The 72,089-nt window shown below is 42.1% G+C and overlaps 2 protein-coding genes across 3 annotated transcripts; both read left to right on the top strand.

The window, feature by feature from the left end:
• Positions 1 to 13,009: 13,009 nt before the first annotated feature.
• Positions 13,010 to 40,160, top strand: LOC119648393. 2 transcript variants are annotated; one of them, XM_038050132.1, is made up of 7 exons: positions 13,010 to 13,128; positions 13,193 to 13,618; positions 20,359 to 20,494; positions 20,556 to 20,707; positions 20,783 to 20,977; positions 39,571 to 39,734; positions 39,865 to 40,160. In XM_038050132.1, the coding sequence occupies exons 1-7, from the start codon at positions 13,065 to 13,067 to the stop codon at positions 40,072 to 40,074; spliced, it is 1,347 nt and encodes a 448-aa protein (XP_037906060.1). In that variant the 5' UTR covers positions 13,010 to 13,064; the 3' UTR covers positions 40,075 to 40,160. The 2 variants fall into 2 exon arrangements, with proteins under 2 accessions (XP_037906060.1, XP_037906059.1); XM_038050131.1 differs by having other exon boundaries at positions 39,862 to 40,160.
• An 18,582-nt stretch (positions 40,161 to 58,742) lies between these two features.
• On the top strand, positions 58,743 to 60,188 carry LOC119648532 (baculoviral IAP repeat-containing protein 1e-like). Its single transcript, XM_038050300.1, has one exon. The coding sequence runs from the start codon at positions 58,743 to 58,745 to the stop codon at positions 60,186 to 60,188; it is 1,446 nt and encodes a 481-aa protein (XP_037906228.1).
• Positions 60,189 to 72,089: the final 11,901 nt, after the last annotated feature.

Below are 72,089 nucleotides of genomic sequence, written 5' to 3'. Positions count from 1 at the left end.
CGTGATGTAGACGTAAATGCAAGAGATACCATCCTCTTGAAGTCCACCCAACTACTGGCCTACGCTGACAATATTGACGATATTATGAGAGGAACAACCCGAGATGCAGTCTGTCTTCATCCAGATCGAGCAGGCGGGGCGAGATTTCGGGCTGCACATCAATGAAGGGAAGACAAAGTATATGATGGCAACGTCAGCGCCAAAAACCAAAGAACGAACGACATCGAATCGTATTGGTCAAACGAAAACAGTAAAGATAAGAGACTACAACTTTCAGACCGTTGTCAATTTTTCCTATCTAGGGTCGAAAATCATAACAGATAACGGCTATGACGTTGGCAGCCAACAGAGCCTATTTCAACTTACAAAAATTCTTCCGTTCGAAACGTTTCACCATAGGGTCAAAGTTCTTACAGTACAAAACTATGATCTTGCCAGTCCTTATGTATTCCTCTGAAACCTGGATTCTTAGCAAGAAAAAAACACTTTGCTGCATTCAAGAGAAGAATCTCCCGAACAATTTTTGCTCCCCTACATGAGTATAGATGATTCGATAGCCTACATAACGACGAAATCTATGAGCGATACCATGACTGTCGGTTGCGATGGGCGGATCACTTAATCCGTATGGATGACGATGATCCAGCCCGGAAAGGCAATATCTATGGTAGAAAAAGAAGACGAGGCAGACCCTGCCTGAGATGGAGCGATGGTGTAGGTCAGGACGGCAGACAGCTTTTAAGGATATCGAATTATTGGATTAAAGCAGGCCTAGACCGGATACCGGTTATTGTGCCGTTGGTAATGATGACTCTAAATATTTAGTTATTTTCGCAGCATATTCATTCTAAACGGGATTTTTACACTTATCGCAACACTTCCCTGCAAATGTGGCAATAAATGATGGACGCACAAGGAGAAGCAAGATCAAGAATATTAAAGAAAGAAGCAAGCGACCATCTACGCATTCTCCGTTGAGTAGTGTACCTGACGACCATTTGGTCCATGATATTAATGCCGCCTTTAGCTTTATTATAAAAATGAATTGTTTCTAGCTAAATTTCATATATTTTATTTGCGTCTGCTGGCATGATACTATTTCGAGCAGAAAACTTCGGGGGTGTACAAACCAGTTGCCCATGGACGAGTTGATCAAAAAGAAGAGTAGCAATGGATAGGTTATCACACGTGAAAGAATCTTCTCTGCCAGGATGTCCGACGGGTGGGTCGCGCCAAGATCACTTGAGGCAAAATAGTAGAGGGGAAGTACGAGCGTCTCGGAATGTACTGGAAACAGTTGAAACGCGTTTTGGGGGACCGTGAATAGGTATGGTTGACGTGCTATATCCCACCAAGGAGTGAAGGGAATGATAGGTATACTCCCATGATAATTTGATTCATCCTTTTTCTACCTTCATTCCTTGTCCTTCTTCCCTACTTATCTACCCTCTAAATGTTGGCGAGGAGATGCGATGGCACATGCGGGCGTGTTTTCCTCTCTTCTCATTCCTCGGATTATTATATAAAACCGGAAAAAACCATCATGCTCTAATTATGTTATTAATGATCGTCAATCAATTATTGGTGTCCGGATAGCTGGTGGTTAGAGCACAAGACTGTCATTCGGAAGGGTGCGGTTCAATTCTCGCTGGTGGCAGTGGGATTTGTATCGTGATTTGATATCGGATATCAGTCGACTCAGCTGTGAGTGAGTACCTGAGTCAAATCCACATTGCCTCCTACAGTGTACTGTAGTATACCCTCACGGTCTTGAATGATGTGCTCTAACACACCTCAAGGCCCTGATCCAATTGGTTTGTTGCGCCAACGATTATTATTATCAATTATTTTCAGTCAAATTAGGATGAAAGACGATAATCTTCACTTTTCAAGAGTTATCTGGTAGATGGAGGAGTTATCGAGATTGTTTTATTTTGCACCCTTGTTATGGGCAGTCTCTGAAAGATTTTCTAATCGATTTGTAATATTAAATATAATGATTGGAATGAAACTGGTTAGGAATATTGATAGAGGAGACTGTTTATCCACTACCACCGGCGGTACTCGGTTTTCCAACCTACAAAAATCCAGAGTAATTGGATTTGCAAATTTAAGTTTCGAGTATAAGTCTATTCACTGACTTTTACCTCCAAAATAAATGGTTTGAACACTATCCATGTAAGGTAAACGTCCCTTGTTTCTAACTGACTTAAATTGCCAACTATTCATTAAAGAACGGCAAACAATATTGATTCCATCATTTATCAATTGACTGGTACATAATATAAAATAGGCTTGACTTTAGAAGTCTAATTGAATTGAATAAATGATTCAAAGTCACAATCTGCAAACATAAAAAGATCGTCTCCTCCGAGCGATTATGTGAAAAGTGCAATAATTGAATTAAATTCACTTACGCATCATATTATTGTCACTCTGTAGCTATGCATGTACATGACTACCGCAATCATCCCACTGTTAAATTTGAAATTTAACCTCTTGGCTGCCATCAAGTTATAATAGACTGAAATGACAGAAATAACTTTGGAAAAATATGTCGCCAGCTTGGTTAACTACAATTTCCTCCAAAAAAAGATTAGCTTTTCCGATACTACCAAAAAAAAAAATTATTTCTCATATATTAATAATTCGAGGATAATTCGACCCTCTCTCTTATTGAGTTTTAGTCTTAAAGCGATTGGTTTCTTTTTAAGGTTTTGTGTAAAGCCAACCCTAATTAAACTCTGTTTATTGTCTGTCTGCCTGTCCGTCATACGCACTTTTCTCGGAAACGGTTGTAGCGATTGACACCAAGTTTAGTGGAAAGGTAAGAACTGTGAACGCTCACAAACATAATGAATTACATCATTTTAGGTTGAACTTAAGGGAAAATATAGGGGATATATGCAAAAAGGAGGTGCAAATTTTTTTTTCCCGAAATATAGTCACATGGGGTATCAAATGAAAGGTCTCGATTAGTGCTTTCCGATGCCGATCTTATTTTTAACCTTTGTTGGAAAGGTGGGGAGTGCAGGGAGCCTAATTGATCATTTCTTTCACGGGCCCATTCTCAGAAACTGCCAAATCTGAAAAAATCGGGATGCTGCTGCTATATAGTGCCAAGACTCTGAAATACCGTTCATACCAATATTTGTTCAAGTAAAGTTAATAATAGTATGTTACTATAGCTTTTATTAATTGGCTGCAAAACCCAACATCAAATTCATCAAATTTTGCAGCAATATGCGCTGTAAAATAGAGCATAATGCTACCAAATTTGGTGGAAATCGCACTATTACTAACAAAGTTATAATAGGTCAAAGTTGTCGTTTCTGTGCAAATTCAAGACTATGAGTGTCTGTGTCACGCGAAAGTGGATATTCTCACATAATATATGCATATGTTGCTGCTAGGTTCTAATGAGACGAATGTCCATTCAATATTTGTAGATAAGAAATACACAAAACCTTTCATACCTGAAGCGTCTAGCTTGTTTGGTTTTCTAATTAAAACTAGCAGTAATGACAATTAACTAGAGCCACAAGTTGTATAGGGGCAGGTCGAATATTTAGTTAGAATACTTGGTAACAGATGTTTGGTAAATAACATGCGGTCTCACTACCTAACTACTGCTGTGAGCTTATCACTTGCACAGCGTTACATTTGATGATACTGAATGTTCTATACTCTAAATTTTGAATCCCAGCTAAAGGAAGAGGACGGGAAGCAACGTATTTAGTATTATCCCCAGTAAATAACCCGTCATCGGGAGAGACGTGAGAACAAAAGTAAATGCGAATGCCCAGTTTTGTTAGGATAACTTCACTATACTGCATCCTACCTGATTACGCCCCTCCTTCAAGGGGGAAATAGGATGAATAGCCTCGGACAGGATTGATATCACGGCAACGCCTGCGAATAAATGACTACCTTCCTGAGTCCTGGAATGTTACATTGCTAAACGAGTCTGATGTTGTTAAAAACTGATTTGAAACGCGCTATCAGCACATAACTGAAGAAGTGAGCAACAACAAGACAATTCTAAGGCATGGATATCATTGGAGACCAAAAGTGCAGCGTCTTCCTTCAAAGAACTTTTCAACTCCTCACACAGAACTCAACGGTTAGAACTTCCAAAAACTATGGTGAAGCATAATGGGAACATTGACCGCCAATATTGGGTGAAATGGGGTCAGCCATCAAATTTCGAAAAATGAATAAGGCGCCCTGCTCAACGCGCCAAATCAGACCCTCCACGCACCAGCTATTCAGAATTTGATTCTCTTCATCTGGAACTACAAAAAGATTCTGCAAGACTGGTCAAAAATTGTGACATGCTCTATCCACAGAAAAATTGTCAAATTGACATGTGATAATTTCAGAGTCATCTCACTAAATTGTACGTCCTATAAAACCTTCCGCTAAGACGATTGGTGAATACCAAGGAAGTTTTCGGACTGGAAGATCGGCAATTGAACAGTTATTTACGGTCAAACAGGTGCTAGAAAAATGCTGGGAATTCAACATCGATGTCTATTCAATATTCGTTCGCTTCAGGCAGGCATATAATGATATTGACTGAAATGTACTACACAAAATAATGCTTGACTTGGAAATTCCAGCAAATTTTGAAGCCTCACCAGAATTATAGGAGGGGACCTGTGGACGTACCAGACACGGTGCTCGATGATATAAACATCATGCGCAAACTATTGCATCAGTAAAGGCGATTTTTATGAACTGCAAGAAAACACCAAACAAAGTTGGGTTGGGAGTTGCACTGCATCCAAAAAAAAAACGATTGTGCCCGTTTTATTATTATACTGAAACTATTAACTATAGTATGTCGATCAAACCTATAACCCAAAGGTATTTTGGGATATTTTCTATTTCTAAGTGCTTCTTCTAGGAACCTTAACTCACTTTGTACAAGCGCTTCACATTCATTATTAACTTTGCAACAGCCGGTACCCGGTATTCGCCAGCTCTAGTAAATAACTCCAGACGTTCCTATTTTCCGCTGAGGTCCACCAATTCGATATCACCGTAGCCTATTTAGCGGAATTTTATCTACGATCAGACAGCGATGGTGCCGCTCATAAATATCATCGTTATGGTGTGAATTCATCTATCCTTCTGTAGAGGACTAAAAATTCTTTGGAGAATTCTTCTTTCGAACGCGGCAAAAAGTTCGCAATTTTCCGTTTGGAGTTCACCTGGTTGGACCAAAATGCCTAACTGTCGATTAAAATCGCAATATTCTGTCCGCACTCATTGAAATAAAATTGAGATAGTTAAATTCAACTTAAACTAGAAATAATGTATTAACGTATATGCCGGTCACTACTTACAAAATAAAAATAAAACAAAACGAAAGCCTTCAGTGCTAGCTAAAACTGTGAGTGTAACAATAACTATGAAAGATTTGTGGATTTCTGCAGCTTTCACGCATTGTCATTGACCTGCTGGTCGGCAACTAATAGGAAACAAGATAGATTATATCGCGATCAACAATAGATTCGGGACTGGAATGCGGGTAACAAAAGGAATCCTGATATTGACCTCGAAAAAGACCATCATCTTATGGTCTTATAACTTCGCTTGCCCGGCGCCACTACATCCACTTCCAAGGGAACAGAGGGATGACCCATCAAATTTAAAATGACAGGGTCGACATTTTTTTTCTAGGCAAACTACACAAACTGTAAATAAGGCTCTCGATAATATTTATGAGGACTAGTCCGCCAGCGAAAATGTGTTATCTGTGGCGTGGATGGAGTTGCCATCGCCCCAAATAGACTTAGAGGCGGATCGATGACTATAGGGAACTGAGGGTTCAGTTTTAAGCTTTTCGATGGTCCTAAGGCATTTGCCATATGCAGTATGCTCTTCATCCCCGTTGATGGGCAGCTGAAAAGAAGAAAGAAACAGTTTACTACGATTCCTAGTTGGATAATATTCAGTGAAGTTCTACCTCAAGTGGATGATGTGGTAACCCTTCGTAGCAAATCCTGGGAGTCCTAGTGAATAAAAGAACAGGATAGTCATTAAGATTCCCTAGAATGATCGTATTTAGTGCAACAACTGGAACGATACTTGTGCGCTTTCTCCTGCCGTGGAGTCACTAACTAGCAAAAAGCATCATGGAACGCACGAAGAACATCTCCAAAGCATGATCGACGAGGAGCAGGTTTTCGATTTAGATCGGATCATCATGGAGTCAACCTGACCTTCATCGATGTCGAGAAGGCTGTTGAGAACATAAACAAGGAGTGTATCTAGAATGCTCTTTGGAAGAGAGTCATTTCGGATAAACTAGTAGCCTTTATCAGGGCAGCATATGAGGACAAAATGTCACGTGCTACATCGAGGTAAAATCCGGGGGAAATTCTTTCACAAACCCAGAAACTGTTGACAAATTAAAGCACGGTGCGTTTTTTTTTTTTTTCAAAGAGGTGGAAATCTTCCTGGACACACTAAAGTGTGGAATTTTTCTTCTGTAGACAGCACTCAACTGGGATTGCATACAGCAATATAGAACTTACCACTTGAGCAGCTTGCAAGTATCCTGCGGCTCTCCTACGTTCGGCATCATCCTTGCTAGAGCTGTACAGCTTGATCCTTTTTCGCAAATGTGCTCTATGTGCTGCTTATAAAATGAGTTATCAGTCTATCATCACTCCCAAGTATTTGGTGGCCGACTTGGAAATGATGATATGATTCCAAATTCTAATGCAGACGTAATTTCTTTTGCGGCGCTTACTGATGAGGACCGCTTCCGCCTTTTCCTCTCCGAGAGCCAGTCTAGCACTATCTAACCAAGCCTTAACAGCACTGATTGCTTCGCATGAGTATAATTCAGCATCGAGATGCTTTGTCACCACAACGGGTGCTATATCTTCGGTATAACCCATTACCGTGGCCGCCTCCGGAATATGTCAGTATCCCCTCTTGCTGGGGAAATAACCCCTGGATGAGTTTTAAGAAGAGGGTAGAGCCCGATCTGCGGAGACGAGCGGTATCCTAATTATCCGGTCACAATTTTATAGACGCTACCCCACGAGCTCTAGGTCCGCTGGATGGTGAGCTTGATGTTCTTGCGGGCTTCCTTATAGACAACCTCCTTTTGCTGTTGATCGATCCTACCTTTTGCCCTGTGCAAACCTGCAATGTTTAAGATTTATTTTTTTATTGTAATTAGCGTCTTTCTAGATTCCATTTACCACTTCCGGCAATATTCCGGTTATACCGTTCCTTCTTTCAACACACAAAATGCGTTTAACGTCCCTATTGCACATTCCCACATGCGATAGATTTCCTTTGCTGGAGATTGCCTCCGGGGGAATTAGCAGCTTTGGCTTCTTGTTTTTCTTTCTATTTGCGACCCTAGGCCATTCACCGTTTTTGTTTTCCTTGGGTTCTGCTAGCTGCCATTTGGAATTCGGGCACATAATTTCCACTTTCTGAACTTTTAATTCTATTTGTTGGACTGGTCAGAACGCCTGTTTTCCTTTTTGGCGCCGGTTGATTTCCTAAAGCTTGCCCCCCTTTGTCTAGTACTCGATGACCTTCCACTTTGTGTCACTTGGGATAGTAGTTCTCGGTTTTTCATTAGGTTTTCTTTCTTCCTCTTGCGACTTATTATGAAGCACCTTGATGGCTTTCATCATATTCTTAACGGCTTGCGCGCGTTGTGTTTGTCTTTGATGAATTCGGACAGCTCCACTATTTCACCTCCAGGCTGCATGAAAGGCAGTTCTTCTGGGTTACTTCTTTGTTCTTAGTGAGTCTTGGCTGGATTACTCCTTCTACAGACTCCTTCACCTTTACCATGTGCTAAGCTTCCATGAGCTATCTTTTTTGCCGTCTTTGGTATTGGAGGAGATCGTAAAATTCATGAATGGATCTATTTCCTGGTCCTTGAGTAGATGCGATAGGTATTGAAATCGCCTTCTTTGGCCAGCCATCTCCTTTCAGTCCACCATCCTTGCCTTTGTAGTTGGCTTGACAGAATAGTTTCATTTGAACACCCCTTCTGCAAATCTAAAACACTTGCAGCATTAGATCCCACGGTGGCCAAGTTATCCACAACTGAGGCACTGCGGTTGATGGATATCGAGCCCATTTGCTCACTCTAGAAAGCTGCCTGCACTGGGGTTCCGAGTTCCTGCACCGTGTGTTTACTCCTTCTCACTTCTTCTATTATTTTCTGCGTATCCTTCCCATTTTTTACAGAAAATGTTCAGTTAAAGCTTTTCGAAATCGATCTTATTTCACTTTTGGTTAACTTAACTTATCCAACCAAAAAATCTGGAAAAATCACTATATGAAACACAAATATGAAATTTAGGCCTTTATTTGATCTTACATAAACGGAGAATATTCCGATTTCCGATATCCGATTGCTTATTGCATGCATGTGCATATAAAAACAGAGTAAACTTACTCTATTTTTGTGGGTGACAAGGAATAAAATCAAGCTGGTAACGCTTATAACCACAACCTGCAGTAGCACAAAAGCTTCGCAAGTGAAATCTCCAAAAAATGAAAGTAGCGAATATTATATTACATGTCACGGTATTGTATTATGGGGGCCACAGAGCAGAACTAGGAAACCAGCCAATCAGGATAAATCACAATTATGATGCGGAAATGAAAGCGTATTCAAGGATATTACGGCGCAGGATGTCATATTTCCTTCATAGGAGAAACGAAGTGAGGCATTCTGGAAGCACGGCTGAGTACATCGACGTAATGAAAATTTGAGTGGAGTTTACTGTCAAAAGTCACACCGAGGTTCTTTTAAGAGGCGATTACCATTAAAAGCTGGCCATCGAGATAATAGGTGTCAGGGAGAGGTTTTCAGTGAATTGCATAACGAGTGATATTTCCTCTCCTTAAGTGGCAGCTTATTCCCTACGCACCATCGATATAATATTTCAAAGTTTGACTGAAAGCTATACTATCAGTATTCGAAGCGACAACAGAAAATAATTTTAAACAGCCTGCTTATAAGAGGCTAGGACAGATAAATAAAATTAAAGTCATCCCAGAGGACGAATGATAGGTGAGGTTAACTAAGAGAACCGAAAGTACATGGACATTTTAGGCTGAACACGAACAACGAAAGTAAATGCCTGATATTATGGCAGTTGGGGCCGCTTTTCAAGGGGAAAATAAGGGCAATGAGGGACTTACAGGGACCGACACATAATGAGATAATAGGGCCAATAGTAAAATAAAAAAACACCACCCCTCGTTAGTTTACGTGACACTGACACATCACGATCGCAACAAAGGACCAAGTAGCCATCAAGGACCTTTCCATTGTGCACACTAAAGTCGAACAAGGTCTCAGATATGCAGATGATGTCATGCATTAAAGGTCCGGAAGATAATCTAAAATTCAGCAGCTTGGTTCTGAGACCCCTCACATTTTGGAAGGCTAATGATAAAGGTATTATGTGAGATGAAGAATAAGACAATCTTTTCGGAAATTTACATGGTAAGTTAATCGCTGAAAATCTTTGATGAAAACGGCAGGGGGCCAAAATCACGATTAATTCAATTAGCACTGTGGTTCAAAAACTCGAAGCTTTCATCAACTCCTAACTACGCCATGTCATCAGTGTAGTTTGACTTGAAACCGTAACAAATTAAGAACTTGCACGTACAGCCTAGATCAACAATAGAAATCACTATCTTAGAATGGCCTGGGAAGGTGGAGATTTCATTACCAAGAATCGACAGCGATGGCACGTGGGAGTAGTTAACGTGCATCACCTAAATGTTTATGACAACCATAGGAAGCAATTGCCACAACTCCTTCTTACCCTCCATAGGGATAAACGTCTATTCGACAGGGAATATGGAGTCCACAACCTTCCTGAAACTTACTTAAACGATTGGAGTTTTTTTAATCTTTTCTCCAGGTTGTAATGAACTAGGTTGGATTAGGGTGGACAAACAACCATCCTGAGTGGCCGAAGACGACCTAGAGGAAAAAGCTATCCGAAAACCTAAAAGAAATTAGCTAAGTGACCGTAGAGGCCTGCCCGCAAATACTGAAGCTCCTTTGATTCCTTACATGTAATTTTTAAAAAATCAACGTATCTATACAGATGCGTGGGTCCGCACCGGATCTAAAAATAATCATCCGAATAAGGGAATTCGGGACGGCTTAACGAGATAAACCAGAACGCGAACTAAATCTGGAAAATGAAAAAACAAGTCGGAATACCGGAAGGTCGCGCTTGGGTATAAAGGTTTTATGTTCATCTTATGTAACAAGCTTCAACGTACATATTTTTCTATTCGTATAAAGCTGTAAATCCAACATATTCTTTCATATTTACAAGCCATACGTACATATTACAGGTATAGATATTAGCCTCAAACTATACTATACTGTACATGTATATGCACGCATATAAATTAATCGTACCCATATTTCCGATTTACTTCGTGCGCAAAAGTATACATATGTACATATATACTACGTATATTAATACGGCTGTTTTAATGTACAAAAATATCTATCTGAATTAGAGACTACCCACAAACTTCATTAGCACGTATATACTATATACGTACATACACACATATCTGTTTGGAGTAATTGATATTAATATACAAATGACCATAAAACTAAACCAAAATAATTCTTTCCGACCCCATTCATATGAACTCACTTTGTTGCGGTATTGACGAATATATGATGATGACGTCATACACGTTGTAGAATGCAGGAAATTCACAAAAAATGGCAAAGTTTCACCCCCTATAACAACCAGTTGGATTTTGTGTGCATTATGTTATCCCTTACACCCATGTCAAATTTTGTACTTCTAAGATAGAATAAGGGGGTTGCTGGGTAAATTTCTAAAATGTGGAAATATACTGTTATTAACTTTATTTGTGCAGATATGGAAACCTGATGTATTTTGAGGCCTAAATTTCGTAGAGATGCACTACTGTGATATTTTTCAGGCTGGATAGATTCTGAGAGCGAGACGTGTTACACTTTTTGATGGTCATAATTTGAGCCCCCACTCCCCTATGTTTCACCCGATACCAAATATAGAACTAGTTTCGAAAAGTACTAACTGAGCCCTTTTATTGGAAACCCCTCGTGGCCACATTTTATGAAGAAAAATGGTGCACCCTCCTTCACATGTATGGGGAGCCCTCCTTTAAACTGAACACAAAATGGTGCCACTTGCTGCATGTAAAGGGAACAACAGATCACATGCTCATACTAATTTACGTGACAATCGGTCTAGCCATTTCCGGATAAATTGGGCGTCACAGGCAAACATCGATTCAATTCTAATAAAAGGAAACGAATGACGCGATCGAGGGGGGGGGGGGCGAGAGAAATCCACAACGGATCACAGCCTCAATCATTGCTTCTTCAGCCCCAGATTTTCAGTGAAGCGCGGCCCCGGAGCTCCCCTCCCTTCCCCGACATCCTCAGGCCATTAATTGGAGAATGTCCCCAATATGTAGGAGTTTACGAGGTCAAGGAGGAGAAAAAAAGAAAGAAGTCCTCAAATTAAAGAAATTACCTAAAATACATGATGTTTGTATTCGAGCGAAAATTTTAAAATGCTTGTGCCATTTCAACCATCGATAATGCAAATGGAATATATATATAAATTCAGAGAAGGAATAAGAAGAGAAAACGGAAAAACCCACCAATTCTTAAAAGGGGAATCCGACAAAGAATATAAATAATAATTGATAAAATTAAAATTATAAGATAATTTAAATAATTAACTTAAAATGATAACTTAAAAATGAATGAAACTTACAGCTCCACCCCGAGGTCCGCATGTTGATATTCATGTTTATTTCTATAGATGAGAATAGATAATAGTTAAGGTAAAAATTTATAATATCCAGAAACCCTCGGTTGTTCCAATCGATGTACCGGACAGAAACTGGAAGGATGGACGAGTCAAATACTGATTTAATATTGGCGCACGTTCGGTGGCTAACTTGGAATGTTTTAGGCTATTCAATCCACGAACATTCAGACAAAAGTGTATGAAGCAATTAAATGCGAAAAATCTTCTCAGCTCCATTTTTTTTTTGCTTAGATAAATCCTCCTCGATTGAAAAAAAACAAAGAAAATCAGGGAAAACCCAAACCTTCCATTCGATGTGAATCCGTTTCTACCGGACTTTAGCGGTTCCAATCAAACTGAACATCGTTCACCGCAAGCAATCCTTCTATCCAGTAAAAACCTGAGTGCATCTTCACGAAAAAAAATCATCGAGCCAGTCGGGGCGGGTATATTGGGAGAAGTAAGGGGTGTAAAAGTGAGGGAGAGCGGGTGAAGATTGTGTATTATCAAATGGATACCTTTTTAAGGTTGTTACGAGAAGGACGAAAGAAATAATGCACATGTACCAGAAGACGACACACTACAAGTTGCCGCACATCAACGGCATCGTCTATTATGAAATTCCATTAGTTTAAGTTCAGTATGTATAATCTTAGATTAGGTTAGCTGTTAAGGTTTCTGTTCCGTTAACTATGTTTTAAAAATGATGTCCACTATTTATCAATAAAAAGTTGTTTTGGGATAAGCAATTCTTCGCATAGTTCGTCCCCAGCTATACTCACCAAAGTTCAATCCTCTGAACGGGTGAGTATCGTTTTTATAACTGATAAAATTGTCACTAAGAAAATGTGCCACAAGGCGTATAGTTCCTATAGGGCAGTTATAATTGTCTAGGGAAATGATGTAAGTCTCCAAGGACTCCAAACCATCCAAGCAGTACAAAAAAAAATTAACATTCTGATTGTGATTCCGATCTTTGAAAAATTAGGGGATCTTGTTCTCATAATAAGATTTCACTCAAGGGAGATATATCACACAATCGTGAGTGCCCGTTGAGAATTTTGAATGGCTTCCAATGTGTTAATAAAAGTCAACATGAACACCAAGATTTCCATTAACTCAAACATTCCACACTATTGAATTTAATTGGGATCTTTTCACTTAATATATGAGCTTTTTTCCGTTCAGTCTAACTTAACACTTCAAACCGGCAAAATGAGCAACAAGTTCTGTCCATTTTCAGTAGTTTTAGTGGTTTGTGCAGTGATTGAAGTCGAATGTAAAAATATGTTATAATAATGAGCGAAGCCTCTTCATTTATAATTATCGGGAACTTATCACAGGTTGTCCAACACACATCTCGATTTGGCCCAATGGGAAGACATCATTTGAAGCGACTATCCAGGTGCGATGGGATCAAAACTGCGATCCAAAGCCGAACTGGATTAAGTTTTTTGAGAAGGATCCTGCGATATCAAATTTATTCCCCAAATCTGCAATAGAAATTCACAACGATTCCTCCACGGATGTAGTGATTGACCAAAGAATCGGGAAGCTTTTATTTCCCGGCGGATGGAACCGTAACGACCAATTGTCATTGCATTCAACCAAACCGAAAACATATCCGCGTGGGAGATGCTTGGATTACTATGTCGCCAGCTTCCGTGATAGTGATCTGTTGAGTGTTAATTGTCTGAAAATTCAACCAAATTGGATGCGCCTGACTGAACATATCGCGGATATACCACTGAAGAGTCTTTTTATACCAGGTACGTTCCTCTAAGCAATTACGTATTTGCATATGTGTACAATATCATCTGGAGAGGGGAACATGGACGTCAATCGTCGTTTGCAGATCGTTCGCACCAGCCAGCGGAATTAATTAGTACAACTTTGATTGTAGCGCATCAATCGAAACATTTCAATATTGCGACTTCCGCTTTTCTTAGACACCCGTTATGAACGTTGATGTGGATGACCACTATTCCGATTGACAATGGCAAATTATAAGGGCAGAGCTATCCGGAAAACCTGAAACGTGACGAAAGTTTACTGTGTAGGTCTGGCCGCACTTAACCCGGCCGACAGGATTTTTTTGTACACTTCAGTATCGCTGATGGCAAGTACAAATTTTCTATTGAGGTTCCCGACCAGACCATCGAAAGATTTCCGACCATCTGTAAGTTCTTTAATGACGCGATATACCGTGGTACCCAATGGTGGGATACCTATCGCCACGGCATACGCTATAACATACTTATCATATTCCGGCACGATATGGGAGTCTAGCGTGTCAATCTTACCTTCGCTCACAATTGTCAATAGAGCTGTCAGTTTCCAACGTTCATCGATCCATCTCCACGTTTCCGCAGTCAATCACATGTTAGGACATCCTTTTGGAACATTGTCAGCAACCTCTTCCCCGATAAATACATTTTAATGGCGGAGTCAGAAACGGGTGAACCGACGCAGCAGTAACATGCAAGCGAAGTTAAGCGCCCATCTGTTGGTGGTCATTTTCATGGTCGATGTCAGCACCTTTTTCTTTACGATCAATCAGAAGAAAAGTCCTCAATTTACTGTTGATCGCGGTATAATTGATCTGATCTTATCGCAGGCTCTGTGCTCGAACAATGTGGGTTCTGATATCGAACCGGAGAAAGTTGCACAAATCAACAAATTTGTCACTCTTGTTATTACGACATCTATGTAGATCCGCCATTACGACCACAATTGCACCTTAGGAGGCCTCTCCTGAACTGCATGCAATTATGGATACAAAGAACTCTTTTCGCCTATATCGGAAGTCGAGGCGGGGAAAGTGCCTTCTGGAAACTATTTGACACACTTTTAATGTGTTTGTCGATGAATATGTCCTTATTGCGGGCGATCTTAATGGTCATTTGGGTGAAAGCCAGACGGCAACATGTACCTATGGGGAAACACTATGAGGATGGCGAGCGTGAAGTCGATTTTACGTACACTCATGATCTTGTACTTGTCAATACATGGTTTATTGAATGATTATGTCATTTTCCCACATTTTATAGTGGAAACAGTAAAATGTAGATGGGCTACATCTTCATATGACGCACGGTCGCCAACTGTAATGAATGAATGCTCGAGGACCTTATAGGGACCCTCATATGGAGGCTACCGCGGCCTCCAGATGGCATCAGTCTTAACCAGGACGTAGGTGCATACTTCATCCTTGGGGCTGTTGACGACTGGCAGCGTGTGACGAAATGGCGGAGTCGGCTGCAATTTAGCAATGGCCTTGTAGTCGTGCTATAGTCTCGCAAAGGGACTATAATGAGCATTATTACTCTAGGGAAAGCACCTACTTCCTTCTTAAGATGCCTAACGATCTTACGTTTTTGGCATGCTATGGACCCTCTGTTTCAAAAATTAACGTTCGAAATACTTGTAAGCAACTAGCCGGTTCGTTGACCAAATGCCGGGTGTACATGATCGTGCACTGAGCGAAATACTTCCATACGGAAGAAAGCCGGAGTGTCCAAAATAAACTGACTTATGAAGGGTAGAGGCTTTTCGCGTACGGCAAATATGGAAGAATTATGATCAATGAACAAAGTGGCTCAAACAAGTGCGCAGTTCCTGAAGACCACTTAGACAGGAAAGCGTTAAGGAGGGATTGGTGGTGAGCGCCTTTGGGCAGGAAACGAAGGAAGTAATTTATCATGCCCAGGAACTTTCTGAGGTTTTTTACGCCTGTATCTTGTCAAGATCGGCTTGTACGACGTCAGAGCTGATAAAATGGCCTAGAGGCTAATTTTTCAACGTTGACAACTAGGCTATGATCAAGGAAGCGTTGCAAAATGCACTCGAATGTGCCAATTGCTCGAACTCGGTGAGACGGTGGGGTTGGAGATGACCAGAACATCATCCAAGCTGATGAAAGAGCAGTCCAGGTTTCGTAAAACCGAGTGAATGAACCGCTGAAATGTTCGCTCCGCATTGTACAGGCCAAAAATCATCCATGTGAACTCAAAGAATCCGAAAAGTGTGCAAATTGCTGTCTTTGAAATATCCTCAAGGATTACAAGATACGCATACCGGAATTCAATGCGAACCGCTGTGTTCGATCACCTGACCGCCCATTTCGCGAGGTGAATGTCGAACGTATTCTAGTCCACCTAGGCGAACGCATAGTATTCATCGATGCCATTTGCCATGCATTTTCGGCATTTCAGCGGCCTGGTGAAATACCTTCCCAATCATGGGGCGTCGTCTATAAGGCTCAAACTGTTAGAGGTCGTGGTTCAAATCTCACTGGTGGTAGAGAGATTCTTTTATCGTGACTGGATGTCAGATCAGGGTAATAATTTCGGGTGAGCGCAATGCTGATCATATTGCCTCTTACAGTGTATTGTAGTGTATTGTTACGGTCTTGAATGAAGTGCTCCAACACGCTTCAGGGCCCTGGTCCAATTGAATAGTTGCGCCAACCATTATTATTATTTTCATTTCCGCCACCTCTCAGCCTTGATGAATATCAGAACATATAGGGGGCCCAATATAAACTCGGATCACTATCTCATTGGCATGGTGCACGGAGCTTACAATACCACCTCGAATCCTCTCTGGCAATCAGGTGAGAGTTAACACTGAAGCCATCCACAACACAGCCCTCCGCGACACCTATAAGAGGGAAATGGATGCCGCAATAACCGGAGTCAACAGAGGACCTGGAGATGACACATCAACAAATGATTTTCAAAACCACCTGAAGAACGTTATCATGGATACGGCCACAAACATACTTGGCCCCAGCCGCAAAAGAAGTCGCAGGCTGGTTTGACGATGAATGTAAGCTAGTAACGGAACGGAAGAAGGCCGCATACCGAGTATTGCTGTATTCTCAAAGAACGTGGGCACGCGCAAAGACTTATCACGAACTCCGTCGAGCGGAGAAGCGACTTCACAGACGGAAAAAGGAAGCCTGGGAAAACCAACAAGTCTGTGAACTAGAAAAGTACAGGGAGCAACCGCACCAAGCGCGCAAGTTTTACCTACAAGTCAGCAGGATGAAGCCTTATACAGCTCGATGCTCATCCTGCCGAGACAAAGAGGGAAATCTGATTTACGACAGAATGGGCATTTCAGAGCGATGGGTTGAGTACTTTGATGAGCTACTGAAAAACCAACGGCGAGTTGGAGGTCCCACCAACTGAAGACGACGGACAAATACTGCCACCACCAAGTTTAGGAAAAACAGTCCGTGCAATTCATTGACTAAACAGTCATAAGTCGCCAGGAGCCTATGGAATTACAGCCGAATTGGTTAAATATGGAGTCGACCAGTTACACCAAGTTGTTCATCAACTTGTGCTCAAGGTATGGGACAGCGAATCAATGCCTGACGATTGGCAACGAGGCATTATCTGTCTCATACATAAAAAGGGAGATATCACACAGTGCAGCAATTATAGAGGTATCACGTTGCTGAGTACCATCTATAAGATATTCTCGGTTATCTGACTAGGCCGGATAGCCCCATACGTTCAGAACGTCATTGGCCCATACCAAAGAGACTTCACTCCAGGCAAATCAGCAACAGATCAGATTTTCTCTGTTCGGCAAGCGATGGAAAAACTGTTGGAATATGGACAACAATTGCACCATCTATTCATCGACTTTAAAGCCGTGTATGATAGCATAGCCAGGGTAAAACTGTTCACGGCCATGAGAGAGAGGTATCCCGACGAGACTAATAAGACTGACTAGGCTGACCCTGACCAATGTGCGAGGCCAGATAAAAGCAGCAGGATCACTCTCAAGACCATTCGACATCAACAACGGTCTACGACAAGGGGATGCCCTATCATGCGTCCTCTTTAACTTGGCCCTCGAGAAAGTGATTCGTGACGCTGAGGTAAATGCAAGAGATACAATCCTCTCTACTGGCCTATGCTGACGATATCGACATCATGGGAAGAACCACCCGAGACGTTCAAACTGCCTTCATCCAGATCGAGCAGGCGGCTATCGAGGTGAGATCTTGGGCTGCACATCAATGAAGGCAAGACAAAATATATGGTGGCAACGTCAGCACCGAAAACCAACCAACCAACAACATCAAACTGCACGGGTCAAACACGAAGAATAAAGATAGGAGAATACAACTTTGAGACCGTTGAGAATTTCTCCTATCTAGGGTCGAAAATCACAACCGATAACAGCTACGATAATGAAATCCGCGCACGGTTGTTGTCAGCCATCAGAGCCTATTTCAGCTTACAAAAACTGTTCCGCTCAAAACGTCTCTCCATAGGGTCAAAGCTCTTACTGTACAAGACAACGATCTTGCCAGTCCTCATGTATTCCTCGGAAACTTGGGTTCTGATCAAGAAATATTGCGAACTCTTGGCCGCGTTCGAGAGAAGAATCCTCCGAAGAATTTTTGGCCCCATACATGAGGATGGACGATTCCGTAGCCTACACAATGATAAAATCTATGAGCGATATCATGGCCGTCCGGTTGTGGATAAAATCCATGACTGCCGCCAAACACTTTATTTGTTTGTGATCAATACGATACAAACGTAGGACATCGATTAGCCAAGTATGCGTGATGCTGTCGAAAGCCTTGGCATAATCGATATAGCAACTCTTCTTTAAGCTCTAGTTGCTTATCCTACAACAACCGAGTCGATAATGAATTGGTCTTTGCAACCTCTAGGCCCGACTCGGTGGTCATTCTGCTCCTCGGACGGAATGTTATTGGTCTCGAGGTACGCATTGACTCTTCCAATAATAATGGACGTTATGAATTTGTACAGGGTTGTAAGGAAGTAATCGGTCTTGTCTCTGGGGGGTACTGCACCGTGTCGTTTTTAGGGACATGGTAGATAATTCCCACAGTGAGGAAGGGTGGAAGTTCCCCTGCCAACTATTGACCTGATTTACGTTATGTACCAACCGACCATATACTAGTAAATTTTTTATACCAAAACTCTGCTCCCGATCCACACCAAGACCCCTTAAATACTTCGGGCTGTTAATGGCTATTAATATTAGTAATCATGGGACGCATCAAAAGAAACGGATCTCAGAGACAGCTCCATTCATACAAGTCTTTGAAGTTTGTTTAGCTCCATGACTGTTGTTCCAAGTTTCGTTTAACCTGCTCAAAATACCGACCGATAGATGATCATTGGTCTTACTGTTCCAGTATATATTTCGGGAGTATGTGGCGCGGTTAACAGCATTCGAAATTTATTTCGAGTATTGTTAATTCGACTGACAGATGCCACCACCGGTGTTCTCCGTGGCGGAGTAGGCGTTGGTTTTCGAAATTAAAAATAATAGAAGTTAGGAAGTGATTATTGACGTTTTATTTTTCAATTAAGAAAAAGATGCGGGTGGAAGGCAGTAAATTAAGAAAATAACATTTATATCAATAAGATTATTTGAGTTTGATTTCCTATGCACATTTTATTGTGACATTAAGAACATATAAATTAATAAAAAGTCGGGTACAACTCGAACATTTGAAGTCATTAAAATTAACAATCGGATAGTGAATGCCATCAACAATACATGCTATACAAGCTCAACAAATTAGTGGAGAGCTGTATCGTCTCAAAAAGGCACAAGACGAAATGAAATCTAGGGGTTTCAAGTACATTTTCATTCCTTCTCCTTCATTCGATTCCAGCTATAAACCTGCAAATTATCGAAGACTTTGTAACTTTTAGACATTTAGTATGCTCCTAGCGTTAGTCTTCCAGAATATTTTTTGATCTGGTGTAATTGCTAAATATTTGACCTCTGTTTCTCGTTTAACCTTCATGTCATGGTATTTTGCAGTAATAAAATAGGTTCCTATCTGCCTTAACGGTCAGAACATCAAAAGTGCCGCGCAATTTGTCTTTCTCGGTAGCGTTGTTTTTGTCCACAGTGGCACTGAGCTTGATGTTGTCCTACACGCCACCTGCGCTACATCCACCATCGCTGTTTTGTCAAAAAATTGAAAATACAGATTACCAATATTAAGATGAGCTTGTTCCATACTAATGTTCTTTCGATACTGTTATATTGGAGTATCACATGAAAAGGTACGACCACTGTTACTTAAAAACTTCAAATCATCCTTAACACCTGTCTCCGCCGTGCCATCGGTGTACTCTGGTCTGTGCGTCCCAGTTACCGTTAGGTCATACTTTAAGAAAAGCTGATGAGCGCGTCGCTGTCTACTCCCTGCAATGAGTAGGACGAGTAGGACGCCCTATAATCACATGGCCCAGAACAGTAGAGCAAGAGTATAAGCTTCCTGGGAAGACAAGGCGAAAGCTGAAGTGCATTTTGTCCATTCGGGAACAATCGCGCGTAGACGCTCCGTTTAAGAGTTATTGGCTACCATATACAGGTATAAGGCGCGACATCGTTCCATTAACAAAAATCGGAGCTACTTCAAATGTAGTGAATTCAAAATTCTCTTTATTCTACTTTATATAAAGAAATGTTTTTTATTTTGCTTTTCCAGGAACACATGCATCAGGCTGTTACTACAATATTACCAAAAAAGGTTCTTGGAAAATGGAGAAGTTCTATCACACTCAAAACTACGATGTATGGACACAACTTGTATTCGGTGTACGATTTTTAGATCTGAGTTTGGGGTAGGTAACTACAAGTTGAAGCATTTATAAATTACCAATTTTATTTCTACTTTCCATAAAGGTACTTCCTGAGCAACACCGCGAAATACAGTATATCGACGGTTTATGAAGACACGCTCGTAAACCCAATAATCAACATTTTGGTGGATGTGAGAAACTTTGTACGACTTTCAGGGGAGGTAGTTCTGTTAGATTTTAGAGACTTCCTGTCAGGTGAAAATTAATTCATTACCATATCCTGACAAAATGTTTTTCAACTAATTTTTCTCCTACCATTGGTTTCCAAAGGTTCTAGGGATAACGTTCAATATTATCATGTGCTCATCAGTTTACTGGAGATTGAACTGGGAGAATTTACATTCAGACGCAATACATCCTCTACTCATAACCAACTTTACGACTTCAGCTTGAATGATGTTATAAAAGCAGGAAAGAATATTTTGCTGATGGGTTCCTTGGAGAAGTTGAAGGAGTTTGATGTTGGTGAGTTTCAATTCTACGGAGTAAGAACTTAAAGGGTAAAACTATTTAAGAGGATCGTCTATTTCGGGAACTCTTCGAAAAAATCGGAGAAGCCATTCGAAATTTTATATTTTTTTTTCTCAACATATTCTAACTTCAAAAACCTACTTTTAATCTAATAAATAGTTTCCCAAGTGGTCTGTTGCATACTGTCTACCGTCTGGTAGCAAAAAATTTGTAGTTGATGGTTATTGGTGAAATCAGCACGTCATCCCCTGTTAGGATTTGGTTGGGTGGTAATAGTTTGCAGTGAATAAATATCTCACCAAACCCACAATAAGACGATCTTGCGATGGTGAAACTATGCCTTGATGTCGTGTATCTTTGCGGAATAGTTCTGCGGCGTTGGAAAGAACGCTTCTCATCCCCAGTGACCAAATAGGAATGAAGACTGTCCGATGTTTGTCTATTCAGGCGTAAAACGTCGTTGTTGAGTAGGTCTTTCTTGTTCCGGAAGGATAGGTATCAAACTCAACCTCCTCGAATTTTGCAACATAACCCACGGATTAGATTTTCCTCTTTATATGTAGTAGTGGGATGTACGTTAAACCTCTTTGAAAGTTCTGCAACAGTAAATTTACCCTCCTATTTCAATAGCGTAACAATTCACCGCTTTCAAGGTATCTTGACCTTCAAGAAAACGACTAATTTTGTATCCTTACTTCTCCTTCACGAAAACCTCGGAACCACTTCTGACACACATGTTTGATTTTCCCGTTTTAGGGCGCGTGCAGATTAAAAGCGTAATGTGAACGGATATTTTTTCAAATCCTCTGTCCCTTCGATAATACGTATACCGTAGTCTATTTTTTTTAAACAATACGTTTATTTCATTTAATGTTTCTAGCATAGAAACTGACAATAAGTTTTCGAATCTTACAGCTGTACTTTTTTAAGGTATAATGTAAACACAAAACCTTATTAAAATGGGTTTACTGTCTGTCTGTCTGGCTGTCTGTCTGTCTCTCAGTCTGTCTGTCTGTCCGTCACACGCATTTTTCTCGGAGACGGTTGTAGCGATTGGCAGCAAATTTGATAGAAAGGTGGGAACTGTGAACACTCACGCATATAATAAGTTACATCCTTTTACGTCGAATTTAAGGGGGTCCCCATACATGCAAAAGGGGGCTGTGAATTTTTTTTTCATCAAATATAGTCAAGTGAGGTATCAAATTAAAGGTCTCGGCTAGTGCTTAGCTGGTCTTAGTTTTGACATTTGTTGAAAAGGTGGGGAGTGCGGGGGATTGAAAGTGATAATTTTTTCAATGAACCCATTCTCAGAAACTACTCAACCGAAAAATCTGAAAAAAATCAGGGGGCTGCCACTATATGGTGCCTAGGCTCCGAAATACCCTTCATACCGATACCTGTTCAAATTAAGGAAATAATAGTACATTACTATAATTTTTAGTAATTGACAGGAAAACCCCCTCCCATCATGGAATCACAAGAGGCAATGTAGCAATGTAGGCTACAGCATAGAGCATGATCCTGCTAAATTTGGTGAAAATCACACTATTACTAACAAAGTTATACTAGGTCAAAACTGTCGTTTCCCTGCAAATTCAAGACTATGAATGTCAATATCACTTGGAAGTGGATGTTTTCACATAATATGATATATGCATATGGGGCAAATGCACAGTTAAATCTCTTTATAAAAGAAATACACAAAACTTTTCATACCTGAAGCGTCTAGCTTCCGGTTTCCTGACTTGTTTTCGTTTTTATCTACATTATTCATTATTGTTTTAAACGGGATTAGAATGCAAGCTAAACTCCCTTTTATTTCGTCACCTGGACGGAGGTCCTTTCACTTACCGTCGCAATTTTAATGACAGTCTCATCTGTAAAAGTTGAGGTTGCTAGGTCAAAATCATCGATCGAAATACACATATATGAGGTACAATGTCGGTACAAGGACACTGCCTTGAGGGACTTCCGCTTAGATGTTGTACTCGCGTGTATTTCATCCTGATTATGCACTCCAAGAGAAAAGATTCGAAAATTCCACGCAACTTTAGTGGAAGCAATTTCTTCATGTACCTTTATAACTTCTGTTCTTGTTAATCCTTAAAGGCTTCATGAAGCCATCAACTTGCTTTCGTTAATTATTTTTTGGTCTGGAGATCTGCGAGCCTGCCATTGTTTTCTGACCTTGCACTTCCCTTGGACCAGCCATGCGGTGTCTATTTTTTGGAAGATTGGCGATACATCACGACCATTTCGTTCAATTTCAACAGGTCAAATATTCACCTCGGGTATTCGAGGGAGTGTTTTTTGCAAATGAGCACTTATACTCGTATATTTGCGGAAATCCAACCAGTTCGTTGTCCTACTTTTACCGCTTGTTAATTTAAACTATCGCTTGGTTTGAATTCCTATGCTCGTGAAAAGCGCAAAATGTTTTTTGGTTCTGCTGCTGCATTAGCTAAAGTTGAACTTGAAATTCTGGAAGGGTGTATGTGAAATTTTCAACTTCATTGGAGCAGTTATGGAGAAGAAGGGTAGAGTCCCTCTCTTTATACTCCGACAAAAACTAGTGGTGGTTATCATCATCAACATCGTAACAACCGGTATCCCATCTATGCCTGCCTTAGTATCTTGGCTTTGCGCCGGGGTACACCAGTTACACCAGGTACAGTTTTTAGGGATAACTGTCCGGCGTCCTGATCTACGACATCGCGTTAGTTGAGGTCTTCATAGATGTTTCTCTCATGCACTTTCTGCGCTCGATCATCTTCACCCATACGGATAAGCTGACCTAGCCACCATAATCTATTGAAACCGATTTTATTCATTACCATTATTCATAGTCGTTATGTGTGCTACGGAATCGCTAATCCTCATATAGGAGGCCAAGCATTCTTTGGAGAATTTTTCTCTCGAATGTCTTTTAGCCGCGTTGTTCGCAATTTTTCTGGTTAAGAACCCAAGTTTCCGATAAATGCATAAGGACTAGCAAAAATCATTGTCTTGTTCAGTAAGAGTTTTGACCTTATGGTGAGATATTTTGCGCGGAGCAGGAGAAAGAGAAAAGTCCCTCCTTTCAGGCACTTTTGGAGAATTGTCACGATTTGCTTCACTTAAAACGTAAATTAGGGCTATTTTAACAGTTCAATTTCAAACTTCAACCCCGAAGAGAGTGGGACGGGTAGAGAGAGAAGCCTGAGGTCATTCCCTTCCCGTCAAAAAACTGCAGCGGTCACCCCTTAAACGGTTGTCGCGTTTCATAACACGTGGGGGATTTTAATACTATCATGGTAATGCTTGATCTGCAACACCCGGAGGGAAAGTGGGTGAGATGGGTATATATGATAGAAGAAGAAGAAGAAGGGTATATAGAAGAAAGAAGGCTATTTTCACATTAATAGGCTTATTGGTGAGAATGCACTCATCGCTCCTCAGATAGGGAAACACAAAACCTTTTATATTTACATCAAGTTTCCGGTCTCCCACTAAAACAACACTCACCTTCTCCCTCTTCCTACCCTGCGGAATCGCCGGAAAGCATCAATTCTCCAGGAACTCTGCACTTTAAACAAACAAACTTTCCGTTCTTCGCGTCCTCCTTGCGCGCTCAATTTTTCTAATTTTCGTCCGCATTCTTTTGGTTGCGGAGTTCACCGTATACTAGTTTGGCTCCGACTTTAGCATTTCCCTGACAATGTTCTGTGGAGTTGTGCTGATTTTTTTACTCTTCCAAGCTTCTCCTTTCTGAGCAAAATCGTGCACAGTAGAATATGACACGCTCCGGGTTCTCATGTGTGCAACCCTATTTAGGGCAAAAGGGAGAACTGTGCAGATACTTCCTGCAACCACTGTGCGCTGACACGATGCCATATCGTCGCTAAATCCACTTTCCAATACGGGGAATCAAAATGTACGTTTTGGGACCCCCCTACGAGTCATTCGACCATTGCTGTCACTTAACCAGCGACTCCTGCCTTGCTTCTATCGGTATTCTGTATCCTTTTCAGGAAGATTCATTCTCTTTTTGTCATCTGTACGACAGCGAGCCTCACTTACCAGAATGTCCATCGAGATCATTCCCTCAATGACACACGATGCCTCACTTGAGACTGTTCTGAAGGCGCTACACACCCTTATCGCCACTATTCAGTATGTCGTTAGTGTTTCCTTCCACACTAGTGCGCCTAATAATAGTGTAGAGCGAACTATTCAGGCCACTGGTAATCTGGTATTGTATTTTGAGCCTCTAGTGTTAGGCATTTGTCACTTTCTCATAGGCGTAGTTCAGGTGTCGCTTGAAATTGATCTTAGCGTCAATCATCACCCCCAGGTATTTCATAACCGGCTTAGAAGTGATGATGTGGCCATCAACACGAATACTAATCGAATTCCTTTTTTTCCTTTGGTAGCCACGACGACCTCCGTCTTTTGTTCCAAATGGTTCAACTAAACCAGCTCCAGCTACACTGTTATCACACTAATAGTTTCGTTAGTGCACACTTTACCGCCATCAGGTTGTTTCGCGACGACAACCACGGCTAGATCATCTTCGAAACTAATTATCGTGGCCTTTTTTGGGAACGAAAAAGACACCATTGTGCATGCCGTTTCATAGGAGGCGACTCCACGCTGAGCCCTTCAGTACTCCTGCTGTGACAGTGCAACTCATCGGTCCGTCATCCGTATCGTATCAAAGCTTAGTTAAGTAGTTAAGGACACTCGTTTGATCTTTTTATCCACTCCCAGCTGACTACATTGAAAGCACTTTAGACGTCCAACGCCAGCACAGCACAACATAGACAAGATCTTGTTTCGGGCCAGCTTCAAAACCATGCCGGCGCCGACCGTTTAGTGGGCTTGTCGAAATCCAAATTGTCGCTTCGATAGGCCATCCTTATATTTAATGACAGGGAGAAGTCTGTTCTAGGTGAACCTTCCTACCGTGTCGATAAGGGCAAATCGGGCGGCATTATGGTGGATGCACTTGTGGCGCGGCAGGATTCGCGGCATTCGAAATTTATTTCGAATGTTGCGAATGCGAACGAATAGATGGCGCGGATCTGTCCACTTTGCGGAACACGCCACGGGAGTGGGGGACCGGCGAGAAAAGTGTGCCATGAGTTGGGGGCAGAAAAGAAACAGATGAAGCGAGACTTCTTCTTCTGCCTCTAACGTTTTGATGATTAAGTTGCCAACCGCTGACTAAGTCGGTCACATTCATTTTACGTTTCATTTTCATTTGTACAGTTGACTTGTAACCAAACATATCATCTTAAAGTAAAATTTGTATTTCAAATATATATTATAAAGAGTAAGCTCGAAGGTAAATTTAATTACAATCGCCCGAAATACAGAGAAACCTTTGCCTTGTTTGAGTGTGTTTTGATTTCAACGCGCGTATCTGCATTGCACAATTACTGGCACTAGTAAGAGCAGTTAAACACTTGCTTGTTGGGCTTGGGGAGCAAAACTTGTTTTTGCCTCTTCCATCGAACAGGAGAAAACTTCTTCTACCATGCATGTTTCAAATACGCTAATGAACCAGACAGGTCTACTCTTAACAGCGAGTTTTTTTGGGGAGTAGGGTAGGTGAATGCGTTTATGCACAGAGTGTTGGACTCTCACACACACTACGTCGGGCTAACCCTCCCGCTCTTCCAGCTTTGGGAGCCTTCAAGTTAAGGGATTCCTTTCAACAACGGGAGCGGGGGGAGGAGGAGAGTTGTTAGTTCAGGAAACCCCCTCCCATCCGGTCTACCCACCGGTCAAGCTCAATGTTCTTCGCAATAGGAAGAGCCTAAACTTCCTCTGCCAGCGCTCCTCAGCATCTCTCTGACAATGTTGTCTAAAGAGAGCTCCCCTGTGTCTGCATATATGTCCCAACTTTCACAAGGGGAAAGGTATGGTCGGCGTGTCCGCCACTCCATTGCAGAACACACAATCAGGAGATCGCGCCTTCCCAATCTTGTGCGGGTAAGACCGAAAACCTGCATTCTCACGTAGGAATTATGTAAGAACTAACCATATGTTCAGCCACAGATCTAAATTGTCGATGAGCCACGTGGTCCATGTGCCTCTTGGCTGGTAAGTGTGCGTTGAATCCTTTCCGGGCAACCACCTCTCTTAAATTTTCGCCCTTGTGGCCGTAGATACCTTTACGTTCCTAAGCGAGGAGGGCAACTGGGATCAATTTCGCGATCATCATCACGACCAGTTCTGAGACAGTGCGATAAGCAGACGCTACTCGTAAAGCTTCCCGTGCCTGCACTTGAGCAAGGCGGTTACGATGCACCTCCTTGTCAAGGACATCAACTCATATCTCCGCGACACAGAGCAGAACCGCCTGCGTTGCTCCATAAGAAGATATCTCCTAGTCGATAAGGGCCCCCAACATTCGCCATTAGCCGACTGAAGAGTGAGACTTCAGCTGCAGTCCTGTCCGCTGCTGCTTTGATTTGCTTGAAGAAGCTCATCTTCAAGTCGAGCATTAAACCTAGGTATTTAACAGCTCATTTTGACTCTATAATCAACTCGTCGTTCGATATGGAACGCGGGGTCGGGATTCTCTTTCTGGTCAAGATGACTACTTCGGTTTTTTCCAGCGCAAGGCTGAAACCATGAACAGTCATCCATCCGGTTACTCGTCGCGTGAATATACCAAGTCTGTTTTGCGTCTGCTCAACAATGCGTCCGGCAACAAGTGCCGCAACGTCGTCTGCATAATTGACCAGGTGAGAATCTTCTGGTATGGCGAGTCTTAGCAGACTATCGTAGAAAGCGTTCCAGAGGTCCTAGAATGGATCACTGTGCTACTCCCGACGTGATCTCCAACCTCCTCTGATCACCTAGATAGAGCAGAGGGCAGTCTTTCAGATAATCCCTCAATATACGCAAGGGATTACTTGACACGTGGAATGAGTTTCTGATATGTCTAGCGCACGTGTCCATCTTACTGAATTGATGGCATTTCCGACATTCGATTTCAGTGGAGATCGCAGGATTATCGAGCTTCTATTTCCTGGGACATAAATTGTACTACTACTAATAAAGTTATCATAGGTCAAACTAATAAAGTTACCATAGGTCAGAATTGTCGGTTCAGTGAAAACTCCAAGACTTTGAATGTCAGTGTCACGCTAAAATGAATATTCTGACATAATATATGCATATATGTTGCGTGCTTGGCACAAGTGGAGCAAATGCCCACTGAAATACTTTTATATGAGAAATACATATATACTTGAAGCGTCCAGCTTCCGGTTGAGCGACTCGTTTTACGTTAAAATGTCCCTAATTTAAGACGCCAGACAGTTTTAAGATGAAGATCGCAGACCTAGAAAGGAAGGACCTTTTCTTCTTTTTACATTACCTTCATAACCCCCCTTCCTCCGAATGTAGGGTTGAAAATTTAATCTCTCCGGAATTCAGTTTAGTGGTACTAGAGGGTACCGAAGCTTTGAAAACGACCACACTTGACATGGGGGAATGATTGCTTTAAATAATAAAAAATAAAATAATTGTACAAGCGGCAGAAACGAGTAAAAGTTATTCTTATTTATGAAGCAATTTAACACAAAAATTATACATAACAAGTAGAGATTCTGGCATATTCATATAATTTCTTTGGATAAAATCGAAGCTGTAGACATACATGCTTATAAGTATGATGAAATCCCTACATTTACGCTCCTGCCTTACTTGCATACAAGTTTCGGAAAACATCCGCCGCTCTGTGTCCGAGATGAAGCTCATACAGTAAGTAATGCCTGAAGTTCATTCAATTCTGAGCCTGCGGGTCAACTACCCCCACCTACTATGTTCCCATGCGCTCGACTGTTCATATAAGTTTACCTTAATTTTACATCCTCCTTTTACTTGTACGTGGAACTGTTGGTGTTCTATTCAAAGGACAACAAAGTAATTTTATATTTGAACTCTCTTTATTAGAAAAGGACTTGAACCATCTAACTGAACGTCTTATAACTGATTAGAACCATCTAATACAATCTGTTTCGAAATTTAGTTCTGTTCGACAATCCTTTAAAAACTCCCTTGGAAATTACCCTCGATTCTTTGTCAGGGGATACCAGCGTGTTGTTGAAGACCTCTCACCTCGCCGCATTGAAGAATGCGTGTTTATTACAAAAGTTGAGTTTAGTTCCTACCAGATACTAATCGTTTTGATCCTCTCGTGTTGATGTAGTGGGCTTTAACATCGCATTCGACTATTACAATTTCATCTACGCTATAGGGGAAAAACAGAGCACCAAAGAATGCACTGACTAGCGCTTTCCATCAGCATGTTTTTGCCTGTTGATTTCGTGGTGGATTTCCATTTCCAAAGGTTTGCAATTTCGGGTCGACGTTGCAGTTTCCTCCAACTAGAACTCTCCCCTCCATATTTGGAATCTCGTCCTCCAAGGCGGAAGCTTATTTTAAAAAGCGGGAATAGATTCGTTCGGTGTCTAGTAAATGCTTATAAAACTCACTTCCACACAAAGAATCCAAACAAAGTCATCAACTCGCCCATGGCTAGTTGACTATATCTCTTGCCAGATATATTGGCATACCACGATGATTAAATCCTATTTCGTATTGTTCCCTGAAGAATAATAAGTCAGTTCTTCTTTCTTGCACCATCTGCTCCAATAGATCAACACCACTTCCACTTCTATGTACGTTCTCTCCGTACCCCCTACCGTACCCGAAACATGAGATACATCTTCTTACTACAGGCCGCGATCCTTGCAAGAATAAAGCATTTTTTCGGTGCACAAGCCTTCACTTTGCGCCCGAGTTCGCCAAACTTGTAACACACAATGCACTGGCACTTCAAACAGCGTGTCGAAACTGCCCTTCCTTATACTGCAGATGATCTTTGTTTTCCCGTAATGCAGAAGTTGGTTCATTGTATTCTCAAAGACGGTGGCAATAGAAAATTTTTATCCTCTGGAGTTCACAGATATACCTCCCACCTTGAAATTGCTCATATCAGGGTAATTCATTTTTTCCGTTTCCCCCAATTCTTCTTCGTTCGAGATTGTCTGTATCCTTTCCTTCCGGGGTACCCATGGGTTTTAGGCTGGAAACCAGGGCTTCGTGCCTAGAATACTCTAAACTGCTTCGCAGAACGTATTTCTTTCGCCAGTCTTGGGCACAATTTCGGTCTAACGTTACTGTGGACTTACTTCTCGCAGAAATTACGCGAAATATCTCCCCTAAATGGCTTAATAACTGAGTGTGGTTTATCCGTTCTTTTTCTTTTTGGCGCTGATTGATTAACTGACCTCGACTTTGCTACAGTGGATTCATTGCCGTCGATATCCAACTTACGTTATAGTTGCTGTATTTTCACCTTTTCTTAACGCTCTTTGTTACCCATCCGGGGAAATTCTTATGGTTACGTCCTTAGCGGTTTTTGTTTTTTTGTTTCTTAAAATCATTTTTATTTTTAAGAAATAGGTAACAATAGTATATAGATTGAAAAAATGAACAATAAAAAATAACAAAAATAACTTAAATCTAATGGCCACTGTGGGCTCTAAAAGTTTTCGAATAACAATTTACAGGCAGAGAAGAGAAACAGTAAGAAATAAAAATCTAATTTTACAATAAGTTGTCGGGAAATGGTAAAAAAAAAACCAACAGGATTCACTTGGCCTTAGTGGCAAATAAAGAAATATTAAAGGAATAATAGTAATAAATGTTTTATCGCTTCAAAAAATACTTTTAACTTAAATTATTGTGCTTAAAACTATCATAACTATATATTTTATATTATATATTTTTTTTTTATTTTTTTTACAACAACATCCGTAGTTAGAAAAGGTAATAATAACAGTTGTAATATTTACAAAGAAACAATGAATAATAACGTATGTATGTATAAGTTACAACTGGAGGCAAAATCAGCACCCGTTCAATATGTACATATTTACAAAGCCCCACCAAGAAACAAATGGCAGAACTGAGCACGGTCACCGCTAACCGGCATCCCGCAGCCACCAGTACCAGGATTTCTCTTTTTCATCCCGCTTAATATCAATTGCTCTCGCTCTGGCGTATCTCCAGTCGAATCCCGGAGCCCCCACTGTCAAATTCGGGGGGTATTCTATCCTTTTGTCAGTGGCCCGTCTATGTATATGATACATAACCGGAACACCGGCAGAATCAAGAATTAGACCATTCCTGTCAAGATACACGAACGCTTCGGGAGGAATGAAGCCTGTCGTGAGAGTTTTCTCGAAATACCCATCATTTGGGTAGAACGGCTGCGAAACCCAAGGGTTTTCACCATGCGAAGCAGATCGCACTATATGATTCCGAATCAATCTGACGATAACTGTGTCGATTCTTGGCACAGCAGCAGCTGCATACATCACTTCATTAGTTATATAGTGCTCATAGTTTGACGAAGCAGTCCTATTAAGCCCCGTGCAAGCACGCAGACATTTCCTTTCAAAGATCCTTATTTTCTCCATTTGGCTAGCACTCAAATTAAACCAGATAGCACACCCGTAGGTGAGCACCGGTCTAACCAAAGTAAGATAACAAATAATCTTAACCTTCCGGCTAAGATGTGGAGCATAAAAGAGTCTTCGAAGAGACATGAATGCCTTGCGAGCGCTCTATAGCGTGACTTTAACGTGCTAGTTAAATTGGAGATGCTCGTCAAGACGCACTCCCAGGTATCTAACGCACTTCTTATGAGGAATGCGCTCAGAACTATCCTCGTTCGCGACAATGTGGAAATCTCTCCAATTCCTTTTCAAGTTCTTACTGGCATACGCCAAGGAATTTCGAAACAGAATCGTTTCACACTTTTGCGCATTGATTTTCATGCGCCAACTGCTCGTGAAGAACTTAATATCATTGAAGATCTTCTGAAGTTCAACTTGCACCTCAGTTACCTTCTTGTGCGCCGTGTAGGCTATCAGATCGTCAGCAAAGGCCGTTGGTTGCCTTTTAGGAGATTTATTAAAATCGAAAGAATTGAGCAATTCGCCGGCAAATACCGCAAAAAGTGTAGGCGCAGTCACTGTCCCTTGCTGTAATCCATTCAGAACATGAAATTCTCTGTTAGTAGTGAGATTTCCGTCCGTAATGACAAAGCACTTGCCATACAGCATACTACACATCATCGCTACGAGGTGACTGGGAAACTCATTCTTCAGGAGCCTGAAAATCAGTCCATCCAACCAGACGGTATCAAAGGCTTTCTCCATGTCTATAAGGCAAGCGCCTACGCACTCACCATTGTTAATCCGCCAGCAAATATCAGACGTTACCTTCGTTATTGCATGTATTGTCGAATGTCCAGATCGAAATCCGAATTGGGCGTTCGGCAATAATTCCTTCTTCTTGATATGCCCGTTCAAGGCTTTCAATACCAAAACCTCAAACACCTTGCTGATGTTAGGCAGCAAACTGATTGGGCGGTAGCTTTGAGGGCTGGATGAATCCTTCCCTCTCTTTAAAATCGGGAATACTCGGGCTTTCTTCCATTGTCCTGGAAAGAAGGAATTGTTCAATAAATTATTGAACAAAATGCAATAATTACGAATGGCAATGTCTGGTAAATACCTGAGGACCACGTTGGGAATGCCATCCATACCGGATGATCTCTTATTGTTTACTCTTCTGAATATGGAAGTTAACTCTACACATGAGACAAAGTAATCAAGCAGATTATCACTCGGTATGAGATCAGCCTGCAACGCAGAGCTAAATTGGAGAACTGTGGTGCCGTTCAGGCTATATTTGAAATTGTGGACATCTCGTTCTACAATTTCCGAAAGTCGCGTTGGCTCTAAGTCCGTTCTGGGCCGATGCACCGATTCAAAGTGCTCCCCTATAAGTTCGAGTTTCAGAGCATCATCCATCACGATGTAATTGCCTTGCGCATCAGCAGTTACACTACTCGTGTCTATACCTGAGTCAATAAGGTGTTGTATCTCGCTGCCACCGACTTTAATTCTCGGCACAGTTATTCGTGACTTCTTCCGGAATAACGTATTTATCTTAGTAAACATGGAATCTGGATCGCTTGGTGAAATACCCTTTAACTTCTCCCGCCACTGGGAGTTCACTTCATTTACGTAATGTTGACGGATAAGATCCCGCGCGATCTTTAGAAGTGATTTGAACTCAACCAATATGGGATGATGATAGTCCCCATATCTCCGATAGATTTTGTTGACGCGAGTGAGCAGAAGGCTTTTCACTTTTTTCAACCGTTTTATGGCTGCAGTTTCATATCCTTCCATATTTATTGCGAGGTTTAATCTTAGGGACGACTTGTTCAATTGTTTCCAGCGTCAAGTTCTCCAGCTTGAGAAGATACTGAAGTATTTCCTCGTTGCTCAAGTTCCTGTCACCTGGTGCAATTGTACTATCGTTTTCCCCATCAAGAGGTGGGCATTCCTCTCGATATCCCCGAATAATCCTCTCTTGGAATTTCTTCCAATTTGTTTGTTTAAAGTTCAGCCTGTGGACGCCACTGTCCATCGGCAGAAGGCGAACTCTTCGTCCATCAAACAGAACTTCAATAAGAATAGCGTTATGGTCGCTATCGTAAGGAAGAGTCTGTAGTTTCCGTTGAGGATTCCTAAAATTAAAGTTCAAGCGCGCGTCAGCAATGCACAAATCCAGATAGGAATTTGCCCTGGGCCAGGTTGGACTCTCTGACCCATATAATTCGCATTTATACTCTATCTGGTATTGCTCTATCCAAGATTTGAGGAATACCCCTCTGGGATTGTTTGTGGCTTTTAGCCACGAGGTATGCTTAGCATTCAAGTCGCCAGCTATAATATATCATAGTAATTATGCAGCCTATTCAGTTTGAGTATCGTAAACAGAGAATGAAATTCCTCCTTGAACTTGGCTCGGTTGTTTCCCACTGCATAGACTGACAGAATGTATAAATTCCCTCCTCTAGGCAGTGAAAAAAGAATACATGAGACTTCGATACACTCAAAGGTTTCAAATTCAGGCCTATTAATATGCCTGAAACGATAATGGTGACCCACAAGTATTCCGGTACCACCTCCCCCATCACAATTTCGTCTATCGTTCCTCACGAATTCAAAATCCTTGAATGTTATCGAATGCCTCGGATTTAGGTGGGTTTCTGATATCAAGACCATGTCAGGCTGTTGTCTGGCAGCGAAATCAAGGAGCTCCGCTCTTCGATGGATTCCTACGATGGAATTCACATTAATCGCGATGATCCGGAGACCATCCAGTGGTACCGTTGTGACTGCAGACCTAGCAGCGGGCATGCTGTTTGTGTAAATATTCTGTTATGCTATTTATTTTTGTATTGTGTACGTGTAGCGTATGCTGCATGTTTTCACACATGGTTAGTATTTTATTGAGGATAGTGTTCATCCCGCCACTTGCATCTTGTTGGGGCTTCTTAGCTCCCCCTTGTCGAACTACTTCTGCAAATGGGATCCCCGAGACGATTGGTGCCGAAGGGACGGTACCGTTCAACCCCGCTGACACCTTCGTTCTTTGGGCCGATCTCGGTGCCTGCTGCCTTGTGACCTTAACATTGCGGTATGCAGGACATCCACGGTACGAAGCCGGATGCGCTCCGCTTCCGCAGTTAACACAGAAAGTTTTTTCCTTGCCATCTGCTTCAGTCAGCGAACATTCAGCTGCGGTATGGTCTTTCCCGCACTTTACACATCGTAAGGTCATTTGACAGTTCACTGCCGAGTGACCATAGCGCTGGCATTTTCGACACTGGACTATTTCGCCCATTAGCAGGCGCTCAAAACGAATGACCTGGTAATTAAGCGACCTGATGCCGATCAGATCGCTTCCCCGGCTCTCCGGGCTTATCTGCACGAGGAAGTGCGGCAGGATTCGTTTTTCCAAAACGGATCCCCTCGTACTAAAGCGTGACACTGAGAGGAACTTGACCTCAGTTCCCGTCTCCCGGAGCATTTTGAGCACCTCATCGGGCTCTTCCTCCGCATCCAAGCCTTTCAGAAGGAAGGTTTGCACCTTCTCTTCCTTTGGAGTGTAGGTGAAGTGAGGAGCCTTCACTCGCTCGAGGACCTCCCGTGCTTTTTTGTAATCTGCAATTTGATTACATTTGACTTGGGCTCTCTCGGCCCCCGTCTTTTTAATAACAAAATTTGAGAGCCCCGCGCTCCTATTAAGTAGAGTGGCTAAATCTCTACCACCTAATTTATAAACATTAATGGGGGCACCCTTTCCCTCTTTTCTTTATTTCGGGTGCTAATTGTATCCCCAGTCGGACCATTTTTTAAATTTTCACTCGTACTTGCATTATTTTTTACATTATTTAACATTTTTTCTTGAGTTTTGTTTTTTTTTCTTTAATTTTTTGGAAACATAGAGCAAAAACTCACCCAGTTTTCCATCTTCACTACTGCAACTTGCCTGGTTAGCATCCTCTTCTGGGACATTTCCATCGCCACCGTTGTCGCTGACTCTCGTATCGTCTGCTTTACTGCTCTCTATGTCCTCCATACGGACAGTTTCGCTCTCGAGAACTTTTTCGCCCTCAAGGCGGCCCGGTTCCTCCATGACTGCAAAAGTAGTCGAAGATAGCTTAACCTTTTTTCTGGCTACCTTTGGAGACGGCGGGCCCGCGTCCCCAGCCATTAGCTGCTCTGTAAGCATTCCATTTTTTTTTATCAATACTGTCATTTGCTTTTTCAAATCTTCGAGTGTCTTCGCCAGCTCGCCATTTCTTCTTTCAAGATTGGCTATCCTCACTTTGGCTATTTTCAACTCTGGATCCTCCTCGTTGCGGACTCCACGACCGATCCGAGTGCCCCTAGGCCTTATGGTGGGGGCCGGTCTGGTCCGCCACCCGCCGGCGGCTCGCCGCTCATTCCCGCCATGCCAAAAAAACGAATTTTTTCCCAAAACTTTTTAAGGAAAAATAACTTAGATAACAAATCAAAAGTAAATTAGTTTCAATTAAGTTTTAAATTATATAGTATTAATTAAGTAATATAAATATCTTTTTATATTCTTGATAAAAGTTAATTTAATTTCAATTTTAAATTATTTTTATTAATAATATCAATTTGTAGACACGTCCGTTCTCTACAAATGTCAGCCTACTACTCGTCCTTAGTGGTAGATCTACGCTATTTTCCCTTCGCCTCCTTTCATCAGTTATCTGTTCCAATAAGACTCAGTCGCATTAATTTCGTCCCTGCCCCGGAACCAAGTTTCGGCAGTCAACTAGATGTTTTGCCGTGGCCGAGACATGGTCAACAACTTCACTTGTGCCGGAAGTTCGTGGATCGTGTTGAGCTTAAGTGGTTAAAGCTTCCCACCATTGCAAGAAAATCTATGTCAAGGTTGATGTCAGCGCCTCTCTTATTTCGCACATTTTGAAAACAATTCCTAAATTGACGGTTGCAATGTGATCGGTTTGATATGTTGCGAGTTAATTGAAACCTAACTGACTTTATGGCAAGCTCTGCGCTGAAATAATGAACTGCTAATGGGGAGACAGTGGAGGTTGCGGGAAACCGCAAACCTCTTGCCATCGTCGTTGAGAACTCCAAGATCGTGTCCCTTTATCATATGCTCAAGCAGTATGTTGTCAGAGTTCACCTCCATGATCTCAATGTTCTCTTGAAGAACCCCTGCTGGACTACGCCGAATTTCCAATAGGAAGCCTACTTCTCTCCTGAATCGGAAGTCTCCCTTGATAGGTAACACTGTTGTATTGTGATGTTCCGTATCCTGAATCGAAATTTTGCGGTCTTTCTACTTCAGACTAGACAGAAGACAACAGCAAATTACTATAGGAGAGAGAGGAGTATTTCCGAGCATTCCACCTTCTTACTTCGCTTAACGCCACAATGTGAAGCCTGAATAGTTGAAACTCTTGCTCAAAATTATGGCTAGCTAGCATTCTATGGGACCTCGAGGCCGTTGTCGAGAGGAGTTCTCACATTGAAAAATCCAATCATAAACTTTGATGAAAACAAAGGTGTGGATAACCGGCGGGGATTGTCTGACTTGGAGATTGCATCGGGTTCCGTAATAGACAAAACGGCCTGATGTAGCTGTGTGACAGTGGACAGTGGACGAAGGGAGGACCTCTGTACCTCTTTATCATCCGCTCCTACTACAAAATAACTGTGGAGTAGATACAACATCTTACCGCCCCCTTTTACGCCAAAGATTCGTTGAACGTTTCCCGCAATACGTTCACGTGCAGCGGGTCGCAAACCAGTACCGTTTTATTACTCATGTGCGACTTGGGGTCATCGCGGAAACTGGTTACCAGGAATCGAAGGTTGGGGGGGGGGGGGCAGAGGCAGCGGCATCAACAACAACACCCGGCAATGCAGGCAACAGTTTCAGTACTGGTCGAAGCGTCTCTTCCTCACTGTTTGGGTAAAACATTCGCTGATGTTCAGGAAGAATTCCAAAGAACATAGACCAGGTATTTCCAGGTTCTCTGCATCTAAGCAACTAAGTAACTAAGCAATTCAATCTGAAATCAATGATGCGACTACATCTTATCTCTCGCTTCTGCAACAACAATCACTTATGTATTGTGGTGCAGTTACGGCTGTTAGATTGGACGACTAGAAGATTCGCTTTCGCGTTATTGGTTTAAGTGACCAAAGACAAAATATTGGGGTGGACTTTGGGGGTTACCCGCCCAACATGCTCAGCATGCTGAGTGAATCATCGCAAAGAGCACCGCCATGCCACTGCACTTTTTGCGGATATTCTCGAAGAGCAAGTTCGACAAACCTGTTTATGGCTCGAAGAATTGCAGGAGTGCCGGTCTCGATTGGGTACTGAATTCCTAGTACAAAAAGTTCGCCTATATTCACAGTTAGCACATAAGAAGGGCATATTGCAGAACCCTCAGATACAAGACCGATTACATGTTTACCAACCCTCTACAAATCCATAATGTCCGTTAATAGTCGAAAGGTCAATGCGTACCTCAAGATAACTAACACTCTGTTCGAGGAGCAGATGGACTGCCGAGTTGTATCAAACGGTTGCAAAGAGCAACTCATTATTGACTCGGTAGGTGGTTGTAGGAGACACAACTAGAGGACAAAGAAATCTTTTTAGTTGCTGTATCGATTACGCTAAAGCTGGCTAATCGATGTCCCACTTCTGTACCGCATTGATCACAAATTAATAAAGGTTATCAGTGCGTTCATCGGACAGTCCAAATACTCCGAGCTCATCCGCATACGGAAAGGCATTTTCAAGGATATCCGTTGAGTCGTCTTCGGCACTGCATGGGACTGAGGCGGTTCAGTGCTATACAGTGCTGTGCCGACTAAACGATGCTACAGGGCATGCTTTTGCAATCAAATATGGCCTACATGCTAAGTGCGAACTGACACACTTGATGTACATCAAGTTGTATGCTGTTACTGATGACCACTTTAGAAGTCTGTTGCGAATAGTAGACATGTTTAGCCGTGATATTCGGATGGAATTTAGATTAGACAAATGGCGAATTCAAGAGATTCACAAGCCGCATACCGAATATAGCACTGGTGACTTTCACATCTAAGTTATGACCAAGACAGACGTCTACAAATACCCTAGGAATTCTGCAAGGAACCCATGCTCGAGTTGGAGATCTGATGGATGCTCTACTGTGAAAATTCTTGCGACGTATAAAACTGGTACTGAAATCGCATTTTTCCGGGAATATATTCGCTATCCCTTCACTGACTTATACATTCGGATTATGGCCGTGGACGAAGGCCGACCTGAAAAACGTACAGCGACAGATACGGCCTCTGCCGTTGAGCGGATGAACCTGCCTCTTGAGGGGCGTGCTTGATGGTTGTAATTAGCCTGTACATCATCATCACCAAGTTGATTCGGCATGTGCTTATTATATGAACCGCATCCAGTACTCGATAGTTCTGCGTACGGTATGTATTGGGCCCGTCAAATTTTAGTTGATCACCATATAGTGCGCAACAAGCCTGACAGTTAGTTGACAAGACGAATCGCTTCGCTTATGTTATTGCTATCCTCCCTAATAGCAACATTGAACGGGAATACGTGGAGAAGAAGATGAAGTATGAGCCAATGGCTTAGAAAATCAAAGAAATTTGGAATCTCGAGCTACTCATTCACACTGTAATCCGACAGATGTCGGATTTGAAATGCGACCCTCCGTACAACACCCTAGCGCACCATCGCGAATCGCAATTGTTTTCAGTAGCTTTGTACTGATGAAGGGAGTAAGTTGCTCCCGAAATATATATATGCATAATAAAATAAAATTGTAATTTGGAGTAAGCTACTGGTCTATCAATTTTACCCTAGCGCCGTAATCACTGACCCATCCGGACACAAAAATAAATAGAGACAGAAATACAGAATAGATATAGAAATACAAACTAACCGTTTGATACGAATAGACATCACTAACTAGATACATTGTCAAACTAATCATTCCTTGTACATCTACTACTTTGAGTTAAATTGATCCAAAAGTTTCATTATATAATTAATAATTTCGTCTTTATTTGAATGTAAATGCTAATTTTCTTCATTTTCGTAATTTTCTACAATATTAGAAACAGATCTCATTTGGCCGAGCTGGAAAAGTTTTTCAACGGGAAATCTCAATGACTCCGAAATATTGGACCAAATGCGACTGATATTTTCAGGAAGGTCGAATTCCCCGACATACAACGAAGGATTCATTTTTCATTTCAATAGGGGTCAAGAAGCTTTTCCCGTAAGTATCTTAAAAGTTGAAAACAAATCTTATAACATCTCATTTGGAATCTGAAAATAGTTAAGGGACGTAGCTGATTACTAATGGTTAAGATACCTTTTATAATAATAAGATAAAATCCTTGCAGCAGTTTGTCGACAAGGTCTCTACAACTCGGGAGCGAGCCATTTCAATTAATTATAAAATCAAGGACTGGCTTAGCGGGCCATGGAGTCTTCAAGCAAATGTTGTCACAGCAGACTTCATAATGAGCACGAATTTGATTGAGCTGGCTCTAACGACAAATCGTTACAAAGCCTATCGATTCGCTAATGAGTTTGTAAGCTTCCCTGTTTCGTAATATTTGTACGGTCCTGAAGGAAGAAATTGTATTTATATCACATATTTTGTATTATTATGAATTATTAAAGATTGATAACAAAGAGAGACTCTTCATTTATTTCAATGAAAAGACACTGACTACGAAAGTGGTGTAATCTGCACCACTTTCCGATAAGGTTGCAAGTAGCCGCGTTTGCCATAACTAAACATTTCAACCTGACGTCCGTCTTTTTATATATATATTTTTTAAACGCTGGCAGGTGACGGTTATGGGAAACTTTGGCTGACTGGAGTTGCCTCCTTCTCCTTCGCTTACCCCATGGGACTGCAATTGCGGTATTATATCGCTAGGCGGGAGAAGTTACTAACTGCGACTCTCGCTAAAAACACCTTTTTCATTACTTCCTTTCCTCAACACATTGAGGATCGTCTTCATGAATTTTTCTACCCAACAGCAACTGAAGTTAGTGTGTGGCACGATATTCGCAAGTGACAATAGTGTGAAGGCGCAGTTCAATTGTAACCCATAGGAATTCCGTTAGGCCCACTTTGAAACAACTGGAACAATTCTGTAGGTCCAGCGTCCTTTAGGTGGAACACCCTTTCGCTGTTGCCGCCCTAGAACAAATTCAGTCTTTGGTATTGTCCCTAGGTAAGGGACTCTGCCTCCTCTGTTATAGGGACGTCGACCCTCGTTTTCCAAGACGTCGATAGGAACTATAGCTGCTATCACACACTCTACTCCACAGGTGTTGCATGGTATGCATACAATATTCATAACTCGCTTAATCGATATGTATATATGACTAAATTCTCAAGATGTTGTTTGAAATTTAGTTTCTGGTGAATTATTACGCCTGGTACTGAGCACTAATTTCAAAGATATGGTTTGCCTTCCAATCCTGATCTTCAACGTTTCATGATTTGGAGTACTTAAGTTTCATGTAATTTTTCAAACTGTCTCGTTTGAAACTAATCGGCATCCCGATGTCGTTTGGAAACTAATAACGGCCACCACTGTTGAGAACGGACTAAGGACGGATCCTTATGCAACACTACAGGTTGACCGATATATTTCAGATTCATCATCTGTAGTCCCGCAACCTTTCCAAGAGAAATTTTATAACGATAGGCACTAGGTATTTGAGTGGACCTAATTTGCCTAAAAATTTATTTTGCTCCATCTAGCAAAATCAGAGGCATTTCTCATATCGAGACTACCCATCGCACAGGATTTATTGGCCTCCAGTGTTGCCTCTAGAATTTTCGTTGCGGTACTGATCATATTGACAGTAGATCTCCCTTTCTGAAATCGGAAATGCCTGCCGGAATGCTTTTCGACGTTTGGCAGATTTTTCATACAAAAAGTTTGTCAATGTCATAGAAGCCTATAGGAAGAAGGGAAAACTTCTTTCGAGTACGCGCTCACATATTCAGGTACTACCCTATGCATTAGATGAATTTACATTGATGATGGGAAGATTAGTTTTCATGCAAATCGTTACGACCGAATAGTAATACCTGGCAATTTTAATGCTTCAGCCAAAGATTGGAACTAGTCGTGAAATAAACGTAAAAACTATTAAATAAACTATTAATCGGAGCGTTTTCATGTTTACAACTGGTTCTTCTAAATAATTTTGGGGGCAATACGTTTCGAAGACGTTAGTTGCGGGCTTGGTAATAGGGCTTCCATGAACACATTCTTGACAACCATAATCGGAATATTGTTCATATACTCGCAAACTAAGCCTGGTTCGTCAAGAAATACTTAACTACTGACGCAATATACGCTACGCGGTTACACATGAAGATACACCGTGAGAAACATCGATCTCTGTTCATTGCACTTCTGGATTTAGACAAACAGATTCGTGTTTCTGTCGGAGTTCATCAAGGAAGTGCTCTCTCATTACTTCTCTTGGTTTTTGTTGTGGACCCTGTTAGATGGGACATCTACACGCTGCTCATAGCAAAGCTGATCTCGAGCTACTTAACCAAAAATGGAATTATCCCCTCATGGAATTGTCCACTCATGGAATTATCCTCTCATGTGTCGGGCTAAACCCGAAGTATAATTTTTGACCACCGGCCCTGATAAAACAGGTACTATTACTGTCAATAGCAACAACCGGCCCTAAACTAATCGATTTAATTATTTCGGATCAATGCTATCAGCCGATGGTAAATATACTATGGGGTTGCGTCACCCATCAACGCAACTCAGATGAAATAGCGTTCCACAACTGGCGTTCTTTGTGTTCAATGTGTGGCGCGGCAGGATCTGTAGCATTCGAAATTTATTTCGGATGTTGCGGATGCGGACGGGTAGATGGCGCTGAACTCAGAAACTCTCCACTCACTCGTTTTCAGAACGCACCAGGGGAGTGGAGAACCAGCGGTAAAAAAATGCCGTTGGTTGGGACAGTAAGGACCGCATGGAAATAAGTCGGTCTCTTCTGTATCCAACCGCGGCGCTATACACTTCGGCTCGCTCGTGACTTAAATTCAAAATAAATAAATACTTAATACTCATCCTTGGAAGTTAAATATATTGAATTTCAAAACTCAAGTATAAATAAATTCACTAAAAAGTAATAAAATCACGTCGGGGTCACCACTTAAGTATTACTTTTTAGTGAATTTATTTATACTTTCTCTAACGGACTCATTCTCAGAAACCACTCAACCGAAAAATCTGAAAAAAATCGAGAGGCTGTATGATGCCTAGGCTCCGAAATACCTTCAACACCGATGTCGATTCAAATAAAGTTAATAATAGTATATTACTATAATTTTTAATAATTGGTTGCATAACCCCCCTTAAGTGCATCCTAGCACCGCAGTAATGTAGGCTACAATATAGGACATGATCTTACCAAGTTTGGTGAAAATCGCACTACTACTAACAAAGTTATAATAGGTCAAAGTTGCCGTTTCTTTCCAAATTCAATGCAATGTCAATATCACCCGAAAGTGGATACTCTCACATAATGTATACACATGTTACGTGCTATATACTATAAAGCGAATGACTTTATATAAGAAGTACACAAAACCTTTCATACCTAAAGGGTACAGCTTCCGGTTACCCGACTTGTTTCCATTTGATGTTTCTATTCACCTGCTTTTTTCCTTGAAAATGTTGGTTTCCGGCAAATTTGAAGTGGAAATGGGGCATTTATCACCCGATTTAAAGAAATTTTTTATCACTTCCGCGGATTTATTATTTTTGCGACAAATTTCACGGTTTGAAAGTCCAGCTTCTTTTAAAACTGCGAGGTTTCCCTTTGCCATTTTAATACTTCGCTTTTTTCAACTCAAATTATTAGCCTAAAATAATACTGAGAAAGTATTTGTTCCAAAATATTTACAAAACACCAGGAATAGAGGAGAAAATACCGACAGAACAGCAAATTTCACACACTGTAGCAGCCAATGTCTAGTATGGACAGCATCACTACCTCCAAATTACGAATCAAATAGATGCAAATGCACGGTTTACTTAAGGAACAAAACTAAAATAATTCATTTGTGGAGAAGCAAGCATGTCTGGGTCATTATAAAGAAGACGGCTACTGCGTTTCACCATTTGCCAACATGACGCGGTTGAAATTTTTCAAATTTAATATAAATTTGTCATTTCATGCCCTCGCTTATAAAAATTCTGAACATCAAACAAACCGTTCCGATACTTCCAATTTAATTCAAATCGTTTCCTATGATGCCTTACTTTTCTGCTGTAGGTTCGATACCAGTTGACTATCGGCCCGTTCAACAATATACTCCTCTGACAGTTACACTGCGTATCGGACGAAATTGGAACATGTAACTACTGGTATTTCACGTTTCAGCCATATAGCCCTATTATAATAATAATAATCGTTGACGCAACATATTGAATCAGGGCTTTGAAGTGTGTTAGAGCACTTTATGCATGGCCGTAACCGCACACTACAGGATTACAGTACCCTTTAGGAGGCAATGTGGTCAACATTTCGCTCCCCTGAGCTTATTGCCCTGATTAGATTCAAGTGCTTGTTCACAGCTGAGTCGACTGGTATCCGACATTCAGTCACGATAACAAATCACCCTGCCACCAGTGAGATTTGAACCGCGCCCTTCCGGTACGACAGCTCAGCGCTCCAGCCACTTGAGCCATCCGAACACATATTACTATTCATCATCAACGGCGCAACAACCGCCTTAATAAGGAACTCCAGACATCCCGATTTTGCGCCGAGGTCCACCAACTCGATATCCCTAAAAGCTGTCTGGCGTCCTGGCCTACGCCATCGCTCCATCTTAGGCAGGGTCTATCTCGTCTTCTTTTTCTACCATCGATATTGCCCTTATAGACTTTCCGGGCTAGGTCATCCTCATCCATACGGATTAAGTGACCCGCCCACCGTAACCTATTGAGCCTGATTTTATTCACAACCGGACGGTCATGGTATCGCTCATAGATTTCGTCATTGTGTAGGCTACGGAATCGTCCATCCTCATGTAGGGGACCAAAGATTCTTCGGAGGATTCTTCTCTCGAACGCGGCCAAGAGTTCGCAATTTTTCTTGCTAAGAACCCAAGTTTCCGAGGAATACATGAGGACTGGCAAGATCATTGTCTTGTACAGTAAGAGCTTTGACCCTATGGTGAGACGCTTCGAGCGAAACAGCGGAACAGTTTTTGTAAGCTGAAATAGGATCTGTTGGCTGACAACAACCGTACGCGGATTTCATCATCGTAGTTGTTATCGGTTATGATTTTCGACCCTAGATAGGAGAAATTCTCAACGGTTTCAAAGTTGTATTCTCCTATCTTTATTCTTCACGTTTGATCAGTGGGATTTGATGTTGTTGGTTGGTTGTTTTCGGTGCTGACGTTGCCACCATATATTTTGTCTTGCCTTCATTGATGTGCAGCCCAAGATCTCGCGCCAATTGCCGCCTGCTCGATCTGGATGAAGGCAGTTTATACGTCTCGGGTGGTTCTTCCCATGATGTTGACATCGTCAGCATAGGACAGTAGTTGGGTAGACTTAAAGAGGACCGTACCTCTTGCATTTACCTCAGCATCACGGATGATTTTCTCGAGGGCCAGGTTTAAGAGGACGCATGATAGGGCATCTCCTTGTCATAGACCGTTGTTGATGTCGAATGGTTTTGAGAGGGATCCTGCTGTTTTTATCTGGCCTCCCACAATGGGCAGGGTCAGCCTAGTCAGTCTTATTAATTTCGTCGGGATACCGAATTCTCTCATCGCCGTGTACAGTTTTACCTTGGCTATGCTATTGTCGTGACCTCCACTTTCACTATCCACTTCTTTTTAACACTCAAACTCTTTAGTTCCCTTTCTAATTACACTTAAATTTATTATTCATTACACTTAATTTACACTTCCACTTACGTTTACGTTACTTTACATTACTTAAACTTTCCCTACCTTGCGGGTTCGCTTTTAAAAATCGACTAACTCTAACATTTCCTTATGCTTATTCTAGACCTACCTTAACCTACTTTCTTATTCTCATTTCCCGACCCACGATTACCTCAAAACATGATTAAGAGGTCAGTGCTGTTATGCAAACACTCAGCATTTTACAACACAATACTGACCGACAAGTATGTTCCGCATATTGTAATATAAAGCTTGCACTTTCTATCACAATATCGATTACACACTTCTAGGTCGCGCCCAATGAGTCACCTCATCCCTCCCACCTTAGATGGAGCTATCCCTGAGAGCTACCTCACAATTGCTCCGAGTTAATCTTGGCCTGCTAAGTGATACTACTAACTTAATTAGCAATTACTATATATTATCATTATACAATATATTACTATATATTATCGTTACAATGCCTTTTACCCCAAACAATATATATGAAATAAATAGTTTTCCTATTAATATAATTACAATTCACTTAACTTAAACAATGATCGACATGCCGATGATTTCTGTGGACAATGTCCAATATCGCTGGGTGAAGCTATTTCTAGTCGAGATTGAGGTTGCTGACATTCGGCACTATTTTTCCCTGACAAAGCCTGGCTCAATGATGCTAACCCCTCTTGATGTATGGGGCCTGTGCGTGTGTCCAACGGCAAAAGTGGTGGAATCGGAACTTTCACTGGACGGCTCCTTGACAGGTTGCTGCTCTATAAGGGTGTTCCTTTTCTTAATATATCTGCTTGCTGGCTGTCGACCGAAGACGTCACTTTTTCTGCATTTGACTTAATCGATTGATCTCGTCCTGCTGTCCTCTTCCACCTGGCATATGTCATCAACGCCACTGCAATGATAATAACGAACATAATGCCTAGTGTACCTGCTGATGTGTACATATGCAGTCTTCCCGCTGCCTGATGTTGTCGAACGAATTCCTCTTCCTTAACTCGTCTTGCTAGCTCCTCCAACGCCCGACCTTCGCTGCGCCACCGCTCACCTAATCCTTCAGCGCTCAGTACGTGCAAGGGCCTTGTTTCGTTAAGTCGCACGAGCTCACGAATCTCTTCCGGCAACGGTTGAACCACATCACAGCATTGACCCGTATGAATGAAGACCTCTTTCTTTACCACATCTTGCGACGTCAAGCGAAACCCGTCCGCCGGCAAAACGCACCGCTCTCCAAGCACCAACACTCCGCTGAGGGTGCTATCCTCTCCTTGCCCATCTGAGCAGAGGAGCGTAATTGCCACTACCTTCCTCAGGAGCCAATAATTACGTGTGTTCATTTTAATTATTCCATCCCAAGGGCTAGCCCAATTGCCACGGCAGCCCTTATTATCAATTTTGGCAAAAATGCTGGTCACACACTTCCTTTCAGCCGACACAATGATAGGGACTTTCTTTTCACATGCGAAGCGTGTCTCATCAGCTGCCAACAGCATCGGGGTACATTCGCTAATTCCCTTTTCACTCATCAGGGCGAAATGTTGGGCGGCACTACTAACCGCCAAATAGTCGGCTTCCAAATGGTAGAAACCCTGACAAAACAAAAAGTGTAATGTTTAAGTACAGAATAGAATTAGAACGCTTCGTGTCAACCTTTGCAATAGTTCAAACTTAAAATTTGTTAGAAATACAAAGTTATTTACTAAAACCCCTTTTTGAATAAAATAACTTTCTTTTAATTGTTGGTGTTTCCTTTTTTACGTGCTCACACCCCTGAGAACACAACTCGCCGAGGGGTTTCTGTTACCACGTGGAGAACCTGCCTCGTTTCGCTTTCCCCTTCATCCAGCCAGCGATGTATGGTTGCTGCCAGAACTCCACACCTCGCGTCAATTCCATTCAGCTGTGCACATAGCCTGTCTGCATTCTTAGAGATGTTTACTACCATTTCCCACAATTCGCTCGTATCTCCTAGTTGGATTTTTGTCAAGATAGACCATCGGGATGCGAAAAAATGCAAGCGCCCTATTTCCTCAAACAGGGCTCCTGTATTCTCGACCTGCTTCACCTGTAGCATTCCGCCGCAAACCAATGTCCACCACCACGAAACTAGCAGCAATGTGCATGTCGCCTTATTTCTAACAGTTGTTATTCCTAATTTTACAAATTTCATATTCTTCCCCACTACCATCTACCACTAACTATTATACAATATTTTTTTTTTCTTTTCTTTTCCCTACTTATCTGCTACTAACTACTGCAAATCTTACACTAATGGTGGGAGTAACAGCAGCTGATGCCTGCAAAGAGAGAAAGAAACTCAATTCGGTCGCCTGAAGAGGAAGTTATACAAATGGGAAACGATTATACTTATTCACCGCAATTACAGCACCCGTCGCCAGTCCGCTTGCTTGCCTAGTTGAGAAAACCGTCCGTTCACCTAGTCAAGAAAACAACATTACTCATTCTAGGCATTAAAAATTCTAACTCTGTTCACTCTTCGCAACTTCCCATTCACTAGAATGGATATATTTTCAGGAGAATGGACATTGACAACCTTGTACGGGCCTCGGAAGATAGAATCCAGTCTACTAGATCTTCGCGTATCTTTAAGTAGGACACTATCACAAATGTGTACCTGAATAGAATTCATCTTCCTGTCGTACCCCCTCTTAAACACCCCTCAGCGTTCATCAAATTTTCTTTCGCATGCTTGAAAGCAACTTGCAGTTTCCTACACAGCTGCTTATGGTACAGTTGGTCATTGAAAACCGGCTCAAGTTTCCATCGGACACAGCCCCGTTCCAGAGTGGGGCGTGTTATTGTAGGCGTGAGCCGCCGTCCTGAGGTATTCGTCCCAATCTCCAGGTGTATCATCCACGAAACATCTCAAACAGTTCCCCAGGGTCGAATGCTGCCTTTCTACAGCATTAGACTGCGGATGATATGCCGTCGTTTGCAACTTCTTCACATTCAAAAGTTTACATAAAGACTTGAAAACCTCACCTGTGAAATTTGCCCCTTGATCCGCCGCAATGGACCGTGGTAAAGAATAGCGACTAATTATTTCATTAAATAACACCTTGGCCACTGTATTAGCTTCCTGGTCAGGCAGTGCAGCGAAATCCACAAACCTTGTCAAATCGTGCTCCATCGACAGAATGTACTTGTGATCCCTCGGGGTCTCAGGCAACGGTCCCACCAAATCGATATATATCTTATCGAATGGCCTATCCGATACCGAAGTAACCACCAACGGCATCCTCGTTTGACGAAGATTCTTGTTCTTCTGGCATTTGAGACACTTGGCCACATGTCGCTGGACGTCTTTTTTCATCCCCTTCCACCTGAAAAACCTTCTGACTCTAGCGAAAGTTTTACTGGCCCCAAAGTGGCCTCCGAACCGTGAGTCATGATAGTCTCTAAGGGCTAGCCGTACTTCCTCTGGACTCCTTATTTCTTGCACGTCTTGCCTCTCTCGGACCTTAGGCTGCCCTTACTTCTCCTTACCAGTGCGCCTTTCATCTTCTACTTGCACCTGTCCTCTTGATCGCGTTACCACTAAGCAATCAGACCCCGACTCTGCTGAGGCTTCTCGCTGTACCACCCTACTCAAAGCATCTGCATTCCCCATATTACGGCCCGGCTTATATAACAATTCGTAATCATACTCAGACAACTTCTGTTGAAGCCGAAGCATCCGGCGAGTGGTGTCTCTCGCCTTTAGCGTTCCCTTCAACGGCTTGCAATCCGTGAACATTTTAAATGGTCCTTCCAGGAGGTAACAACGGTAATTTTTTGTCGCCCATGTCAGTGCCAAAAGTTCTCGCTCAGAAGTTGAGTAATTCCTCTCCGCTGGGTTCAGCATACGACTCGCATACCCCACTGGTCGTCCCTCCTGTTCCAGTACCGCACCCAGAGCTTCTCCACTAGCATCTGTCACCAATGTAAATTCCTTATCGAATTGCGGATACGCCAAGACGGGCGGCGAGGTTAGTTCTTTCTTCTACCTCTCGAAAGCCTTCTCGCACCCTTCATCCCATTCAAACTTCATATTTTTCCTCACCAAGCGATTAATAGGCGCCGCAATATTCGCAAAACCGGGTACAAATCTTCTATAGTAATTGGCCAACCCAAGGAAGGATTTTATCTGCTTAGGGGTGTTTGGCCGTGGGAAATCCCTGACTTTCTCTGTTAGTTTGGGATCGGGTCTAATTCCATCTTCTGAGCAAACGTGCCCCAAGTAAGTTATCTCCTTTCGCAGGAACTGACACTTCGCTGGTTGAAGCCTCAACCTGCCTTCACGGAATCGTTGGAATATCTCTCTCAATTTTCGGTTGTGCTCGTCTAGGTTTTTGGCAAACACGACTACATCATCCAGATATACAAAGCATTTGATACCCTGTAAGCCTGACAAAACCTGGTTCAGCAAAGACTGGAAAAATGCAGGAGCAGTTTTAATACCAAAAGATACCCTCTTAAACTGCAGGTGCTGGTACAAGAAACTGAATGCAGTTTTACACCTATCCTCCTCATCAATAACCACTTGGTGGTAGGTACCCTTGCGCCAAATCGAGTGTAGAGAAGTATCTTGAGTTCCCAAGTTCATTCAAAATATCCTCAATCCGTGGCAATGGATATGACATAGGTACCACTTTAGTGTTAAGGTCACGGAAATCTACACATAGGCGAAAAGTTTTTTCCCTGCCCTTTAGCTGCTTCTTCGGTACCAGAATGAATGGGACTACGGACGGACTATCACTTGGCTCAATTATATCGTCCTCCAAAGGTTTATTCATCTGCCGTTTACATTCATCCCGATGAGCCTGCGGTATCCGATACTGTGGCTTATTTGCAGGCACCGCGCCCGGCAACAGGGGTATCGAAAAAGTCGTTACTTCCGTGTACGGCAACTTGTCCCCAGGGAGTAGGAATATATCTCCATACTCCAGGCACAACTGAGTAATGCTATCCGTCTCTTCCTGATTAAGATTGTCCGATAACTCCAGTATCTCCTTTAACTGCTTAAGTCTATCGTTGTTCAGATGTCAGCTCGGTCCTTTCACCGATCGCCAGAGTTTATAGTCAGACAAATACCCGAACTCAGGCCTAAGATTCCTAAGCTTCACTTCCTTCTCATTCACGTTGATGAGCCCAATGAAAACCGTCCCATTTCGAGGTTTCACTACGGCGTTACTTATAAATACACCCGGATCTACTTCCTGACGAAGACAAATTCGGGTCTCTTCAAACTCTACGGGTAACTCAACGATCCTTTCCTCCCTAGGACCTACCCTAATATTTTCTAGCTCTGCTTCCTCTCGTGTGGAACCTTCACAGTTTTCAAGCTCCGACGCTACGCTGTTGCTGCTTTTTTCCGCCCTCTGCAGCTCTTCCATTGTTATTCCGGTATCCTCCGTCACAGCTTCCGCACTCCTACCATGCAGCTGCTTCGAGCCTACTCGAGCGTCCTCATTCCTTATTTCACCACTTTGTACCGACGCAAAATTCCTTTCACAGTCTTCATCCAATAATGACCGAAATACTCTCCCCTCCAGTTGGTCTTCGTAGGTTTCCTTAGTATCTTTCTCCGTCCTCTGAGAAGAATCATGTGCTCCACGATGCGTATTAACCTGTCCGTAAGCCTTCCAGGATACCGCTAAAATTCCTGAAATACAATTAATGATGGCGCGCCCCTGCAAGAAGTCCCTCCCCAAAATTCCATCATATAGGAGGGACTCCTGGTTCTCAACCACATTAAAATCACAATTGTGCCATTCCGAACCCAGTTTCACCCGACCTTTACATCTGCCAAGTGTTTTCCTTTCTTCCCCAAACAGTCCACTAATCCTGATTTGTTCGTTTATATCTAAACCTACTCCTTTCCTCACTACTGAATTTTTTATTAAATTACACGCCGCCCCTGTGTCTACAAGTAATAATAGTTTTGTTCTAATTCCTATATCAAAGGGGGCTTCAATCACTCCATCACAGTACACTTCAACTTCTGAAGGTTCCCCTTCCTGTACCTCACTCTTCGTCTCATCACCCCCAAGGACGGCTTCTACTCGTTTTTTGATTGGTTCTGTTCCGCCAGGTACTTGCGCAAGCAATTCGAAGGGCCGTGAGCCCGCGTAGCGCAAAAGTCGCAATACTGTGGCAATCCCTGCTCGCTAATATGTTGCGCCCCCTCATCATCCTGTAATCCTACAAAGTTTACGCTACGTCGACCCTGCTGGGAAGACCGAGGAGATTTCTGTCGAGAGCATTGTCCCGAGGTATGTCCGTACTTCCGGCAGTGAACGCAAAAAGGCTCAGCCTGTCTCATTCTACACTCCCTTGCCCGGTGCCCGAATTTCCCACAATTGAAACAATCAACAATTTTCCCTTTCCTGCCAAGGGGTGGTCCTGAACTCGACGAAGGACATTGCCGGGGATCCTGTCCAGCGGAGGAGGAAGAAGTATTATTGTGACTGCTGACATTATTAGAGACCGGCGGGTACTGTGCAGATTCCAAAGGTGGCTTGTAGTTTCCCCCGGTCGTATATGACATACTCCCGAAAGGAACCCTGCTGGTAGCCTCAAAGCTACTTCCCGGAAACTGTCCGAAGGGGCGATCACTGAAACGCGAATAACCTAAAAGCCTTCGGCAGTCGTCCTCATAACAAATGGCATCTGCTTAAGCTTGTTCCAATGTCTTGAAACTTCTACCCACCAGATGCCCTCTTGTACCATCATTCAATACACCTACCTTAAAAGAACCGATACAATCGCGCTCAAATTCTTTTTTAAGACCTTCATCACCCCCAGGATACTTCACGCTAATGGCATCCTGCGTCCGTTTTAGCAGTAAGCTAACCCGCTGCGCATATTCCTCCAATTCCTCTCCGGGCCGCTGTCTCCACATTCTAAGTTCATCTCGAAGCTCATCTAATGATCTCTTTGGGACGTACGCATTGCTCAGAGTCAATTCCAAATCTCTGATTGTTCTACAGCCCGCCGTGGATATCAAATAGTAGGCATCCCCTGTCAGCCTGTATTTGATGCAACTAAACAGAAAAACCTTTTGTTCCTCTGGTAATCGCTCATAATGCTCCGTCACGCAGTCTAAAAATTTAGATAGTTCCGAAACGAGGAAGGGTGATCTTTCCCCCGAAAAAGAAGGAACAAACTTTATCACCATATCCATGACCCTATCATATATATCATTCCCTACCGGAGCCATTTTGTTAATTTCGTTTCTGGACCTAGCCTCTACTTCATTTGCGCGCGTTTTCAATGAAGTGACACCAGCACTTTCTGTTCCACTCACGCCACTGAAACTTTTCCTCCTTTCGTATTTATTCAATTCTTTACTTCCCCGAACACCTTGTTCAATATTTACGCTTTTCTGTCTAGCTGCTTTTCCACTTCCACGTTGCACTCTTCTGCTTCCCTTAATTGTCGCTTTAGTTCACTCACTATCTTGCTTAATTGTTCCAAGTCTTTATCTCTTTGCGCTAATTTCCCCCCCAATCCTTCCTCCCTATGCTGTACACTTTCTAGGAGGCTAGATAGTAGAGTATCCACAACCTCCACCGCACTCTTTATATTTACTTGCTCCCCCCGAGCCCTCGGTTTCTGTTTGCTCCGCAAAAAGGAAAAGGCTTTTGATTGTTTCTGCCTGATCCTTTTTCAGCTGAGCAATAGTGTCCGCCCGCAAACCTTTCTCGACTTGCAGCGATTGAAAAAGAGCAAGCTCCTCTTTTGTCAATACGTTGGTCATTTAGTCCCACCCTCAGGATTCCACAATGGCACAATAACCTGCGTGCAACAATTCAACGTCACAATAAATTTAATATCACACTAAATTTAACGGCACACTAACTTCCCCACGCAGGATTCACTCAATTATTCAATTATATAATTTATAATTTATGTAAAATCAGGAATATAAAAACACTTACCTAATACCGGCTGCGCCAAATGTCGTGACCTCCACTTTCACTATCCACTTCTTTTTAACACTCAAACTCTTTAGTTCCGTTTCTAATGCAATTTTATTATTTATAACACTTAAATTTATTATTCATTACACTTAATTTACACTTACACTTACGTTTACGTTACTTTACATTACTTAAACTTTCCCTACCTTGCGGGTTCGCTTTTAAAAATCGACTAACTCTAACATTTCCTTATGCTTATTCTAGACCTACCTTAACCAACTTTCTTATTCTCATTTCCCGACCCACGATTACCTCAAAACATGATTAAGAGGTCAGTGCTGTTATGCAAACACTCAGCATTTTACAACACAATACTGACCGATAAGTATGTTCCGCATATGTAATATAAAGCTTGCACTTTCTATCACAATATCGATTACACACTTCTAGGTCGCGCCCAATGAGTCACCTCACTATCATACGTGGCTTTAAAGTCGATGAATAGATGGTGCAACAGTTGTCCATATTCCAACAGTTTTTCCATCGCTTGCCGCACAGAGAAAATCTGATCTGTTGCTGATTTGCCTGGAGTGAAGCCTCTTTGGTATGGGCGAATGATGTTCTGGGCGTATGGGGCTATCCGGCCTAGCAAGATAGCGGAGAATATCTTATAGATGGTACTCAACAACGTGATACCTCTTTAATTTCTGCATTGTGTTATATCTCCCTTTTTATGTATGAGACAGATAATGCCTCGTTGCCAATCGTCAGGCATTGATTCGCTGTCCCATACCTTGAGCACAAGCTGATGAACCACTTGGTGTAACTGGTCGCCTCCATATTTAACCAATTCGGCTGTAATTCATCGGCTCCTGGCGACTTATGATTTGTTAGCCGATGAATTGCACCGACTGTTTCTCCTATAGTATTAGCAGTATAGCAGTATAGCAGTATTTTTCCGTCGTCTTCAGTTGGCGGAACCTCTGGTTGTTCAGTAGCTCATCAAAGTACTCAACCCATCGCTCCAATATGCCCATTCTGTCGGAAATCAGATTTCCCTCTTTGTCTCGGCAGGATGAGCATCGAGCTGTATAAGGCTTCATCCTGCTGACTTGTTGGTAAAACTTGCGCGCCTGGTTCGGTTGCTCCCTGTACTTTTCTAGTCCACAGACTTGTTGGTTCTCCCAGGCTTCCTTTTTCCGTCTGTGAAGTCGCTTCTCCGCTCGACGGAGTTCGTGATAAGTCTCTGCGCGTGCCTGCGTTCTTTGAGAATGCAACATTACTCGGTATGCTGCATTCTTCCGTTCCGTTGCTAGCTTACATTCATCGTCAAACCAGCCGTTCCGACTCCTTTTGCGGCGGGGGCCAAGTATGTTTGTGGCCGTATCGATGACAACGTTCTTCAGGTGGTTGTGAAGATCATTTGTTGATGCTTCATCTCCAAGTCCTCTGTTGATTGCGGTTCCATTTCCCTCTTATAGGTGTTGCGGAGGGCTGTGTTTTGGATGACTTCAGTGTTATTCGAGCTCGGAGCACCATGCCAACGAGATAGTTATCCGAGTCTATATTGGCCCCCCTATATGTTCTGACATTCATCAAGACTGAGAGGTGGCGTGGTCAATTTGGTTGAAAGTGGTGCCGTTTGGAGAGGCGCATATATGTTTGTAGACCGCTTTCCGCGCAAACCAGGTACTTCCAACAACTATTTCGTGTGACGCTGCTAATTGAATAATCCACAGTCCGTTATCATTTGTTTTTTCGTGTAAGCGATGGAAACCAGTGTATCACCTGAATACGGGCTCCTTCCCTACTTGGCTGTTAAAATCCCCCAAGTATGATTTTGATATCATATCATGCAAAAGGGGGGTGCAAATTTTTAGTTTCTCCAAATATAGTCATATATATCAAATGAAAGCTCTCGTTTAGTACTTTTCGAAGCCGGTGATAGGTTTGGCATTTATTGGAAAGACGGGGAGTGCGGGGGTTTGAAAGTGATAATTTCTTTAAGGGGCCATTCTCAGAAACTACTCAACCGAAAGTCTGAAAAAAATTATAAAGCAAGTTTGGTGAAAAGCGCGCTATTACTAACAAAATTGTAATAGGTCAAAGTCGTCGCTTCCGTTCTGCTTCACGAGTTTGAATGTCAGTATCACGCGAAAGTGGATATTCTCGCATAGCATATACGTGTTGGTACTAATGGGACAAATGTCCACTCAAATGGTTTTATAAAAGAAATACACAAATCGTTCATACCTGGCTTATTTTCCATTGAGCAGCAGTTTTATCGTTTGGTTCAATCCTGCCAACCTTTAAATCAACAAATTTTCTGATAAATGGATAAACGATCTAAATTTACCTTTCAGTTCGTAGAGTATGTGGTCAAAAGTTAAATAAAGTCGTCCCAAGAGAGCATGCACAGATTCTACTCAACCAGCTGCCACTCTTGAACGGAATGAGAAACTCAAATCAACTTGTCTCCTTTAAGAACCAAAAATCGCGCAGCGTCAACTCCCTATCAGGAGAGTATCCCCAAACATGCCTCCAGGCGCAGCAACAATTCCGCAGCACCAGCGGTTCACGGCATGTTTTGCATGTACACCCTCTCGCTCAATGAGGAAACAAACGTTAACAAATCGGAAGACCGGGATCTGGACGCTTCAGGTACGAAAGGTTTTGTGTATTTCTTAGCGCGTAGCACGTAATATATGCACATACAGGGTGCGGCAGCATAACTTCCTTTTTTAAAATGCGCGCCACTCAGTTCGTTGACGTCATAGCGGAGCGCTAGTGGTCTCGTTCAAGAGGGGATACTGTAAAGTTTTGTCCCGACACGGTTGAGTCACCATCATACGTTGGAATAGTGAGGAGCGTGCCTTTGCCGTTGAGGTTTACTTTTCAAGCGGATGTTCGGTTATTGCAACACATCGTGAATTTCGGAATCGCTTTAATTTAGCCCCGTTGGCTCCCGTCCCAGACCGCAAATCAATTGTTACATGGGTCACTACATTCAGACAAACTGCAAGTGCGACAAAAGGAAGAACTGGAGTTCCTCGGCCCGTTAGATCACCTGAGAACATTGAAGCAGTGAGAGCGTCAATGTTGCGATCGCCACGGCGTTCTGCACGCAAACACGCATCTGCCCTTGGACTATCCGATCGTTCTGTGAGAAGAATTCTTCGTGATGATCTTCATTTTCATCCCTATAAGATGACGATAGTGCAGGAACTTTCAGAACGTGACTTCAATTCTCGGATGAACACGTGTGAGCTTCTTCTTGATGTCGTTCCCGAGGGTGCTATTGTTTTTTTAGCGATGAAGCCCATTTTCATTTGTGTGAGCCGGTTAACAAACAAAACATGCGCTACTGGGCTGACACCAACCCTCGAGAATTGCATCAAAAGCCTTTGCATTCACCTAAATTCCCCAACCCAACTTCCTCAGCTGGAATTATTGATCCCTGGTTTTTTGAGGAAAATGAGGTTACAGTGACAGTGAATTCGGACCGGTATGTAAACATGCTACAGAATTTTTTTTTTTCCACGGCTAGCAAATTTGGATTTGGGGACACTTGGTTCCAACAAGACGGTGCAACAGCACACACTTCAAGAGCATCGATGGCTGTTTTGAGGGAACACTTTCCAGAGCGCCTTATCTCAATTAGAGGCGATTTGGAACGGCCGGCACGCTCTCCCGATCTGTCCCCTTGTGATTTTTTTCTATGGGGTTTTTTGAAATCCCGTGTTTATGTGAATCGTCCAAGAACCCTACAAGATTTGAAGACCAACATCCAAGAAGAAATTGCCAACATAATACCTGCTATGCTAACAAGAGTCATGACAAACGCCAGAAATCGGTTTACGCAATGTATGGAGAATGGGGGACGTCACCTAACAGATTTGATCTTCAAAACAAAGTAAATCAAAACTTTAGACATGTACCTACATTATAAAAAATAAATAAATATTTTCCGATGCATACAATAGTTTTTATTGAGTTTTGAAAAAAGGAAGTTATGCTGCCGCACCCTGTATTATGTGAGAGTATCCACTTTCGGATGATATTGAATTTTCAAAGAACCAACAACTTTGACGTAATATAACTTTGTTAGTAATAGTGCAAATTCCACCAAACTTGGTAAACTTGGTATATTTTAGCCTACATTACTGCAAAATTTCGTGGTGCTAGAATGAACTTAAGGGGGGTTTTGCAGCCAATTACTAAACATTATAGTATAATACTATTACTAGCTTTATTTGAACAGATATTGGTGTGGAAGGTATTTCGGAGCCTAGGCACCATATAGTGGCAGCCTCATGATTTTTTTCAAATTTTTCGGTTGAGTAGTTTCTGAGAATGCCCCCTTAAAGAAATGATCACTTTCAACCCCCCGCACTTCCCACCTTTCCAACGAAAGTAAAAACTAACTACGAACCGAGACCTTTAATTTGATACCCCACATGACTATATTTGATGAAAAAAAAATGTACACCCCCCTTTTGCATGTATGGGGACTCCCCCTTAAATTCTACATAAAACGATGTAACTCGCTGTATGCGTGAGCGTTCACAGTTCCCACTTGTCTACCAAATTTAGTGTAAATAGCTATAACCGTCTCCGAGTAAAATGCCTGTGACGGACAGACAGACAGTAAACCGATTTTAATAAGGTTTTGTATTTACACAAAGCCTTAAAAATGCATTTCGGGCATACAGCATAATCAGATCCATCACTGAGCCGTGCAAAATATGATGAAGCAGCAGAAAACCGCCAATGATAATTTTAGGAATATTAGAGAGTTTCTATATTAAAAACTGAAAATATTTAAATGGAGTTTAGCGTTTTGGCTGAAGTTAAAAGGTGAACGGGTCTTGTACATTAAATTGTTAAAAAAATAAGAATTACCATTTCTAAGTCGTGACTAAATGTCAGGGTGGGCAATAGGAAATTGGAAGGAGTGTAATGGAGACGCTAAGTATTACCAGAACATGAAAAAGATATTTATTAATTATTAATTTATTTATAATAAAATTGGTATGACAGACTGATAGACGAAAGGACGGACCAGCCAGACATATTTTATTAAAGCTTCGTTTTACACAAAACCTTAAAAAGCGAAAAGTTCCCATTGAGGGCTAAAGATTGACTTGGCCTTACACAAACTTAATATCAACAATAATGGAGGAGATTTAATTCGATTCTGTTCGGGGAATCCCATAAAACTTGTGGACCTGCTATCAATTGAGCAAAGTTTATATTAATAGCGCAGTAATACTCTATCACAGATAACGTGCTGATATTGGCATACGAGTCAGTGATCCGATTTTCAATAGGTTTTCTACATTTCAAATATCTACATATAAAAAGAATGCTAGCGATTGACGGTGCAACAGTTTTGTTAAAACAACAGAGTGATAAGTTCAATCGCGAAATTATGGCAATCAGCTCGAAAGGTGTGGCCCACGCTCTCGAAACTTTCAAAAATGCACCAAAGCACATAAAACATAGATCGGAATGGTTTGTAGCCGCTGGATTTCTATATACTGGAGAGAATAATGAAGTGCATTGTGAGACTTGTGAAACAACAGTGAACGTCCCTGATGGCGACATCGACCCATGGGATTCCCATCAGAGAGCTTCACCGGATTGTCTGTACTTGAAGATAATAACAAAGTACACACCCGGTCAATCTGCACGACTCGACTTGGAAAGGAAATGTAATCTTACTGAGTCTTTATCGTTTGTTTCAAAATCCTACGATAAGGCCCCGAAATCATTGAAGGCGGTAGCACCAAGACTCACTATGTCGGGATTTTACTATACTAGCCATGGGGACCAAATCAAATGTTGTAGCTGTGAAGAGACCTATGAAAATTTTCCTGAAAATGTGGATCCTTGGAAATGGCACTTCAAATCCAAACCGGATTGTGAATACGTTCAACTGGTGGTGAAATATGACTTACTAGATGGTGCAGGTAGCCAAGATTTGGCAGCGAAAATTGTATCTTATGAGAAATCTCCCGAAGTTTTGAAGAAAAACACGGGACAATATGCAATGGCAGGTTTCTTCTATACAGGCCGTTCCGATCAAGTGCACTGCCGGAGTTGTAACCTAATCTTATCCGATATTACAGAAGCCACTAATCCTTGGGAAGAACATTCTAAGCTCCAGCCAGATTGTGAGTACCTACGTGTTGTTCAAAAACACGGAATTATGGACGCTATGCACCAACAAGATTTGCCAACGAATCTAGAATCATATAACAAAGCGCCGGGAATGCTAAAGAAAGCAGCTCGAAGATACGCCATGGCTGGCTTCGTGTACACTGGATCCAGTGACCAAGTATTATGCCGTAGTTGCGGTACAACTATTTCCGAATGGAGTGAACTCGATGATCCCTGGCAAAAGCATGTTACAAATTCCCCAAATTGCAAATACGTTGAAATTCTAAAAAAACACAAATTAATCGATTTAACTGATCAAGATTTACTATCAAAGATAACATCCTTTCAGTTGGCACCAAGGAACTTGACGGAAATGAGAGTTGACCTCGCTATGGCTGGTTTCTTCTACACAGGCCAAGGTGACAATGTGCAATGTTACAGTTGTGGGCTAAATCAGTCCGATTGGACAGATGGAGCCAACCCTTGGGAAAAACACCTTGAAAACTCCCCGGATTGCACATATGTTAAGATAATCCAAGAGCATGACGTACTAATGGATGGTCTTTACGACTCGTTTGAAGAGGCATCAGAAAGCAACGAAACAGAGGCAGACGAAGAAGAAGAATGTGTAGTTACTTCTGATTCATAATTAATTTACCAGCCGAATACGGAAACCAACCTATTCCTCCTTTAAAATAAATTCAATAACTGCATAATAGCCTAACCTTAAATGGTTGTGTTATAAAAATAAATATTCTGAGAAATGAAATTGTTTTATAAAAAGGAAAATGGTTTTCTGTCTATCTGTGTGTCACTCATACCCGACTTCGAAACGGTTATATATAATACATTGGTACGGGATTTAGTAGAAAGACTGGAACGGCGAACCCCTGCACAACCATATATGATAAAGGCAAGCTTCAAAATACTGTCCATAGCGATATTTATTCAAGTAAAGCTAAACATTCTTTAATTAATAAAAAAAGTCCGAAACTAGGTGCTTTGTTGAATTTTTAAGAAAGAATATTTAGGTGCAGGGTGGATCCATTTAAATATAGCTCGCAGTATATATAGGTTGAATATACCTGATATTCAGTTCAATGTGATATTGAAATTCTGTCTCTTAAGGCGTAATAATTTGACGTGAAAGAGGCAACTTTTACCAACTATGACTTTGTTAAAAATAGTAGGATTTCCATCAAACTTTCCAGAGTGATGCTTCATATGAAAACCTATAAACAAATTCCCGTTTCAAAGGGATTTTTGTGAATTTAACGCGAGATTGGTTGGTTTAATAAGTTTAAAATTAGGAATACGCCATTTGAAAATTACTGGTGAGACTTTCATTGGTTGCAAAGGAGTGCGGGACTCCAAAAGAGGACCCGTTCTTAGAAACTCAGGCACCCGAACAATTTGAATACCCTCCTCTCCCAACTTCTGTAGAAGAAAAAGGTGTGGCAGGCATTATCCATCTCACCCTTGCAATAAATGCAGTCGGGGGACCGTGATTTCCCGATTGTATGCAGGTAAGATTGAAAACAGCCGTGTCCGTTGAGCACCTGGGTTAGGTAATAGGCAATCTCACCGTGCTTTCGATTGAACCACGACTGAACGTCTTTCATGAGATGCGTGATCCATCTACCCTCGCTTCTTTTTCCTGAGATTGGTGCCATGCGCAGAGAGTTCGAAAGGTCTCTTCACAAGCTTACAGCTGGCTCCGAGATGGTACGATAGGCGGACAAAACTCCTTGTACTTGCGCTGGGCGCTTGCGGTACATTTCCTTACTGAGGAAGTAAAAAAGGATGGAATGAATCGCGCTCATCAGCAAACGACGCCTGCTAAATGAGCGACCTCTGACATAGGACATTAGTCGGCAAATCGCAAACATTCCAGTCGAAGCCTCAACTGCGGTGTTACGAATCTCCTCGCAGAATCGTCTATCATGATTCCGAAGTATTTCACCGCTGGATTCGACAAGGCCATGGGTAGGTAGGTTGGTATCAGTGGCCACTCCGAGGAGCCCAAATAGCGCTGTAGTGCCCCGGTTTGATGCCACAAACTCTTAAAACTGTGATTGCTGTTATAAAAGCAGGAAAGCAGCGTCCAGCCGGCTCAGATCTTCAGAACCAACCCGTAACATTCACGAAGGAAAGCAGCTCTCCCACCCTGCAGCTAGAAATCTCTCCGAGGTACCCAAAGAATGGTTTACCCAGTGTCCGTAATCTGGCTCTAGCTAGAACTGGCCAATCGCAGAGAAAGTGCATGAGGGTTTCTCCCCCCTCCCCCCTTCTCCGCAGCTTCAGCAATGCGAATGATATGGGTATGCCGAGCCTGGCGGCATGGTCCTCTATGGACTAGTGCCTAGTGCAGACCGTCATAATCTTGAATGCATTTGCACGCGCCTGGCACAGGAGCTCTTGTAATCGGGCTATGTTATAAGCGGGCCAAATCTTTCTTGATTTGGCACAGCGAGCAAGCCTTCATCATTTGAGGCCCCCGGCTGCTAAGTAGTGTGAGTAGACTCCGCCTTTGACAGCCGCCAGCGAGACACGGACTGTAACCGCCAAAGCGCTGCCAAAAGCATAGCCCCGCCTGGCCCATCCGTCAGCACACTCATTCCCCTCTATGCTCGTATGTCCAGGAAACCCAGAAGGGGGTGACCTTGAGCGTGCCGCCCAGATTATTCAGCGCGTCTCTGCACTGCCCCACCAGCCTAGAGGATGTCGTCGCTGAATAAAAGGCCTTGATGACCACTTGGCTGTCGGTCAGAATGGCCATGTTACTCTTGGGGCTCGAATCTCGCTCCAGCCATCGTCAGTACTTCCGCTTAGAAAACACTGGCGAAACCTGGGAGACCATACGACTCGAATACACTGTGTGTATTCGAGAAAACCACCGCGCCAACTCCACAGACCATCTTTGATCCATCGGTAAAGAATACTGTGTCATAACCTTGCAACATGTCGCCGGTCTTCCACTTTGCGCTAGTTGTAAAATCCACCCTGTGGAATAAGTTAAAATATTTGCTTTGGAGCCCTTTGATGGTTCGGTCGCCTTCGACGCCTCCTCTAAGGAGGAAGACAAGCAGATTAGCCGAGGCACACTTCGAGTGCTGCAGATTTATCTGCGTCACCCTCAGCATGATCTATTTCGTGGGGGGTTCGTCAGTCCCCGTTGGATCGTCGATCCTCATCATGGTTTCCAGCGGCCACCGCGAGAAGATCGTGTGAGGACTTGCCGAATTATGCAACTTTATGCTGACGCCTAATCAGACCATAGTTTTACCAACCTGAATAGTGAGGTCTGTGGGAACCCTCTCCATGGTCAGCACAACGACTTCGGATTTCTCCAGACAGTACCTCCAGGTTAGGTAGAGCTGACAACCCTACACGGAAAACAGCTTGTTACGAAGCCACAACAGGAGCCTCGGACTGGACGGATTACACAACGACGAACCCGGCAACGACAAAGGAATAACGATTTGCGCATTTTCTCATGGAACGTGCGCTCCCTACACAGAGATGAAGCTGCTGAGCAGCTAGCCGATACCCTGTCCCAATATCGGACTGATGTAACAGCGTTACAGGAGATGCGTTCCAGGAGAAGACTCTTTACACAATATATTAGAGCGGCCATCCAGTAAACCTTGCGCTCGGAGTAGGTTTCTTAGTCAGCCAAAACCTGAAACCCGCTGTTATCGACTTTGAAAACATAAGCGAACGGCTATGCACTCTACGTTTGCGAGGCAAATTTAGAAATATAAGCCTCATTAACGTTCACGCCCCTACAGAGGAGATTGCAGAGGCGGAGAAGGATACCTTCTACGAGGCAGTAGAAAGAACCCTCGAAGCCTGTCCCAGACATGATAGCAAAATCATACGTGGGCTTCCATAGCTTACATCAAAATACAAATGATAACGGACTGCGGATTATTCAATTAGCAATTTCACACGAAATGGTTGTTGGAAGTACCTGGTTTGCGCGGAATGCGGTCCACAAACATACATGGGCCTCTCCAGATGGGACCACTTTCAACCAAATTGACCACGTGTTGATCGAATGCCGCCACCTCTCAGCCTGGGTCAATGTCAGAACAGGGGGGCCAATATAGGCTCGGATCACTATCTCTTTGGCATGGTATTCCGAGCTCGAATAACAACACCACCCAGAATCCCCTCTGACCATCAAGTGAGAGTGGCAATATCTATGGTAGAAAAAGAAGACGAGGCAGACCGTGCCTAAGATGGAGCGATGGCATAGAGCAGGACGCCACACTGCTTTTAGGGATATCGAATTGGTGGACCCCGGCGCAAAACCGGGATGTCTGAAGTTCCTTATTAAGGCAGGCCTAGACCGGATACCGGTTGTTGCCCCGTTGATGATGTTGATGAAGTTTTAATTGATCACCATATAGCGCACAACAAGCCTGACAGTTAGTTGACAACACGAATCGCTTCGCTTATGTTATTGCTATCCTCCCTAATAGGAACATTGAACGGGAATACGTGGAGAAGAAGATGAAGTATAAGCCAATGGCTTGGAAAATCAAAGAAATTTGGAATCTCGAGCTACTCATTCATACTGTAATCCGACGGATGTCGGATTTGAAACGCGACCCTCCGTACAACACCCTAGCGCCGTAATCTCTGACCCATCCGGACACAAAAATAAATATAGACAGAAATACAGAATAAATATAGAAATGCAAACTAATTGTAAAAATGGGCAGATATCAATCCTTAAATTGATATCTATTCAACAATTTTTAAATTGTTGATGGCTGCCGGGATAGGTACAATAATCCTCAAATTATTGTACGCTGAAGGAAGCAAGAAGAAAATACTGCTTTTCACTTTTCTTTGGCTTGTGGCCCGGTTTATTACTATCACTTCGTTTTTATACAAGAAATCTTATAACTAAGCAATTTACAATTTACACATTTTTGTTTACATGATCTATTGATTCATTTCTGGCACAAGCGCACGTTCAGCATTTTTTTTGAACTGCTATTATGTTGATATTGTTGATCGGGATCTTGGAACGGTGTGTAGGAATATACAGCGTGCCGTTGATTTGATAGACAGCTGGTGCCTTAGACATGGTTTGTCAGTTGATCCAAATAAAACCACAATGGTTTTATTCACAAAAAGGAGAAAACTGGATGGACTTTGCCTCCCTGAGATGAGGGGTACTACCCTTCAACTCTCCGAAGAAGTGAAATACCTGGGGGTTACTCTAGATAAAAAACTTCTTTGGAACAAACATGTAGAGGTAAAGATGAAACGAGCTCTCACAGCTTATGGGCTGTGCAGACGGACCTTTGCCTCGACATGGGGACTAAGGCCTCATGTGGTAATGTGGATATACGTTGCCATCATTAGGCCGATGTTCGTATATGCATCCGTAGTGTGGTGGGTTAAGGTGAGACAAAAAGGTTTTCACTGTAAACTAGCCAGACTGCAAAGAACTGTTTGTCTGGGTATCACTGGTGCCATGAGCACGACATCCGGCGCAGCTCTGAATGCACTACTCAATTTGCAGCCCCTGGATATATTTATTCAAAGCACTGCAATGAGAGCAGCTCATAGGCTAATTCGGTTAGATCTATGGGAAAACAACGGATGTGGGGGGCACAGAGCATTGGAAGAGTTACTGGGAGGACTGAATCCAGTTCTTACAATGCCTTCCGATTCTCGTGTCCCTATACATCTGTTTGGTAGAAGATATGTAGTTACCCTAAAGCGTAGAGAGGACTGGGAAGACCCAGAGGAATGCGTGGAGGGATATACGGAAGTCTTCTACACCGATGGCTCAAAAACAGAAGAGGGGTCTGGAGCCGGAGTCTACCTCTCGAATAAAAACGAGAAGTGGGCTTTCCCTTTGGGACAATATGCAACGGTTTTTCAAGCCGAAGTTTATGCGATCCTAAGGGTGGCAAACTGGGTGATTGACGAGCGGTTGAAGGGTAGGCGCATCGCAATCTGCAGTGACAGTCAAGCTGCACTGAGGGCATTGAGCAGTCCTTTGATCACCTCGAAAATCGTTCAGGAATGCAGAAACCATTTGAACTCTATGTCTAGATTTAATACGGTAGAACTACTCTGGGTACCTGGTCACTGTGGCATAGAGGGAAATGAAATCTCGGACGCTTTAGCGAAAGAGGGGTCAATCTCCCCTATGCCGGGACCGGAGCCAGCAATTGGGGTATCAGTAGCATTGGCTAGGAACAAGTTTCCCATAATGACAGGTGGCAGAGCCTAAATGCTGCTCGACACACCAAACTTTTCCTGCCAGAACCCAACATACGTACCGCAAAGTTTACCCTGTTGAAAACCAGGAGGACTTGCAGGTGTATTGTGGGCATTCTGACAGGCCATAATTCACTAGCTGGGCATATGTTCAGAATAGGAATTACCGAAGATGATACGTGTCCCTCCTGTAATGAGGAAGCGGAATCCACGGAGCATTTCCTATGTGAATGCCCCGCCTATGGACGCATCAGGCATCAGATCTTTGGTGCCGATGTTCTCCAATTACGACGGGTAGCATCACATCCACTAACGGAAATCCTACGATACGTTAACGAATCCGGAATATTCCGTTAGACGGGGGACGCGAGTAAAATGGGCCAACACGGCCTGAGTGCTCAGAAGCTGTAGCTTCTCCCCACCATACACACACACACACACACATGTTGATATTGTAATTGTTTTGTGCGAAAGTAGACCAATGTGTCGATACACTTATTAATTTTAGCTTACTGCTTACATAGTTATTTTTGTGATTCGAACACTAATCGTTTGATACGAATAGACATCACTGACTAGATACATTGTCAAACTAATCATTCCTTGTACATCTACTACTTTGAGTTAAATTGATCCAAAAGTTTCATTACATAATTAATAATTTCGTCTTTATTTGAATGTAAATACTAATTTTCTTCATTATCGTAATTTTCTACAATATTAGAAACAGATCTCATTTGGCCGAGCTGGAAAAGTTGGAAATGACTCCAAAATATTGGACCAAATGCGATTGATATTTTCAGGAAGGTCGAATTCCCCGACATACAACGAAGGATTCATTTTTCACTTCAATAGGGGTCAAGAAGCTTTTCCCGTAAGTATCTTAAAAATTGAAAACAAATCTTATATCTCATTTGAAATCTGAAAATAGGTAAGGGACGTAACTGATTCCTAATAACCATTAGATCCCGTTTATATAATTAAATAATAAGAAAAAATCCTTGCAGTAGTTTGTCGCCAAGGTCTCTACAACTCGGGAGCGAGCCATTTCAATTAATTATAAAATCAAGGACTGGCTGAGCGGGCCATGGAGTCTTCAAGCAAATGTCACAGCAGACCTCATAATGAGCACGAATTTGATTGAGCTGGCTCTAACGACAAATCGTTTCAAAGCCTATCGATTCGCTAATGAGTTTGTAAGCTTCCCTGTTTCGTAATATTTGTACGGTCCTGAAGGAAGAAATTGTATTTATATCACATATTTTGTATTATTATGAATTATTAAAGCTTGATAACGAAGAGAGACTCTTCATTTATTTCAATGAAAAGACACTGACTACGAATGATAGACCTGGTGTAATCTGCACCACTTTCCGATAAGGTTGCAAGTAGCCGCGTTTGCCATAACTAAACATTTCAACCTAACGTCCGTCTTTTTATATATATATTATATTTTTTGATCGCTGGCGGTTACAACAAAACACACTGATGAAGGGAACAAGTGGTTCCCGAAATATCGGAATTTGCAAGAATAAACATTCACACCAACGAAAAAGAAACAACAAGCTTTTATTATTTCAAATAATTAATCGTTGGAAACATCGCATAATTTCACTCAGATTTCGACGAGAAATTTTATAACGATAGGCACTAGGTATTTGAGGGGACCTAATTTACCTAAAGATTTATTTTGCTCCATCTAGCAAAATCAGAGGCATTTCCCATATCGAGACTACCCATCGTGCATAGGTAATAGGGCTTCCATGAACAAGTTAACACATAAGACGGTATTTGTTTTTATATTTTTTTATTCACGAGGGCCAGAGTGCTTACGCTCTGGTAGTACTCGAGGAACTCCTGATCTCCGTTTCTACACCTCCTTAAATACTACGTCTTACTTACTAATGAATCGATAGGGAAATATACAACACATATTTCCTTATGACCCATGGTTCTTATCGTATATCTTATCTTTAACACAGGGAAACTATACAAAACATGTTTCCCTATGACCTGCGGTCTTTATTACTATATGGGTTAAGACTTTTATTACCCATGGTGATAATGTTCCAGGAAGGTCGGGGATTTGTTTACCCAATGTGATATTATTCCAGGAAGGACTACAGATATTGTTATCTATTGAATTGTTCGATGGTGGTCGCAGATGGTTGGCATCTGCTTCATCGACTATGACTAACACATTCTTGATAACCATATTCGGAATCTTGTTCATATACTCGCAAACTAACCCAGGTTCGTCAAGAAATACTTAACTACTGACGCAATATACGCTGCGCGGTTACACATGAAGATACACCGTGATGAACCTCTCTTCATTGTACATTGGATTTAGAGAAACAGCTTCGTGTTTCTGTCGGAGTTCATCATGGAAGTGCCCTCTCACCACTTCTCTTTGTTTTTGTTGTGGACCCTGTTAGATGGGACATCTACACGCTGCTCATAGCAAAGCTGATCTCGAGCTACTTAACCAAAAATGGAATTATCCCCTAATGGAATTGTCCCCTCATGGAATGATCCTCTCATGTGTCGGGCTAAACCCGAAGTATAGTTTATCACCACGGGCCCCGATAAAACAGGTACTATTACTGTCAATAGCAAAAACCTGCCCGAAACTGATCGATTTAATTATTTCGGATCAATGCTATCAGCCGATGGTGAATATACTATGGGGTTGCGTCACCCATCAACGCAACTCAGATGAAATAGCGTTCCACAACCAGCGTTCTTTGTGTTCAATGCATCAAATACGTTTTCCTTCGAACTCAGCCTCCGTAACTATATTATCTAGACTCACACTCCATGCCAGCGGTTGATTCAGATTTCTTTTCTCCTATTCCACCGCATACAGGATAATTTGGCAAATTGTCCAACATATAATGCTCTATGTGTTAGAAATGAGCCTGTAGGTTCACCGATCTTCTGGGGACTCGTTTCATCTGTGTTGCTAGATTATGCAGCTCTGGCCTTATCGTATTCCCGATATGGCTTGCATGGTACAACTTACTCATTTCTTTCACCAGAATGACAACTGGTATCATGCGCGCCACTACCGGTACTGCCTCTTCTACAGTACTAAATGCAACAAACCCTAAGAACCATCTACCCGTAGACCGAATTCAGCTACCTCCTTTTCTGATAATTTGCAAGCGCCACCGCCTCCACAGGTGACGTGTAAAGCAGAATGAGTCACACTATTACGGCCATCCACTCGATAACATTTACTAACAAGTGTAGATAACAAGTGTACTAACTGCATACCCTAAGTGTTCCCTAAAGATCAGATTGGTATCAATCATCATCTCCAGATATTTGATAGTCAGTTTCGGGACGACCAATTTCCACCTTCCAAGTGTCATTTCTTCTTCAGTTCTTTACTAAAATCGTTTCTGTTTCTTCATCCAAGGTCAAACCGGCTCTTTCTAGTCAGGATTTTATCGCTCTCACTTCCTCCATCACGTAAACCTCCAGATCCCTGTTCCCCTCGAAGGCATTCGCCGTCCATTTCGATAACCCATTGGCCACTCTGTGAAAAGTCTTTTTGGAGCTCGATTCGCCTTTGTTCTCTATGCATATTGCCTGGTAGTCACAGTAGGCATACTCTCCACTATGTTACTAAGCAGCCCTTCTAACGTGAAAGTGGCACTCACGCATATCAGGCACGCTATAGAGCCCATGCTCCTTTCTTTGAGAGTGTATGAGTTCCCAACATTCGGGAGCACCATGTTTAATTAAGCGAATGGTTCGAGTAAAACACATACTTTCACATTTCTCATCTGACCATCCTATTCACGAGTCCTCATCTTAAAATCCCTTACTGTGACTTTTAGCAGAAGTGCTCTCGGACCGGAACCAGATCGTTCGACATTTGCTCATACTCAGCAAATGTAGCTATATGTGTGAATCCCTTTCACTTCTCCGAGTGTTCCATTATTTTCTAGATGGTTTACTCTCTGCAAGCCCCTAGCACTACCAAGCCCATTCTATGATCAACCTAGACGACACCACCGTGATTTCGATATATTATAGTTCACTTGTTATGATGATGTCGTTTTCTTTCTCGCGGAAGCTTTATGAGAGTAAGTCCTACGCTGCCTAGCAGTGGTTCAGGTTGGTTTGTATCAACCTCATCCGCGATCGGCGTTGAGGGCTCTCCTGCATTCTGAGCACCTGCGGCTGGATGTATTTCGGGGTCTAAGTTTGTTGACTTGTATAACTTAGTTCCTTTATATTCCAACTCGTATGGAAAGTTAAGAATATTCTGAAAACTACTAACTACTGTTTATGGTTTGGATTAGGAGATAATTAATTAGCCAACATTTTAGGTGACAGGCCTGACTTTGTAGATATTTTCCTTCATTGGCTAAAATTATTTTGAAATGTATACAAATACGTATGATATTTCGGGGATCAAACGTCCTTCAGTGTTTTATCATCCGCCGCCCTACAATTAATTGTCAAAATATCGAAATATAATCAATAGTTTTGAGAATTTTGAGTTTCTAGTAAGTTGTTGGGCCATCACTTTTGTAAATTTTTTGAAAAATTCTGTTTTGCAGTAGATTAATTGATTTGTCTTTATGTACAAATCCAACCACCATTGGTGGGTCTGTCCTAGAGTTTTAAAAGTTTGTAGTAGTATAGAATACAATATGAAGTATGTTATCCCCAAGTTTGATCAAAATCATACTATTACTAACAAAGTTATAGTAGCTCAATGTTGACTTTACCGTGTAAATTTACTGTAGCTAAATATCAATATCACACTAAAGTGACATGCTAAATGCATATACATAACGGGCTACGTACAAATGGGATGGTTCTGCCCTCAAATTTACTCACAGAAGAAGCAAGCAAAATCTTTCATACCTGAAGCGCCGAGTTTCCGGTTTCCAGACTTATTTATATAATCGAATCTGACAGCTTTGTCAGAAAATGTAGGCTCTGACTTTTTTGACGTTTTTAAGATTTTGTGCAAAACAAAACATTATTTTTGTGTAAAGCAAAACTTATCGGTTTACTCGCTGTCTGTCTGTCAGTCCATCTGCCCTCCACACTAATTTTTCTCAGAGACGGTGGTTGCGATTGACACTAAATTTGGTGGAAAGATGGGAACTGTGAACACTCACACATACAGTGAGTTATATCCGTTTACGTTGAATTTAAGGGAGGTATCCATTCATCCGCATAGCTGAGTGGTTAGAGCACAAAGCTATCGTACGGAAGGTCGTGGTTCAAATCTCAATGGTGGCAGATTTGACGTCGGATACCCGTCGACTCAGCTGTGAATGAGTACCTGAGTCAAATCAGGGTAATAATCTCAGGCGAGCGCAATGCTGACCACATTGCCTCCTACAGTATACTGCAGTGTACCGTTACGGTCTAGAATAAAGTGCTCTAACACACTTCAAGTGCTCCAATATGGATTGTTGCGCCAACGATTATTATTATTATTATTATCGATTCATGCAAAAGGGGGTTGTACATTTTTTTTTACCAAATATAGTCATGTGGGATATCAAATAAAAGGTTTTGATTAGTACTTTTTTATGCCGGTCCTAGTTTTCACATTTGTTGAAAAAGTGGGGAGTGGGAGGAGTCGAAAGTGAACATTTCTCTAACGGCCCCATTCTCAGAAACCACCCAACCGAAAAATATGAAAAAAATCGAGAGGCTGCCACTGTATGATGTCTATGCTCCGAAATACCTTGAATACTGATGTCGATTCAAATAAAGTTAATAATAGTATATTACCATAATTTTTGATAATTGGTTGCATAACCCCCCTTAAGTGCATCCAAGCACCGCGGAATTTTGCAGTAATGTGGGCTGCAATGTAGAACATGATCTTACCAAGTTTGGTGAAAATGGCACTACTACTAACAAAGTTATAATAGGTCAAAGCTGCCGTTTCTTCGCAAATTTAAGACAATGTCAATATCACCCGAAAGCGGATACTCTCGCATAATACAGGGTGCGGCAGCATAACTTCCTTTTTTCAAAACTCAATAAAAACTATTGTATGCATCGGAAAATATTTATTTATTTTTTATAATGTGGGTACATGTCCAAAGTTTTTATTTACATTCTTTTGAAGATCAAGTCTGTTAGGTGACGTCCCTCATTCTCCATACATTGCGTAAACCGATTTCTGGCGTTTGTCATGACTCTTGTTAGCATAGCAGGTATTATGTTGGCAATTTCTTCTTGGATGTTGGTCTTCAAATCTTGTAGGGTTCTTGGACGGTTCAAAACGGTGGAAAAAAAATTCTGTAGCATGCTT

The sequence above is a fragment of the Hermetia illucens genome, chromosome 2 (genome assembly GCF_905115235.1).
Source record: "Hermetia illucens chromosome 2, iHerIll2.2.curated.20191125, whole genome shotgun sequence".
In the NCBI taxonomy this organism is placed as follows: Eukaryota; Metazoa; Arthropoda; class Insecta; order Diptera; family Stratiomyidae; genus Hermetia; species Hermetia illucens.
The sequence above is the reverse complement of the archived record's forward strand: the minus strand, read 5'-3'. Positions and strand labels throughout refer to the sequence as shown.

Coding starts and splice junctions, on each gene's coding strand:
- LOC119648532 (XM_038050300.1), top strand. CDS start 58,743: ATGCTAGCGATTGACGGTGCAACAGTTTTGTTAAAACAACAGAGTGAT.
- LOC119648393 (XM_038050131.1), top strand. CDS start 13,065: ATGAGCAACAAGTTCTGTCCATTTTCAGTAGTTTTAGTGGTTTGTGCA. Junction 13,619..20,358: donor GAAGAGTCTTTTTATACCAG/GTACGTTCCTCT, acceptor TTGCTTTTCCAG/GAACACATGCATCAGGCTGT. Junction 20,978..39,570: donor GTTGAAGGAGTTTGATGTTG/GTGAGTTTCAAT, acceptor CTACAATATTAG/AAACAGATCTCATTTGGCCG.